Here is a 70,435-nt window from a genome sequence, read left to right as displayed (position 1 = left end):
CATCAACCCAAGAGAGGTACACATGTTTATTATTACATTTATTTTTATAAAAATAAAAAATCCAAAAAAAAAAACAAGAAAAAAGTTTTTATTATTACAACACAACACGAATATAACATATATTAATCAGATATAGATTTTCTAATGACCTTGGGTCAATTTGCACCTGCTAGTGTCCTCAAAATAGACAGGGTTCAACCCCCCACACCCAACTTAATGTAGCAAATATGTGTGTGTGTGTGTGTGTGTGTGTGTGTGTGTTCTGTATGAGAATTACATAATAAAGTGGAGAAGGTAGGGGTACTAACTGTCATAATCTCACCTATCAAAAAAAATATACTGTCATAAACTCATGCCAGCCTAAAATTTTAAGGAGAGAATCACAATATCAGTGTTGGTTCTTGGGTGACACCCCTTTTCCTAAAAAGTCACTTTACAAGTTAATGCTTGACCCACATGACGCACTTTTTATTATTATTACCCCTTCAAAACAGAATGGTGCAACACCATTTTGGGAACTTCTAACATGTGCTTGCCCTTATTCAGTTTAAAGTTAAAAATTAACATTCTACTAGGAAAAATGAATTTTAGGTGGAATAACCAATCATGAAGTATACGCTAGAACTTGAGGTCCGCTATAAGGTTTAAATCAAGGTTGTCAACAAACAGCAAGTCCATAAGATCCTAGAACAATTACAAATAGATAATTCCTAAAGAGATCATTTTACTTTTACATCTACCACCTGGATCATCAGTTATAATACCAACAAGTTACAGTTCTAAGTACTTATATAAAAAATGAAAATAAAAAAAATTTAATAGTTTTAAAGTCACAGAACATGAAATTTTAAGGAATTAATAATCCTCAATGCTCAGAAAACAAAAAAAGAAAAAAGAAAAAGAAACACAGAGCAACTTACATATGCTCCTTGATCATCAGAAGCTGCTTTCCATCCAATCCCCACATGCGACATGTGCAATCCTCACCCGCAGTGACAATTAACTGAGACAACTCAGGTATTATAGAATCAGATTCCAGCAGTGCATATGTCATAGAAAAATCAAGAAATCAACAAACTTCATAAATGTCAGAAATTGCATTTTAGCCCTTTGGAAAAAGAGGAAACGAGTGGCAATCATTGATGGATCAATACCCCCCCACCATGTCACAGTATGGTTATATTATCCATGCCCAGAATAACAATAAAAAGAAGAGCATTGCAAAAATCACCCTAAAGGCAAAAGCAAACTGCTTATGGTCTTAAAGCCACAAGAACCAAGACACCAAAAGGTTGCAAAAGAATTGTTTAGAAATGACAAGAGGTGTTTTTAATTAATTACATAACAATCTGTATAAAATCAAACCAGTATCACATTTCTAATGTTATTCAATCCATCCTGTTAAGGTCATAAAACGTAATACTTGAAGACAATTCTAACCAGGAAAAAAGTGTTAATCTAATAAATTAAACATATTTAAAAGATAATAAGATTAAAGAACAAAAACTATGAAATAATAATAATCAATTAAGCTTCTCAATCACAAAAACGTTATATTGGTTTGACCTTAACCATTAAATGCAATCTATCAATCCTTTTACTACCTGTTTTCATTTGACAGTTTATCTTTAATCTAAACCTTTCTGACAATAATGCTTGGAAGGAAATTTTCGTCACATGCTAAACCAACCCAGCAAGATGATGAAAATAAATTCTCTCGTGAACTCAAAATGAAAACAAATTTTTATTCATTTAACAGATTCACATAGGCAAATAATTTTCATATTGAGAAAAAAATTAAGAACACTTAAAATGACTTTAATCTAGAACTTTGAACTAATGTCAATAAACTATATTCTCTTGTCCTAATTTGTTAAAAAAAAAGACGCAATAAGATAAACAAGGATTTTGTAAAGCTTACAGAATCACCAATACAGCAATCCCAAACTCTGGCATTGTGACCAAACAGCACAACACCATCACGTTCAGGCGCAATAGAATACCCAGGCTTGTCAGAACCATTTCTTTCAGTATGAACCGCCCAAACACGAGCACTGCCCAAATCAAGAAACCGGTTATTGTGTGGAATCACTCCTCCAAGATAAAGAAAAAGTATTAACAATTAGAATGGTATTATTGAAGAAACTAATTCACCTACGATCATCAGAGACAGATATCAGGTTGGAACCATCAGAGGACCAGGTTATGCGGAAGATTGATCCTTCATGGCCAGCAAGTTTATCCATATGAACAGCTTCAAACTGCTGATAATGAAATAGGACATGGTTGGAAAATGGATAGCTCTGATCAATATGGTCTTCCACAGGACTCATCGAAGATGGAGCATTATACTTAGGAACCACCTTCCAAACAAGAATCTGAAAGAAACCATTTTTGTTTCAAAGGGTTAGGAATAACATAAAGTCCAAGGTCAAAAGCCTCTTTTAAAAACTAGAAGGATTACAGTAATTAGAAGATAAGTACGATAGTCTCTAGTAGACGATAAATCAGCTCCACTAATAGCATGGGACTAAAATTTTAAAATCAGGGAAAGAACTAGTGCCCTTCCTTTTATCCTTCCTGAAGGAGGGAATTCAATCATTGGAGACTCTGTAGACATGCTAGGAGTGACCATAGAAAAAGACTTATCAAAAGAGAAAACAGTGACCATACAATAAGAAAATTAACAATGATAGTATTAGAAAAATTACAATGCTCAATATAAAGATGTTCTTTTATTACTACATTACAAAGTATGTTAATTTCTGAATTGAACTTAGACTATTTTTATGTCCATGTGTGTGTGTGTGTGTGTGTGTGTGTGTGTGTGTGAGAGTTTATTGATGGAATCAAAACCTCAGAGTTGGGTGAGATTGATGAAGGTTAAAACTATGAAACCATATACATATATAAGTAGAAATCCAGAATCCAAAAGTAACGAAACCAAAAGAAATTCATCATAAGAAGAGATCAGCCACCTCATTAAAAATAGTACCAGATGCAATACGGAGAGCTTCGATACTGTCACCCCATAGCCTCATGGAATAAAGGAGGCACCTCTCTACAGTTCAAAGAAAAATTAAGCAAGAAGAGTGGAATCAAAAACAAATAAAATAAAATATTTAACAAAAGAAAAAGGCAGTTTTGTACAACTATTTTTGGCTAACTTATGAGGCACCCAGTCCAATATATAATTCACCAATGCAAAAAAATATGAAATATGGAACTCCAATACTAAGTTTATGCGAATCCGTCACTTTGAACACAATTGTAAAAGCCCCCAGCATGGGCAACATTTCAATCAGTGAATCAAATAGAATGAACATCACAATCCTACTAAAACTAACCTGGAGACTGAACTTCAAGAATAACACTAGAATTCAAGATATCCCACACATGGACAGAGTTGTCACTACACCCTATTGCAAGACAATGGCTCCCCTCATTGTAAGAACTCACAAAGCCCTACAAAATCAATCCAAAGAGCAAAAGCCAACCCAGTAAGAACCAAACATTAATTCCAAAATTATCCAATCAACAAAAGTCTACCCAAAAAATAAATAAATAAATCAAATTTTTATACCTTCATAAAACAAACATCCAAAACCCAATTGCCAAACTTGGGCAACAAATGCAATAGGTTCAAATTCACAGAAACCCCGGACTGATTTTGAGTACCCAGAAACAATTCAATGACAAGGCTAAAGAGTTTGACTCTCCTTTCACCAAAGAGAGCAAGTTGAAAGCCAAGCTTAGAGGAAACAGTTCCTTCCGCACAATCAATGAATAAACAAGTAATGCCATGCACGCGAATCCCATCGAATACGTGAAAGGACCTTAACATCTTTCCCGATTCTAATTCGTAGAGCATGAGTTGTGAACCCGAACCTGTTATGTATGAAATAAAGTTTAAATTTTGAAACAAAAAGTGAAAAAAAAAAGTTATGATCTTGAAGGTGAAGAATTGAGTTATGGAATGAGAGAGAGTACCAGCGAGGAGAAAAGGGAGAGAAGAGAGGTGGGTTGGGAAGTGGAGGAAACAGAGGGCTGAGATTTCTCCAAGGTACTGACTGCATTGTAAACTCCATTGGGTTCGAGTCTCTTCAGCCATTGATGTACTTATTACTGAGATAACTTATTAGCTCAGCTCAGCTAAAGCCTAAGCAAACAAACAACTGTGGCTGTGGCTGTTGTTTGTTGCTCTGGTTTTGAAGCTTTGATGAGAGTAAAGGAGGCTCTGCAAGTTCGGTTTTTTCTTTTTTGGGGTTCAGAGACAGGAGAGGAGGGTTTAATGAATAATGGTTTTTTTCTTTTTTCTTTTTTAGGAATTAATGAATAATGGGCTAATTCTAGATTGGGCCTTCAAGAAATAGAAACTCTAATAGTTGCTCATACTTTTTTTTTTTTATAGGTGTTCATACTAAAATTATTGGTATGGACCTGGAGATAAACAAAATAGGAAAAATACTTTCGTTATTTTTTTAGAAAGGAAATACACTTTCAATTCTATATTTTAGCAAAGGAAAAAGTTTGGTTTCAAATATATTTGAAGTTATCTTACTCTAATCTTTTGTATGGAAATTAAAGAAACAATTCATGTGCAGTTTGGTTACATCACTTTTTTAAAGGGTAATTACACATAACCTACCTGTGGTTTGGGCGAAAATCACTTTGTCTACCTGTGATTTGAAAAGTATCATTTAACCTACCTATGGTATATTTCCGTCAATCTTCATAACCCACCTTAATCCCAACTGTTACAAAAACACCTCTTAACCCCAAAACACAACATAATACGGATCAAAACACCCAAAACGCAAAAAACTTTTCGAAAGAGAGACTCGTGGTGAGATCATAGTGTTCTTCGTGGTTTGAAGTGTCTGGAGGGGGAGAAAACACAACTTGAGCAACATCGAACCTAGGAAAGGTATGTGTGACTGCTATTGATATGCATTTGGGTTCTTGATAGCATTTTTTTATCACGACCCACCCACGTAGTTAGGGTTTGTTAAATTTTCTCAAAATTGTTGTATGTTAAATGTGCATTTTGCTATTTATATGTAGAATCGCTTAGGATGTAACTAATGTACTGCTGTGATTGTTTATATAATGCGTATACCTGAAAGAATTAAGTTTATTTGTCAATGATTACACTTGTTTGTGAACTGTGGGTAGTCTGGTCCCTATGAATTTGTTGGGAATCTGATTTTGCATGTGCTTTATGTGGTCCTTTGTACGTGTGTTGTCTCTCAACAACAAAACCAATTTTATATGAAAACAAAACAGCACTATGTTTGGCTTGTTGTCTCTTTTGGTTTGTTGTCATTTTCTGCATGTTAGTGTGTAAACAAACTACTTATTTTAATTGCAGATAGTTGACTTCACATTTGATATTGAAATTCATGTTGGGGGATGTTTTGTGGAGGACCCAACCCTTGAATATGTGGGTGGGTCTGTACATACATTGACAGAGATTGACCCTGACAAGTTGAGTTTCTTTGAAATTCGAGATTTATGTCCTCTTGTTGGTGCTCCTAAAGAACACGGTAGATATAGGTATTTACTTCCTGAAGGTGGTATAAAGGATGATTTAAGGGCCATAGAAACAGATGCAAATGTGGTGAACATGACTACCCTTCATAGGGCATGGCCAGCTAACAAAATCATAATCTATACTGACATAGATGTGGAGCCATTGGCAATTGAGCATCCTGATGGAGGGGGAGTAATAGATGATGGTGTAGGTGGTGATGGAGGGGTGGATGAAATAGATTTGGAGAGTGATTATGATGAAGATGATGAGAATGATGAAAAAGAAGATGTTGAGGATGTTGAGGTTGGTGCAAGAGGTGAAGAAGAGGATGTTGAGGTTGGTGCAAGGGTTGAAGAATAGAATGTTGAAGAAGATGATGATGATGATGATTGGCTATATGAAGGCCTAGAGGGAGATGACTTTGGTGATGACATATTTGCTGCTCCAAACTCAGCTTCACAAGGTTTCGCTCCAAAATCAAGTAATGCTCTCAATACGGCCTCAGAATCAAGCAAGCACCCCACGCAGCCCCAAAATCAAGTAATGCACCCCATGCAAACCTTGAGTAGGCTAAGCCAGCTCTTAAGGATGACCTGGTAAGTATGGATGGGTCTGATGATGAGTAGGTACCTGAGCAGCTAGAGTTTAATGCTAAGAGTAACATGAGAAATGTTGTACTGAAGAAGGAAATGAAGTTTCCTAATGCAAAGGTGTTCAGAGTTGTTTTGAGGGAGTATGCAATTAAAAAACCTATTGACATCAAATTTAAGCTTAATAAGAGGACCAAGATATTAGTTCATTGCAAAAATGGGTGTGGGTGGAGATGTTATGCATCTCAAATAAATGGAGAGCTAACATTTCAAATTAAGACTTTGACTAATTACTGCACTTGTACCAAGTCTTTTAAAAATAGCCAAGCAACATTAGCTTATGTTGCTAAGAGGTTCATTGAGGATTTTAGCAAAAATCCAAATTGGGAGGTGAGTGGTGTAGACAACCATGTGATGCAAAATTTATCGGTTGACCTAAGTGTAAACCAAGTGTATAGGTCAAAGAGAAAGGCAAAGAATTTGATCAATGAAGATGAGCAACTGCAATATGGTGTCCTTAGGGACTATGCACAAATGATAAATACTGTAGACAAGGGGAGTAGGGTTATACTGCAGACAGAAATGGCTGATGAGACTTCCCAACCAAAATTTAAAACGATGTATGTTAGGTTCAATGCTCAGAAGGTAGGATTTTTAGGTGGATGCAGGTCATTTGTCGGTTTAGATAGTTGTCACATAAAGCACAAATTTGGTGGGCAAATCTTATCTGCCACTGCCAAGGATGCAAATGACAACATTTTTTCAGTAGCCATGACTGTTGTGGAATAAGAAAATAAGGAGTCTTGGATATGGTTTTTGGAAATTTTTGCTAATGATATAGGTAGGCCAGAGGAGCTTCAGTTGGTCTTCATTTCTAATAGGCAAAAGGTATGCAAGTTTTATTCAGTTATACTTGAATGGTTTACTTTGTTTGCTGAACTAACATGTTTTGTTTGTTTGTTTGGTTATTTGCAAGGGTTTATACCTGCAATAGAGACACTATTCCCTACTGTGGAGCATAGATATTGTGTGAAACACATCTACAACAATTTCAAAGTAGATCACAAGGGATTGGAGCTGAAGGATGCACTATGGAGGTGTGTTGCTGCCACAACAGTAAGGGAGTTTGAGAGATGCATGTAGTACATAAAGGATTTGGATGAAAAGGCATATGAGTATTTTGCAAACATTGCACTTGCACAGTGGACGAGGTCATACTTCACTCCTAGGGCCTTAACAGATTGTTTGGTAAATAACTTGAGTGAGTCTTTTAACTTAATGATATTGAAGTCTAGGGACAAGCCTATCTTGGCAATGTTGGAGTGGATTAGGGTTAGACTTATGACTAGGCTTTACACAAAAAGGGAAGGGATAGAGAAGTATTCTGGAAAGTTGTGTCTAAGCATATAAGATAAGTTGAAGAAATTGAAGGTTGAAAACAAGCCATTTAGTGCTACCCCAGCTGGTAGTTTCTTTTATGAGGTAGCTAGCCAGTATGAGAGGCATGTAGTTGATCTTGTCAAGAAGACATGCAGCTATAGGTATTGAGATTTAAATGGCATTCCATGTAAACATGTCATAACAACCATTTATACAAACATTGAGACACCCAGAAGCCTACACCCACCCATGCTACCACAAAAGAACTTACATGGAGATATACAAGGAGGTACTTCCTCCCATGCCTAGCCAGTCAGAATGGGCTGAGATTGGACAGCCTGCTCCTCTAATACCTCACATATACAAACCACCAGGCAGGCCACTCAAGCAAAGAAAGAGGGCTTTTGATAAGCCTAAGAACCCTTACAAAGCAAGTAGGCTAAACAGATCTATAAGGTGTGGGAAATGCAAAAAGGAATGGAATAACTCAGGGTGCAAGGCTGGCATCACTGGGAAGACACCATGGCAGAGGAGACAGAAGCTTGAAAGAGAAAAAAGCTGTAAGTAATTGAGATTTAAATGGCAAAAAAAAATGTTTTTAAAATTACAAAAGTATTAATGTATTGAAATTGAGTTTTGTTGTAGGCAAGGGCAGGGATGCCTACACCTAGTACCAGATTTGGATCTGCACCTCAGGCTGCACCCCAGCCACCATCCCAGCAGCCTACCCAGACTTACAACATGAGGTCTGCCACTCAGGCTTCATCCTTATAGTAAGGAAATCAAGCTTCACAGCAAAGAAATTAAGCTAGGCCATCTCACATGAGAGCAAGATGGTTCTCTTCCTCACAACCAAAGTTTCACACACCTAGGGAGACCTAGGATACCCTACTAAGTTCTTCATAGGTAACTTAGTGTAGTTACTTCTTTCCTAGATGGTTGTGTAGACTTGGATATTTTTTAACAAGTGGATCTATTTTTTATTTTGTAGCCTTCACTTGCAAATAGGAGCACTGGTGGTGTGAGGACTAGAGGACAATTTGCTGCACAAAGGCCAGCAAAAATGAATTCATTGGGTGGAAAGAGTAAAGGTAAGAAATGAAGCTAGTGGGTACGCAAGCCAGCATTGGGAGTAAAGCTAGTGGGAACATGTGGGCCTGCAACTAGTGTTTTTTGTTAAGCCACTGTTGGCCTTTTGTAATTATCAATTAGTGTAAAAAACAATCAACTTTTTGTAATTATCATAATTAGTGTAAAAAACAATCACCTTTTTGTAATTATCATATATATATATATATATATATATATATAGAGAGAGAGAGAGAGAGAGAGAGAGAGAGAGAGAGAGAGAGAGCTAACCTTGGAATGTGCTTTTTTGTAATTTACCAGAAGTTAAGGTACAATACACTCCAGGTTGTTATTATGGTACGAAATTTTGTGGTATTATATGGAAGGTGTGGTATTTATTCAATTCAGTTTGTATGGAACATTATTTGTCCAAAACAATTTGTATGGAACATTATTTGTCCAAACCAGATTATATGGAAGTTTTATTATTGCTGCTACAAATTATGTCCAAGTAGATTTTTCCAATACAGAGTATTTGGAAGTTGTTATTGTGAAATGGTTGTTATGGTATGTGCAAATAACTGTATGGAACATTATTTGTCCAAACCGGATTATATAGAAGTTTATTTATTGCTACTACAGATTGTGTCTAGGTAGATATTTCCAATACAGAGTGTATGGAAGTTGTTATTGTGGAATGGTTGTTATGGTATGTGCAAGTCATTGATAATTGACCAATACTTCTTTCATTATATGCCGAAAGACTAGTGGCATGACCAATACTTCTTTCATTGAATGGTTGTTATGGTATGCACAAAACAATACTCAATAATTGACCAATTCTTTGTTCATTGACACATCAAAACATTACATCAGTAAGCTAGTGCTATTACAATGCAAATTCATTAACACCATTGCCATAACTATCTCTACTAACCAATTAACTACTGCAGGGCGACAACCTCAGTCTCTTCACTCCAGAGAACTCAATTGAGCCAAAACACAACAACAACAACATAACAATAACAAAAAAGATCCATGACAAAATGCATGCAAACTTCCACATTCTTTGCTTCTCTTCAGCAAACATAGCATTTTCCTTAGCTTTTGCACAGACAGCTCGAGCCTTTCTCTCCCTCTCCTTGGCTTTGGCTTTCTCTTCAAGAGCTTTTTCTGCCATTTGCTTAGCTTTTTCTGCCATTTCCAGAGCTGTCATTTCTCTCTCATTGGCAAGTTGGAAAACACTCTGAAGCCTAGACATCCTCTCTAGAGCCAAAGGTGTAGTTTCATTTCTACGAGGACAGGTTGGCTTATCAAGCCAAACAAAGAAAGGACACTTAGGACCAACCTTATAACGGCTACAACCCAAGAACCTCCTCCCAAAATTGTACAAACTCAGACTTGTTCTCAAAACACAAATCTGCTCATTACTCATATGCCCACATGAACTCGAGAAATTACCACTTGATGAAGACATATCAACAAAACATGATTCTTAGGAAGCCCAAATTTAAAGTTTCGCACAGTAAGTTGGCACTTGAACAAAATCTGAAACCCTAAATCGAGAACAGGCACAAATACCTTGATTTTCTTTACCGAAACTACCTTCCTTAGCTTCGATATTGCTCAAGTTGTGTTTTCTCCTCATCCAGACACTCCAAACCACGAAGAACACTACGATCTCACCATAGGTCTCTCTTTTGAAAAGTTTTTGAGTTTTGGGTGTTTTGATCCGCATTATGTTGTGTTTTGGGGTTAAGAGGTGTTTTTGTAATGGCTGGGACTGAGGTGGGTTACAGAGATTGACAGAAACATACCACAGGCGTGTTAAGTGATACTTTTCAAATCACAGATAGGCAAAGTGATTTTCACCCAAACCACAGGAGAGTTATGTGTAATTACCCCCTTTTTTAATGAACTGTTTAAATAATATATATTGGATAATCTTATAATTTTGCAACGTAATGAGTTTGAAAAGATAAATCTAAACATATTTGGAGTCAAACTTTGTCATTTAGAGAATATTTTCAAATTAAATTCTAGAGTTTATGAATGGTAAACTTTAAAATTTGTAGTAATTAAAACTTATTAAACTCAATAATCAAACCCAAAGTATCCTTGGTTTTACTTGATACAGCCTTAGAAGTGTAGAAATTTGATTTAAACTAGAGAAATAAAAAGTTTTAAGTGCTAACAATCTTGAACTTCAATGCTTAATTTGAAACCATGTTGGATATTTATATAGACAAAGTTTGGCAACAAATTTGGTTATAGTTTAAGGTTACAACTTCACTTAATATCTTTTTATTGAATGTAAATTTTGACAAATCCACTATTGGATTACACTATTTTCTTATATATTTTATGCTTGCAAATTTTCTAGAAGATCAAAGATTAAGGTATGTCATCAATCAAATGTTTTAATTTTAAGTTTTTGTAATCTAAAACTATGCATAAAAAATAAGTTTATAAATTGAATAGAAAATTACATTCGATTGACATGAAATTTGACATACGTATTAAAAGCATAACTAATATAAAATTCAACAGTTAGATTTTAAAATAGGGTCTGGTTAATGTCATCCATTTATGGTAAAATTTCTCGGGAATTGAAAAAGCTGTCAATACTTTTTCAATTCCTGAGAAATTTTTTTCCAAAAATAAATAATTATTGTATGCCCTAAGGGCTTAATTTTTTTTAGTGGAATTGTGGCCTTAGGTTACAAACCAACTTTGTAACAAAACTTTGTACAGTTTATATTTATATATAAAAAGTTTAAAATATACTTTACCAAATGAAATGAAAGAGACAATATTGAATTATAAAATAAAATTAAAAAAATAAAAGCTACTTGTGAACTACTACTTGAGTTCAACTTGGTAAGATGTTTGCTTAGACTCATATATAAAGTAAATAAAACTATCAAGATTGAAACTAGAGTAGTTAACAAACCAAGTTTAAATTTTGAGAGAGAGAGAGAGGCCTAGCTTTCTTAATAATAAAAATAAAAAAAGAATTAAATAAACTTAAGAAAGCTTTACGAAGTCCTAAAGTTTGGTATGAAAAAGAGTTTTGGTGTAAAAACTAATAAAACAAAAATGCGGTGAGCGTGGATCGAACACGCGACCTTCAGATCTTCAGTCTGACGCTCTCCCAACTGAGCTATCCCCGCTTCACGATAGAAACATTCTTAAAATCTAACACGTTTTAGTATTCCTTAGCTTTTATCTCACTCTTTCCGCTATTCACGTCTTCTTCCTCTGCTTCTTCTTCTTTATCATTATCCCCAGAGCAGAAGGGCTAGTACTCTCTGATTCTGAACACGCATTTATTAACACAAAGACAAACACCCGAAAACCCAGATGGGAAAAACCATTTCTTTCAAGGACGAGTTCACTTTCGGTCTGTTCTCTTCCATTCTTACTTGCTTTCTCTTCAAAATCTGTTTTTTTTTTAAAAAAAAATAATAATTATATATTGTATTCAGTCTGAAATGTTTGTTTGTTTGTTTCGTATGAATCCCATTTGCAGAGCAAAGGTACGAGGAATCACGTGACATCATTGCCAAGTACCCAAACCGAGTCCCTGTATGTTTTCTTATTTTTCCCAAAACTCATCAATTTCTATTTTGTTGATTCGCATTATTTTTGTACCGCACCACCCAAAATATGAACTTTGAATCAGTTTCAATTATAATTCTCTCTCTCTCTCTTAGTTGTATATAAATTTTTATAGCTAGGATTTAGCTGAGGCCTTGGAACAAGGAGCTAAGAACTATTTCTAGCTTAATTAAGCAAAAATCTAATTTATATTTAAGCATGAAATTTGGTGTGCCTTGTTCCTAAGAATCCGGTTGTGTAGATATAGTTTGTGCAAGAGTGGTTTTTTTTAGGTTAAAAATATACATATGGTGCCTAAAAATTTGTGTCCGGTTCTACTTTAGGAAAAATTATTCAATACTTCAGGAGCAATGGTCTCTCTTCTCACATGAACCATAGATCCCATTATTATAAATTTAATTATCAAGACTCATTATTACGTGAGAGGAGGAAGAATTGTTGTCTAAGTAATGAATAATTTCTCATATTTTAGTCTAAGAAGCATCGACAATCCAAAATTATGTTGGACAGCCGGAGACACTGTGCATGTGTCCTCAATGTATTTTTTTGATAAGTATGTGTGTCCTCAATGTATTGAAAGGAAAAAATTTAAATTTTTTATTTAAAAAAAGATTAAATACGATTTTAAAGATTTTGATAGTTTTGATTTATTTTGTAAACTAAAAATAAACATAAACTATTCTTAAAAAATAAAATATACCTAACTATATATTAATTAATTTTTGTATCTCCGTTATGTCTAACTTAATTTTTCAAGAATTGTCATGTCCCATCTAGTGTTTCATGTCCATGCTTATTTGTACAGATTCAATTGTCTTTATACAAATAAGGGAATTAACCATTAGCAGTCAGTATGCTTAACTAGTATTCACAAAAGGGTGTGCAGCTGTTTGCTTCAAAGTTTGTGTGTTTGAAAACTTCAAACACAATTAATATACACTTGCTCCCCCCCCCCCCCCCCTCCAGCTTCTTAAGGTGTAGATATAAATTTACCTCTTTCTCCAAGTCATTACTTATTGATTATACATTGCAGTTAATTGTGGAAAGGTATTCAAAAAGTAGACTTCCTGCGATGGAAAAGAAAAAGTAAGTTTCAGCTTTGGCTTAAGCTTTCTTGAAGTTAATAAGTTTTTTTCTTTTGTTTATATGCATACTGGGATACACTTTGTTTCAACTTTCAAGATAAATCTCCTTAGTGTGTATTTCTATTGGCTTATTTGCTGAAAATAAGTATAATTACAATTGTAACTAGAAAAAAATCAGGCTTTAAACGGCTGTACATAAGCAAAAAGTTAAACAAACTCCTAAAAGAAGCTAAACCAAACACACAGTACTCCTAGTTTAGAATCTCTGCCTGATGTAGTTTAAACTGATCATGTTTACTAGTGCTTTTGGTTGATTAAGTTATAGTAGTATTAAAGTATTGGCATGCTTATTCAAATCCCTATTTGCTATTTGTTGTTTGCTTTTAGTGAAAGAGAAAGGACCTTTCATTCTCACGTGTTATCTGGTATCTCAAATCCTTTAGCCCATTTCCAGACCGGGTCTTACTAGTTCTCAACTTGCAGTATTTTCTTCTTTTTGGATACCGGAGAATGGATTTCAATTTCCTGGTCACTAAAATCTAAATATAGAAATCGGAGCATAGGCTTTATAGGGGTACATATTTCAATTTCTGTTTCTTTCCATTTACTAACTGCATGTAGACTAAAATGAACTTGGTTTTCAAGAATGATTTTATGGATATCACATATTGACTTACCATTTGTTATCACTGGGCAAGTCATGGAGTCTTGATAGAAGAAGTCAGAGATTTGGGTAAATGAATACTTGTATTTGGAAGGCATGGTGAAACCTGTTTTGTTAAAAATGATTGTCTTTTTCCAAAATTTCTGATCTTATGGGAACTACCTTAGCATCGCTAGACAAATCAACCACATATTTCTGGGCATTGGAGCACCGGGTTTGATATGGTAATAGGGAAAGGTTGGAATATTTTTCAAGATCAATTGAGTATAACTTAAACTTGTGTTGCCAATTTTTTGTGCTTATACTGATAATTAGTTTAGCATCTCAATGATACATCTTTCTTTGCTCTTTGGTGATAGATTCCTGGTTCCCCGAGACATGTCTGTGGGGCAATTCATTCACATTCTGAGTGACAGACTTCATCTAGCCCCTGGAAAAGCTCTCTTTGTATTTGTGAAGAATACCTTACCTCAAACTGGTATAATTTATAAATCCTGTGTTGCTTGCCTCTAATTGAATTTTTTTGCTAGACTTTTGTGTGAGTGTTCTGATTTGCTCTATTATGACTTTGATCTGCAGCAACTCTGATGGACTCTGTTTATGAATCCTTCAAGGATGAGGATGGATTTCTATACATGTGTTACAGCACTGAGAATACCTTCGGCTATGCAACAATTTAGATTTGGGAACACTGAACTCTGTACATTGAAGATTGTAATTAAACAGTCGCCGCCCCTCCATGAAGATTATTCTTTAAACTGTACCTGATATAAGATTATTCTTTAAAGAAGCATCTGATGTATCATGTTATGTATGTGCGTATGTATTTTTATGATGTCATTTATTATTTACATTTTAAGAACGTAAAAAATGACAACTTAATTTTGTGCATACAGACCTTTTTATGCTTAGAAATTGCGACTGTTATTCAATGGAAAGAATCATAAGCTTGTGTCAATAGATGCTGAGGATGCACTTCGCTCCTGCAGAATGTTGTGTATTGTAGTTATGGGTAGTGAATAATTGGGTCAAGGTCCACAAAGGGTAATATGCTTTTACAAATATATTGGATCTCCAGACTGGTTAATAGATTTTGTATAGCTCTGCAGCTGCTATTGTAAAGTAATCACTGTGCTTATTTTTAACCAGTAAGTTTTGAAAGATCATCCAAATTTTAGTTAAAAAGAGTATGATAATTATGATATTGTGAAAAGCCGAAATGAAGTTGCTATCAAGACTTTGATTGACTCTACCAACCATTGTGACCCTCATTGGACATTTAGTTAATAGGATTGGTTTTTGGTGGACCGCGTTCTTGAAATTTTTGTGTCCCTAAGAGAAAATATCCAACTATTTATGCTGTTTTTTTCCAGGGGATGGCAAGAACCATATATGCATATGCTATTCCATAACATAAACCACAAGCCCACATATTTTATGTTTTGCCTGCACTCTTGTACTGGAGGAGCTACTACCCTTTCTTTGCCAATGAATAATAGCTGCAATGGCATCCTCCTTAAGATGATTGGATTCACAAAGAGATGAAGAGGTAGATAAAGGTCCTAGCCACCCTTCCAATGGGTAGGTTACCCAACACTTATTTCCTTTGCCTGGCATTCCCAGAGAAGTCCCACACAATGCACAATCTCATTCATAAAAATATAAAACAAATGATAGAAACATATCACACATGGAACGGTCCTCAATGTAAATTAAATACAGAAATGTCATTGCGAAGTGTAAGATTTTCAATCTTTGCACAATATATATTCAAAAGAATTATTGTATATCAACATGACAACACTTGTGGTTATCAAGAAAGACCTAGAGGTGAAAAAGAAACACCCCCACCATTCAGGCAGCATTGTCTTTGCCTTAAAGATTACCATGCCACAAAATCAGACTTACGGCTAAACAAGACAATCCAACCCAATTAAAAAAAAAACTGACAATCAAGGCAAGAAATAGAATCCTTGTCGTCTTTTGCCCGATCAAAATATAATTCAGATACTGTATATGATTCTTGTACTTCTGCATGATAACTACTACCAGAATTCAGTAGATTTAGAATCTCTAGGAAAATTTGCTAGGGGAAGAGTCTTTGACCTCCTCCATTTCGCCAGACACCACGCACTGGCAATCCTCCAGCGAGGTCCTGGACATCCACTGCTTCTGGATCTGAGTCAGTATCTTTATTTTTGAGGTCCAAAAGTGATGCCACAGAGCCATCACCTAATCGAGCTCTAAGGAACTTTGAGGATTTTTTTCGTTGCTTACTCCCTCCACCAGTGTCCCCTATATTTTGATTAGATACACTAACAGCTGATGGGGAATCATTCTGGCCCCTCAGCTTCATTAAAGGTTGACTACCAGTACTTAACTCCACATGCTGCTCAAAAACCGGTTCCTGTGATTTTCCTTTGGATAAACGGTACCCATCCTTGGATAACATCTCCACCTCCTGTTCTAAGGGCTTATAGCTTGATTGCAGTTGCTTTACGGTGCTTAAAATGCTACTTGCTAATTTATCCTTTGAATTACTATCTTCAGCAACTACAGACTTCCCTTTACCTTTCTTAGAGCCTTTACTGTCTTTCAAGTGGGCACTACCACGGCCCCAACCATTACCTTGTGGACCATTGCTTCGCAAACTAGCATTATAGGTCTCAACAAGCTCTTTCTGTTTCTGAGGATCAGGACAGAGCCGAGCCAAGTCAACAACAAGATGTGACAAGCCAAACTGCTGCACATAATACAAATATCTTCCTGTGTCAATTAAACCCTGCCTATATTGTCCAGATATGTCTTTAAAAGCAGCGTATCTGTCTTTGTCAAATTCAAGAGCAGCACGCATCTTCTCCACCAAAGACCTGTTTGCAGCTTGAACATCCTCCACATTTGGCAAGGCCTGGCTACTTGTGGGCAACTTGTGAATTTGTGCTGCAGAGACTGGAGGAAAATCAGATATTGAAGGTTCCACAGATCCTCTCTCCACAAGATCCGGGGCTGATGTGGAGTGGCTGATCCTATTCGTGTTGCCCAAGTCCCTTGAAGAGCCAGCTGACAGTTGTGCATGGGTCAAACGAGGTTGAGCCAAACTCGCATAAGTTGATTTTGCCAGTCCATTACCAGTGGAGGAATTGGTCTGACCAGAACTACGTGACATTACAGGTCCTGAATTTGTTGCAGGCCTAAATTGGGTCGAAGTACTTGCTGGTACCACTGGCCCACGGGTAGCAGCTGGCCAACCCTGAACTGAATTAAGAACAGTCACATTTCTTTGGCGGCGGAGATGTGCTGCCATATTGTTACTAGGCAAACCTTCTGAGTCCTGTTTTGGTTTTTGTTGACTGTTGTTGGGTGCCATAGGGAGGGGAGGAAAGGAAGATCCTACCAAAGGAGCATTCCTTGACCCTTGCCCCAAGGCTTGAAGGTACCTTGAAGATGATTCAGAATCCATTGTAGCTAATGATTCAAATGGCTGAATGATTGGATCAATATCAGTTGCATCCCCAGGGTCAGGGGCAACTTGCCCATTGGACGAAGATGATGGATCATGTAATGTACGGTCTGCCTTAGCTGTCTCCAAACTTGCTTCAATGGCCATAGAAAGTTGACCTTCAGAAGAATCACGTCGAAATGTTCGTCCTCTTCCACGACGACGATCTTCCTCACTACTTCGATACCGAAAGCTAGTTGGTATCTGTGAGGAAAAAGAATAAAAGAAAATAAATAAGTAAATAGCCAAGGGCAAAAAAACTGCAAAAATGAATATATTCTTCATTGAATAAAAAAGCAGCAATACATGACATTATGATCCAAAGATCAGAAAAAAAGAAGAAGATTTAGATAAGTTATGATGGGCCAACAATTGATAGATTATACATGCCTGCAGAGCGGCATTACGCTTGGAACGTGACATTCGTCCTCCATGTTCAAGAGCATTATGTCTCTGAAATATCAAAAGGAATGCAAGTCAAGCTATTGAAATTACTCTAGAATACCGACTACAATAATATAGCTAAACTGTTCATAAAAATTCAAAATAAAAAACAGGCATATGCGTGTACACATGCAGTGCACACTACATTCACATGCAGTATTATAATATATCACCTTCAAATCTGCTTCGGATTGATAAACAATAAACTTTTTGGCAAGGCAGGCCTCATCTTCACATAAGAAATGCTCTTGACGGAAGTGGATCTGTGACAGAGAGCAGCCATTTGTTTATACAGGTATTCTCAAGCTAAAAACAATAAAAGTGAGGACTTCACAAATTTATTACTAAAAGAAGGGAAAAAAAAAACCGAGCATCTTGCCTCGAGGTCATCATAATTCTTGTAATACTCATAGTGTCCAGGATGTTGCCTACATTCAACAGAATAAAAATCATGAACATTACTAGACTTCATTGCAATCAAAGCATATGAGTGTCTTTCTATGTAGTAGATTGCTTGTTTACCTTTGGCATATATGGCAGGTATAATGTTCAGTAGACATATGCGAGTAAAGTTCATTTTCCCCATAGAATGGTGATCTGCAAAATTCACACATAGGATGCCCCATAAAACCACCCCTTTCACTCTCACTTCCATCCACCTCAGAGTTTCCAGTGCTTATATGCTGTTTCAGTTGTACTTTAGTATATAGCTTTTGTTCACAAATAAATACCTGTATCACACAAAGGAAGCCAATGAGGTCCTCATGCAAACCATATAAGAAAAAGATGGTTTTTTCAAAAACCCAAAGTCATAATTTTTTTTTTATAAGTAAAACCTGAAATCATATAAGAAGTCAAGCATATGCATTTCACCTTCCTCCCTTCCAAACAAAGACTGCACATAACCAACTTATGTTGATGGAATAAATGACCCTTCAACTGTTCAATGTTCCTGAACTTTGCTCGACGCTTTGGACCATCATTTGGTTGCCCCTCCACATTATCACATACACTGCAGGAAAGCCTGCACATTGCCTTGATCATGTTGTAATGGTCCACATCGTCAAAAAACGCTTGTGTATCCTCATGGTACCAGTATGATCCCACTTTACCCTCCTTTACATCGGAGGGCAAGATGGAAAAGTCATTAATCGACCTGGTGTAATCTCCTAAAGCCTGCAACAATAATAAATTCACATGGATTTTAGAATAGATTGAACAGCTGCATGGACAAGGAGTAGAAAAAAAGAGCATTAAATCAACCTCAATCTATCTTTCTAGGTAAAAAAGATAATATATTCTCCTAAAATAATGAACCTTCAATTATTAAACTGTAAGAAGCCTCTTATCATTTAAGCGACAAAATCAGCTAATAATCAACCAAACCCAACGTGTAAAAGTGCATAGAACCCAGAACAAGAGGGAAAAATAAATAAATTCAGCATAAGAGTTGGGAAGTTCAACATTGAGCGATAGCATCAATAACACAATCATAGTAAAAACAGTGGAATTAATCAGAACAAAAATCAACACTAATTAATCTGAGTATCACTCTCTCTTCCCAGAGGCTCAAATAAGAAGAGAACACAAAATAAAGATTACCACAGCAACCACACCACCTTGGCAGTAACATATAATGCTTAACACCCACTCCATGATTGATTGCTCTTTATCATCAGACCCACATGCAAAATTGGTTTTAATATAGGCAGGAGTCAAACCTAGTCCCTTGTTCAACGACAAGAACAGTTGAGCTAACTAAAAGTCTAAAACCCACCTAGTTCAATGCTTGATTATAAATTTGACAGAAACATAAAGTAGAAAAAATATTTCCTGAAAGCTGACTGAAATTAAAGGAAACAAAAATAAAAAGCACACAATGCAGTAAGAGAAACAGTTCATAACTACAACTACATCAACATGGTGAAATTGAAATTCAAAGCTACAAACCAAGAATCTAAACAAAATTCATAATAAAAAATTTAAAAAAAAAAAAAAACAAAGAAGAAGGAGAGGAAACTTGACCTTGGTGACGAAAACGACGTCGGACTCGGACTTGCAGATACAGCAACGGCGATCCTCGCAGATGAAGCGGAGGCGAGCGACGCAGGTGGAGCAGACCTCTTTGTGGCCACAAGCTCCGTACGCAACCCATTCAAGAGCATCGGCACACACAGCACAGCTATCGTCCATGTCTTTCCCTCTCTTTCTCGCAAAACCCTAATCAGACGTTGAAGACGAAGATGGAGATCTAAATTTCTAGGGTTCAAAGAAAGGGGCGGCTCTGAACAAAACCAAACCCCCAAATTTTACTTTTAGATTTTCTTAGTGTTTGAAAAAAATTGATTTTTGTGTGTTGCTTATATATATATATATATAGAGAGAGAGAGAGAGAGAGAGAGAGAGAGAGGGAGAGATTGAACCAAAGGTTTATGGACGGAATCGGAGTTGGAGTTGGATTTGATGGGTTGGAATATCGGTGGAGTGGTAACGTCTGCTCTGAGAACCTGAGGATTTCAAAGGACAATGACATTATATATATATATATATATATATATAATTTTCAACTCTCTCTTTTTCTTTTTTTTCCAAGGCGGTGGATTTGGGCTGCAGCTGAGGGCAATTGGGCTTTTATTATGAAAAAGAGAGCTCCCATTAGGAGTAGGATTTCCATCGCTCTCTTTCTTTTTCTTTTTCTTTTTCTTTGGTAGTACAAAATAGTATTTAGAGTCAGTCTTGTTGCTGAGATTAGAGAGCGTGTAAGTGGGTAATTTTAGAAGAAAAAATATAGGATCATGAAAATTTTCATAACCTCTTGGCATAATTGTGATACAACAAAGTCTCGTTAGTGGAAAAAAAAATAGTAAGATTGTGTATAAGTGATGGTCAACCACTCATAGTCTGTCACGTCAGAATTGTGATATAACAATTGTAGAATAATTTGTGGTCCTAAAACTATTCAAATTAGAATTAAATTTGTTTTAGTGAAGTTCATGAGTAATTCTAAGGTACTCTTAGAGTATCTCCAGCAGATTCTCCAAATTTTTGTATTGTTTGGAGAATGAACGGTGACTTTTACCTTTTAGTTACTCGCTTTTTCAAATACAATTTCTAACAAATTCTCCATCCCATTCTCTATCTTATTTAAATATCATTTCTTCATTCATTCTTTATTATCTTTTTATCATCATTTATTCTTCCTATATTCATTCCCAACAATTATATTTTTCAATAAAAAGTGTTATATCCATAACATTTTTCACAATACTTTCATAAGAATCACATCAAAATCTTATATGGAAAGTTGTTACTAGTTCTAATTTGTACCCACCGCTGAAATTATTTTTTTACTCACCAATATTAGCTTATAACAATCTATTACTTAAAATTTATTGTGAAAATTTTGTGGTAGCATTTTTTAATTGCTATTTCTCATTTTTTATATTATTTTTCCCTTCACACCATCTGTCATCCATGCGTTTCTTCTCTTTTTTTTTTTCTCTTTTTTTTCTCTTGGTTTTTTCTCCACCATACACATATCCCACTCCTTTTCTCTATCTACCTTCTTTTTCTTTTTAGTTCATTCCAGATCATTCCTTCAACTCTCTGTCTCTCTTTTTCTCTAGCTATCTCTTTTTTTACTTTTTCCATTTCTACTTGATTCTAGAACACTCTCTCCCTCTATCTCACACAAACAAATGCTCTCTCATACACACATAGATCACCGGCAGAGAAGTGGAGATCGGCATTCTACACAGATCGGCGTTCTACATGTTTGTTGCTTGTTTGTTTTGTTGTTGTTTTTGTTTTTGTTTTTGTTTTTGTCCTGGTTTGATTAGTTTTATTTTATTGTTCAGATTTCATTAGGTTTATGAGAAAGATTGTTTTTGTGTTTCAAATCTTTCAATTGGGTTTTGTGTTTTTATTTTGATTGTGGAATATTACCGTTGAGATAGAGAGTGAAGAACGAAAGAGAAAAGGAATGAGAGAGAATGAATATTTTTTTATTCAGCCAAGTATTTTTTTAAGATAAAATAATGGTTTGGAGTTGCTACGGTGTTCTCTATATTAAGAGAATTACTGTAACAACTTCAAAAAAAAATTGGAAAAGTTTTGTGTATAGAGAAGCTGTTGGATTGTGAATAGTAGGTGAACAATAGCATTTTATCTCCAAAAAATAGAGATAGAGCATCCGTTGGAGATGCTCTTAGAGTACGAAGAATGGTGTTATCTTTTCTTACATTCATGGTGGGGTTCACTATGAATGTGAGAGAAGAGAAGGAAGCATCATTTATCTATGATCTCAGAGTGCCTAAGAATTTTTCATGACCATGAGCATGTTAAAGAAACTAAGAAAATAATTAAAAAAATCCAGCATGCTAAAATGCTATTAAATATTAAGAATTTTAGGCAAATCATTTATCATTGATAAAAAATTCAGAGCATGAAGAGTAATGCTCTCTTTTCTCACATACATGGTAAGGTCCACTCATTAAATATATGGTGAGGTCTACCATGAATGTGCCAGAAGAGAACACTATTTATCCATGTTTTGAGAGCGCCTAATAATTTTTCATGGCCATGAGCATGTTAAAGAAATTAAAAAAGAAAAAAAAATCCAGCATGCTAAAATGCTATTAAATATTAGAAATTTTAGGCAGATCATTTATCGTTGATACAAAAAATCAAATATTATCTAGTGTTATTTAAAAGAATAATTAGGTGTTAGGACTTACTTCTTTAATTTTTTTTTTTTTGGATGATTGAGAGCATTAGTATTAGGGGGCATAAAAACCCCCTAGATGCTATTTTACCAATCAACAAGCCAAAAGACAGCATTATCCGAGTATATATTGGTAAAAAAATTTAGCAACCATGAACAGTGGGTTCTTAAATATAGAACCTACTGTAGCTTGGATGTAAAACCAAAAAAAAAAATTTCATTCTCTCTCTCTCTCTCTTAAACTGGTGTAGATCAGTAGCTCTCTAGCCTTTCTCTTTCTCTCGGCTTTCTCCATCATAACCTCGCCATAGGTGTAGATCAATGGTGCTGTGGTGGTGGTTCGGTGGGTTTGGTGTAGGCTTTTTGCATGGTTCTTGGTGGTTTTTTGAGTGAATGGTCGTGGGTCTAGTGGTTTGCTAAGTCTATGGTGGTGGGTCTTGGTAGTTTGTAGTGGTGGTTGAGTTGTTTTTTTATAGGTTGTGGGTGATGTTGGCAAGTAGAGAGGGGGGAAGAGTTGTTGGGTAGAAGAGAGAAAAATAGATTTTTTATATTTTATTTTATTTTATTGGGCAGTTTATATTATTTTATTGGGTTGCATATTGATGATGCAAAGAAGATCAGTGGGCTGGATGTTTCGGACTTCACAGGACTACTGGTTCTCTCTGCGGCCTGAAAAAGAAAGAAAAGCGAATCAAAGGCGACCGAGGCTGCCGGCCAAAAACCCTCCGATGGCAAAGTTAGTTTTTCTCTCTATGTTATCTGAGTTCCAACTTGTTTGGAGTAAAAATGAACATACCTTGGCCTTGTCTGAAACAGCCTTTATATAGTGTTCTTATAGGCGGTTATCAAAATTGGAACTTCTCCTGGATTCAAGGAGAGGTAGAAATCAAATGTAACTTGCATAACCGTTTGGAAGTTATGCTCTTGTTTCGCAACGGATACCTGGCGGTTATGCGTGGGATAAGGGATTATCACATCTTATTCGGAGATTTTCCTAAGTGTGATACCCTCGTCCTGGAGTTCCTCAGTTGAGTGTGCTTTGGCACACGCGCAGGGGCTGTTTCGTCTAATGGGCAAATTCCTTCAAGACGAGACTGTCGGCACTCTGGACGAGCGCATCACTCTGGTGGTGCTTACCTCGTCCAGAATTCTTCTTCCCTGGACGAGGTAATTGCGGGCAAGTTTCTGAGGGTGTTTACAGTAGTAGGTGGGTCATGGACGACCTGTATGGACGACTCGAAGATAGGCTAAATCAGTTCCCTATCAGTTGCCCCCTGTTCTAAGGTTGTCCAAAGCTCTTTGGTTTCTGGACTCGTTTCAACGTATTATTCCACGTGTTTCAAGGTAGAGGACGAGGTTCCAAAGGCCCCAGATTATGTCACGTGTCATTATTTACCTGGGTTAACCATTACCAAATCCCAGACGAGCTAAATCCTAGATTAGCCGTCCGTGGTGAGTGGTGTTGCCAACCTCACTTTGCCATCGGAGGGTTTTTGGCCGGCAGCCCCGGTTGCTTTTGATTCGCTTTTCTTTTTTTTTCAGGCCGCAGAGAGAACCAGTAGTCCTGTGAAGTTCGAAACATCCAGCCCACTGATCTTCTTTGCATCATCATATATAAAAATAAGAACTAAGACGTTGGACGTATTGCAAAATGAGTTGGTAAAATAAATAAAGTAGTATTTGAGATTATAAAATATTTATTTTTTTATATCCTCAGATGTGAATGCTTTTACTAGCTCTTCAATTTTAAATATTTTCTTTTGCTTCTAGTAATATAATCTAATGAATCTCCCATGTTTGCCAGAAAATAAACTACAATGAGCCAATAAGGCTAAAACCATGATTGAAGAAAAAATATATATACAAATTAAGATAAAACCCAGTTGGCTTATTTAGGAAGACTAGTAATTGCGTAGATTTTGATGATTATTGGGCTAACATTGATCTTGAACCAAAATTCAAAGTTTTAAAAAAGAAAATGCTTTAAACAAGTACTGATATTAAATTCTAACAACCTTTCTAGCAACGGTGAAAAATAGATTTATTTTCTAGCGGTGATGAATGCAACTGGGAAAACAGCAATGATAGCACGAACAATCGGGGGGGTGACCCGGTTGTAGGTGTCACATCGGAGGACAATGTAGGGAGAGAGGATTGGAGGCAAAGCAACCTTGCCAATTATCCGGAGATGAGAGTTGACCAGGACGTTCTTTTTCAAGAAAGTATGATTTCCAAGGAAACGGTTGTGGAAGGTACAGGAATCTCGGAGGTCAAAACTCACAGTGAAGGAAATACAATGACAACTAGGATTGCTCAGGAGGAAATGTTTCAAGTACAATTAGAGGAGATTGATAATGAGCTGTCAAGGTTTGAAAATCTAGGGTGAAGAGTGCATGAAGATTTAGCCAAAATGCAAGCCATGGGTTCAAATGGGTCTGTCCTAGTTGACCAAAAAAGTCATGAGGGAGGTACTGGGCCACTTGCTGGTAAAAATGAGCAGGCTCATTATGGGAATGTAAAGTGAAGAGGAAGGCCCACAGGCCACTAAACAAGGGTAAGATTGAGGTAAAAAGAGAGTCCATGCTATTAAAAAGAAATTTACATGAGTTTTTAGAAAAAGAGGAACAAGTAGAGTGCTGCAAAAAGAAGAAGTCTGAGTCAGACAGGGAGATATCGGTGGAGGCTGGATTTCAACCTCGCCAGACACAATGAATCTCTTAGCATGGAACTGCCGGGGGCTTGAGAACCGCCGTGCAGAATGAGAGCTTGGTGAAATTATACAAGCACAAGATCCCACGATTGTGTTTCTCTCGAAAACATGGTCGAGTAAGACACAAATGTAACGGATTAAAACTAAGTTAGAGTTTGATGGCTTGTTCACTGTCCCTAATGAAAGGTGGGGTGGTGGATTGGCTATTATGTGGAAAGCAAGAGCTACGATTTGGGTGGATAGTTCCTTAAAGTATCATATCGATGTTGTCGTGAATGGTGGCTTGGAAAGTGCATGGAGAATGATGGGATTATATGGAGAACCTACAACTAGTCATCGAAGTGAGGGTTGGGACATGTTGCAGATGTTGAGTTCTAAGCGAAAATTACCATGGTGTTGTGTGGGAGACTTTAATGAGCTCCTGGAGGTGAGTGATAAGAGGGGTGGTGCACCATGTTCTCATACACAAATGCAGATGTTTCGGGATGTGTTAAATCATTGCGGATTTATGGACCTAGGATATTCGGGGCCGGACTTCACTTGGCATGGGTGGAGGAGAGGGGAACTTATATGGGAGAGGTTGGACCGTAGGGTTGCAAACTATGAGTGGATAGCACGTTTTCCTATGGCTTGAATAAAACATTTGCATTGCCACACATCTAATCATAGTCCGATTTTGCTATCCTTAGATTCGAATGGAGAGAAACAAAGGTGGAGGAAAAAACCTTTTTGGTTCGAATCTATGTGGGCGGCTGATCTGGGATGCAAAATTGTGATTAATGAAGCTTGGGCAGATCCAATGCTAGGGAATCCAATGTTTGCCATAACAACAAAATTGAAGAAGTGTAAAATGAAGTTGAAAAAGTGGAGTAAGGAGACTTTCGGTAGCATCAAGAAACGAATTAAAGAGGTAAGGGAGAGACTGTGGGTGGCAGAAGAGGAATCGATGAGAAGTGGGGCACATGAGGAAGTAAAAAATAATAAGGTAGAGCTGAATAAACTTTTAGACAATGAGGAGAAGATGTAGCAGCAGAGATCACGAGTGTAATGGCTTCAAAGTGGGGATAAGAACATGAAGTTCTTTCATGGGATTGCTACCCAAAGGAAGAGGCAGAACTTCATCAAAGGGTTGCGTGATGATGATGGAGTTTGGCAGCATGATGAGCACATTTTCTCAGGCTTACTGATTGGTATCTATGAGAAGCTCTTTATTACCTCTAATCCTCATAGCATGGATTGGATTTTGGATGGAGTCCAAGAAGTGGTAACTGATAGTATGAGGACAAAGTTGGCATAACCATACACAAAGAGTGAGGTAGATAGGGCAATTAAAGATATGACTCCTTTGAAAACTCCGGGACCAGATGGAATGCCTCCCCTATTCTATCACACTTACTGGTTGGACATAGATGATTGTTTGTTATTTTGTAGATTAACCTTGGAGGAGTGTGAGAAGATACATCAGATTCTAGCCTATTATGAGGAGGCGACGGGCCAAATGGTTAACAAGGACAAGACCACACTCTTCTTTAGCAAGAACACAAGTGTGCAAACTGAGGAAGTAATAAAAATTTCTCTAAATGTGCCAACAATCCAACATTATGAGAAATACTTGGGCTTACCTTCTTTCATAGGTAGGTCAAAGAACGCTTGCTTTACTCAAGTAAAAGAATGGATTTGGTCTAGGATGCAAGGGTGGAAGGAGAAGCTCCTATCACAGGCTTGGAAGAAGGTCATGATCAAGGCAATTATTCAATCTATCCCTACTTATTCAATGAGTGTGTTTAGATTGCCAACAAGCCTATGCAAGGATATTGAAATTATGATTCGCAAATTTTGGTGGGGTCAAGGAGAGAATAGAAAGATTCGCTGGGTGAATTGGAGTACCATGTGTGCTTCAAAGTTGGTGGGAGGAATGGGCTTTCGAGATATTCAAAAGTTTAACAATGCAATGTTGGCAAAGCAGGTATGACGCCTTTTCCACCATAGGGACATGCTGCTATACAAGGTCTTTAGTGCCAAATACTTTCCAAATGGAAATATCCTTGATGCTCTCATCCACCCCAAGTGCTCTTATGCTTGGAGGAGCATCTTGCAAGCACGAGAGGTCATCCAGAGAGGAGTTGTATGTCGAGTTGGAGATGGCTAGGGGATTGATATTTGGGACCATCGGTGGCTGTCGGATTTAACATATGGGAAGATAATGTCTCCCAGGATTGATGCTAGCATCAATACAGTAAGTGACTTGTTCCATCCAAAATTCAAGGCATCGAATTCAGATCTAATTGAGTCATTATTCTGCCCGTGGGAAGCTACAATGATTAACAGAATACATGTGAGTGAAGTGAGCAATGTAGACACACTCATGTGGCCCTTAACACCAGATGAAGAGTACTCAGTCAGGAGTACTTATCGTTTGTTGGAAAGCTCTATTCCTTAGGCGAACCCAAGTTCTTCCTCCTCGGACACTACTGCGACAATATGGAAAGGAGTGTGGAAAATCTGTGCACCTAGTAAAATCAAGCACTTCATGTGGAGAGCAATCAAAGATTCGTTGCCCACAAAACAAAACCTACAACATAGGCATATTATGATGGATGAAGCATGTTTTCTATGTGAGGAGTCGAAGGAAACAATCATGCACTACCTTTGGTATTGTGAGCAAGCCCAAGCAATCTGGAAGTCAGAGAGAAGTTTTGTGGATTTATACTAGAAGCATCACCGAACTTTCATGGACCTATTCGAAGGGGTTATAAGGGAGGGGTCTGCTTTTCGAATAGCTTGGTTTTCAACCATAGCTTGGTGTTTATGGCAAAGGCATAACAGAATTAGAGAACGTTAGATCACTTGGCCTTCATTTGAGATTGAAAACAGAGCAAAAGCACAGGTGGAGGAATTCTTTGAAGTGCATAGACCGGCACTGAGGGCAATTCCCAGACCTACTCTTGTCCAATGGGCTCCCCTGATGGAGAACTGGTATAAAGCTAACTTCAATGCAGTCTTATTTGAACGCTTGGGCATAGGTGGATTGGGAGTAGTTTTCTAGGATAGCACAGGGAATGTGATTGCAGTGCTAAGTCAAAAGATTGTGCTCCCTCAAACAGTGGAGATGGCAGAGGCATTGGCAGCAAAACAAGCAGTCCAATTTGCTACAAAACTAAGTCTTTTCAAGGTGTTGGTTGAGGGTGATTGCATGCAAGTCGTTCAAGCTCTATATGCTCCTGGTAAACATCTCACGTTGTATGGGCATGTGATTGAGGATGCTCGCAGAATTGGCTCCACATTGCAATCATGTAGTTTTTATCATGTAAAACGAGAGGGTCATAAGTTAGCACACTCTCTTACAAGTAGAGCAGTTTTATCTGCAGACACAGATATTTAGGTAGGAGAACTACCTAGTGATCTAAATAGAGTCTGTTTGGATAGAACTTATTGCTGAAAACTGAAAACACTGTAACAAAATAATTTTTAAATGTGTAAAAAGTACTGTTCATGCCAAAAATAACTGTTCATGGCCAATGAACAGTGACAGACACGCTAAAAAAAAAAAAAAAAAAGGAAGCCAGACGTGGATGGACGTGGAAGCTGAATCCACACACATTCATAATGTATGGCAGAATGATTTTTGATGAATAAAATTCTCTTACTTTTTCTCAAAAAAAAAAAACGTGCATCTTTAAAAAATAAAAAAATAAAATTTAAAGAACAACCTTTCTAGCAACTTTTCATTTAAATATATGAGGTTCGCCGACAATGACCTAAATTCTTACTATTGTAGTGATAAAATATTCTAAAAACATCAGCTCATTTGACTGTTGATAGACATAGAAAAGAGAGGTTTATGGAAGTAGGTGGCTGGTGTTGTCGTGTTGGGTATGCTTGAAAGTAAGTTGTGGTTTGCCGGAGAAGAAAAGAATAAAACAAAGAGAGAAGGTTCATCAAAAAACAAAGAGAGAAGAGAGTAGAGAGACATCCAACGAAACAAAACGCGTCATACAAAAATTTGCAACAACAACTATAAATTTAGCCACTTAAATATATGCAAGAAAAGGAATGATGGTTATACAAGAAGCAGCCTTAGGGTCCGTTTGGATAGAGCTTATTGCTGAAAATTGAAAACTGAAAACACTGTAGCAAAATAATTTTTAAATGTGTGAATAGTACCGTGGGACCCATTTTTAATAAAAAAAATTCTGTAAAGTGAAGTTTGTGGGTCCCATGAACAGTACACGGGACCCACAAATGTGCTGAAAGTCAGCAAAATGCGGCTACTGTTCATGCACAGTAACATGAACAGTAGCCTTGTCCCCCTGACCCGTGCTGCAGCAGCAAAAGAAGAAGAAAAAAAAAAAAAAAAAAAAACGCAGACGCAGACGCGGAAGAAGGTGTATCCAAACTCAGCCTTAGTATTCTTTTAGTAAAGATTATTTTTGCTAACTTATTTTACTATTCAGTTTATTTTTAGTACTATTTATGAGTCTCAACATTTTTTGGTACTATTCATAAGTCTTACTATACTATTTCAACTAACTTTTACCTTTATCTACAATACTTTTAATAAAAAGTTTTCAGTTTCAGTAAAATAAGCAGATCTCAAATGGACACTATTCTCCAAAGAAAAAAAGAATAAGAAAAAAAAAAGCTTTTATCATCACCTTGTAAAGGACTATAACGGAATTCCACTTAAATTTAAATGTTAGGTTATGATGATGGATTAAATCTCAGCAAGCCACTTGTCCAAAAAGTTTAAGTCAAATGTTAAAACTCACTGGACCCAAAATATGCAAACAATAATGAAAACATGGTGTTGTTTCCTATTTAAAACTGCAAGTTAGATACATCACACAAGGGTTGCTTGCTCTTATCCATTCCCCGGCTGGTGCTTTTGTGTCTTTTATATTCTACTAATGACTGACTTCCATGCTGCTGTGAAGTTCTTTCTTATCTCATTGATAATTCTGGCCATAGGGGGGTGTGTAAATGCAATGGCATGCTAATTTTATTCCAGGACAATTGCTCTGATGATTATTTCACCCTATAATATAACCATTTTTTCTGCACTGATAAAATGTCAAATATGATATTCTTGCTAATTCCAACCAAACTGTTTCTCATATGACCTCATTATATACACTCCCATACCATACCATTTTGATCACTCAATTCTATTTATTATTCAATATCATGCACATGTTGATGCATGTGCTTTTACCAAATGAGTAGACCTTGTGTGTCTATTAATTAATATTCTTGGTTTAAAAAATACTAATACGATGTGGATGGGTGAACTAACTTCTTGTCACTATAATCTATAAAGATCGTACAAAATCTCTTTTTATTGGCTGATAGTTGTATGGTGCTAAGCTGAAACCCAACAACGAATTGAGAAATTTTGATAAAATTCTATTTAATGCAGCGAATACTTCTTTCTGATTGGATAGCAAAAAGCCAAAGCGTTCGAACTTTGTGTGGATGTATTCAAATGCACTTGGTAGATTTTGCTCTTGATAGTCTAGTCCTGTATGCTTAATTTTTCAATGATTTTAACAATCAGAGGATTAATTCTAGCATTCGTTTTCAGCAAATTGCATGTTTTGTATTTCTTCAACAATCATTCGTAACAGAATACATATATGGACTTTTATTCACGTACAATCCAAGAAAGCCAAAAATAAAAAGAAAATCACACACAACACACATGGCCATGGGTCAATAAGATGAAAAGACCATTAGATATCGCATGATATCCAAAGTGGTTCCTCAAACTCGCCTCTCAATTCATCCGCATCCTCACTCCTCAAACACAAACGCTCCATATCCAGCTCCTCACCCCCCGTGTACCACGCTGGAGTGCCGTTTTCATAAGCATTACACGTCAGCCTCCTCAGACCACTCCCATCCAACCTCACCACATACAAATCTCCATATGGCTGAAACTGATTGGGCCACGACACCGGCTCAGCGGTCACCCCACCCAAGTTAGCCGTAAACAACAGCCACTCCCCATCTTCACTAAAGCACACGTGGTTTATCCTCTCCCTGTCCACGTCATCCGATCCTTCTGATCCCGCCACGTGGATCCTCCTCAAATCAGAGCCGTCCGGTTTAACCACGTAGATGCTGAACGTAGTCACGTCGTCAGGGTTATGTCTGTTAGATGAGAAGGCAATGAGATCTCCCCTTGGTGACCAACTGGGCATTGTATCAATCCACGGCCCCTCCGTTAACCTCCTTAAGCCGCCGTCAACAAACTCGCCGTTAACGGCGTCAACTATGTACAAATTTTTGAACCCAGACCGTCCAGACCGAAACACAATAGACTCGCCGTCAGGAGAACATGACGGAAAAGCGTTATTCCCCGTTTCCTCTTTCGTTAAAATCTTAACGTCGCACTTGACGTCTCCACCATCACCGCTGAGATCCGATGGGTCGAATTTGATCCTAGCGATCTGGACCGTTGCTTTTGCTGACTGGAATATCGGTCCCACCGAGGTGTAGATGACGTGTTTCTCAGTGGGACTCCATGCGTTGTAAAATGCTGTACGGCCTTTAAGTAGGGTCCACCGCTTAGAACCGTTTGATTTGAAGACTTTGACGCCAGAGTTGGTATCGAAGTTGGGATTAAACGCGATGAAATCGCCGTTGGGAGAGAAAGAAGGAAACGAAGCATTTATTCTGAGCATTTTGAGTGGTTTTATCGGAGACAAAACCGGGTTGAGGTTTGGAATCGTTGACTCGCCCTGAGTTGACCCGGTGCCTCGGAACCGGTGGTACCCGATGAACTTTGAACCCGGGGAGACAAACGGGTTGTAATGGTGGAGATTCGGGTTCAGTGTCTCTGTGACCGGGTGAAAAGTCTCTGACTCGATGTCGAATATCTCCACGTGGCGGAAATTCTTGCCGCGCCTCCGAGTGGCAACGGCGAGTCTCTTCCCGTCGTGCATCGCCGCCGGAGTGAAGCAGTGGAGCCCCGGAGGTGTGACCCGAGTGGCAGTGTTTGGAGGGCCGGAAAGTTTGAGATTTTCCGGGATATCAACTCGGAAAATGCTCCACCAGCCATCTTCAGCTTGGCGGTGAAAGTAGATGACTGAGTCACCGAACCAGGTGGGCCAGCCACCTCGTTCGCAAACAGTGACACGGTTATCCGGGTCGGATTCTGGGAACACAACTATATCAGTGTTTAGCTCGTGGAACTCACCGCCCCAAGAACGAGACCCGTAGGAAGCAACGGCTATAAACTTTCGAGACTGAGAAATAGCTGGACTGTAATCAACAGAACCTAACGGAGTCAAACGGGTAAGGTCCAGTTGATCGATCCGGGTCGAATAGAGAGCGGACCAGCTCTTGAATAGCCGGCCGGGATCTTCGTGAGCGGAGATGAAATAGATTAGGTCGTTATTCACGACGGGACGGTCGTGGAAAAGACTAGAGGGCACGAAAGGTAGAGATTTGGGAGAGGAAAATCCGGGTCGGGTAAGATAAAAACGGGGCGAACCGGTTCGCTCGGAGACGAAGACGATGGTTTGGTTGTCATCGAGAAATTGGGCATTGAAATTGACAGAGATACCGTCAGTGAGGCGGTGCTCCGGGCCAAGAGTGGTGGGTTGTTGGGGTTGGAGTTGGAGAGAGAAGATGTCGAAGCCATAGTCGGACCTACCGACTGTGCTGAAGATGATGGTGCCTTTGGGAATGGGATGATCCATTTGAGAGTGAGTGTGGTGAGAGTGAAAGGTTAAGGGTGAGTGGAGACTAAAATTATTAGTATTTATAAGGAGAAGCGGCGAACCTGATGAACCAGTGGTAATACGCATGAGGTGACGAAACATGGTTGTCTCTTTTCTTGACTAATCACTAACCCACTCAGTTCAAATGTATGAATTTTCAAATGGATTGGAATGAAATCTTCTAGAGATCGTAACTTGTTTTTCAAGTACGCAAAATTTCGGTGTGATAAAAGTGTTTTATAATTTTATTTTTAAGAGAGATTGTCAGCTAGGGGATGTAGCTCACATGGTAGAGCGCTCGCTTTGCATGCGAGAGGTACGGGGTTCGATACCCCGCATCTCCATCTGTCTTTTAAGATAACTATTTTTAGTTTAGCTGCTGGTACAGAACAGAATGCCACACGCAATGACACTAATCTTTTTCGTTTTGAGTCTTTTTATTTAGTGGCCGTTCAATTGCTACTTAAGAAGTATAAATTATACCATCTAATAAAAAGATAAATTTATATATTGACGACAACAACAATAAAAAAATACACAAATACATAAAGTTTATAATTGTCTTTCACGAGTTTTCATATTTTGAAATCGTTGCATGATAATCTTATTATCAATACTACAAGGTACATTTCTTTCAATGTACACAACTAAGCAATCATTCATCCACTGAATGTAGAACAAATTATAGAGCAAAATTTATTTTTATTGGCATAAAAAAACTAAGGGTGTTCCCAAATTTTTTTTGAAAGGTAGACAAATAAAATTTTTAAAATTATTTTATATATATATATATAATATTTGTTTTTGTTTATGAGAGATGTGTTCATAAATCCAAATTGATTTATTGAATGTGGCCAAGCCCTTTTATTAGAATGGCTTGAATTGTAATGTCGGTCGAATGACATTGCAAGCAAGCATTAAAAGGCTTGCATGCCCATGTCAGAAAGTTTGGATGATATTTGATTCGTTTGTTACTATTGTTTAAACAATGGTTTTTAATATTTAAACAATATTACATGTATTTTTACACATTTTTTCACTCGCATATATTTTAAAAAAATATAAATAATGTTACTAGAACAACATAATATATCATGCGTTAAGAAATACAACAAACTTGCATTAAATGTTGCCTTGCATGAATCATCAAAAAGGCATGGAACAATACCTAACATGCAAACCAAATACATGCTTCACTTTGTAGCTGAAATGGGTGACTACATTGGCAATAAATGCTGGCCATCTTCTTTTGACTTGATAAGTTTCATGTGCTGAAACTATTGATATTTTGGCTGAACTTGAGCTATAAATAGAGTGGAGCAAATGAGTGCCTCTAGATAGCTAAAAAAGGAAAGAACTTCTTTTGTGTGTACACCAGATAGGAAGTTAAAAGTGTTATGCAACTCTTGTCTAAATACATTAGGGTGTTCTCTATTTATATGTGAGAGAACTAAGGGTGTATTTGGGGTTTGAATTTGTGTGAGACTGTCTTTAAGCTATTGTTGTAATCTCCAAAATTATAGTGAAACTTTACTTTATCTCCTCCTATGGATGTAGGCATATTGTCGAACCTCATAAATTCCTTGTGTCATTTTTTTTCTCTCTCTTCTTTAACCTTGTGTAAACAAATTATTTCACCAATTTTTCCCAACACCTTTTTAAAGTCAGCGTGACTAATGGTTGTTCAGATAAGGGTAACACATCTGCTCATGCTCACCCATCTGAATCTGAAAAGTGCAGCCAGATTACTAGATTACGATTCTACTAAGCTTATGAAAGAAAGTTCAAGAATGGAATGGGCGAATAGCAATGGGCGAATAGCTAATCCAATTATAGCCATGAGGAAATTAGTTTTAGACTTGCTCCACTTTTATAATGGCAGAGATAGCCAGTCACGTTTTACAAGCTCCCTAATTTTAGCAATATTAAAGTAAAAGCTCCCTAATTTAAGAGGAAAGTAAGCTAAGTGTATCAATTGTAGGCTGTTCAAAGAGATTAGAGACTCACTTACATGTGCAGTATAAAGTTGAACATATTTCACTAGGATTGTGTTACCAGTGAACATATTTTGTTAGAGTTTTATGATCAGAATGATACTGCTTTGTGCTTTTCCTCTTTAGTTTTTCTGAAGGCTAAAATGCTGCTGGAGTGTGTGCAATCTGCCGAAGCAGATTGTACCTTTGTCCTGGTTGCTAAATTTTTGCAATACTCATGCCAATTACCAAATTTCATCCACAAAAAAAAAAAAAAAAAAAAAATGGTCAAATTGTCCCTAGCCAAGCCCAAACCGAAGAGATGAATGTGAAATAGTGCAAATGTATTTCATTCACTTGCCAAGCAATTCTCAGAACTCTACTCCTCATTTCAAAACTTGAATAAGAGTGTCATACAATAACACATTCTAACAAAATTGGAAATCATACAACCTTACATAAAAGAAAAAACAAAGACATCTTAAAATTGATTACTATGTCTGGCAATCAGTAAATGGTTTTCAGGAGAAATGCTTGATGGGACATATTTGACAAACTCTGTTTCTAAACCACATTCCTTGACCCACATCAATCTTCCCATGTCAATAATCTGCTTGCACATAAACCCCAAGACTGCCCTTTCAACCGCTTTCATTTTCCTCACAATGTCTTCAACTGCACTTGCATCTCCACCACATTCTTTATATTCACTGTCATAGCATGAAAAAAGTAACTGCATCAATTGCTTAAAATGAAACACCGACCCAAAATTTTTCCCAAAATTCCTACAGGAAAAGTTGAAGAATGAATCTACATTATGACAATTTCAAACTAATTACATTGACTCTAGATATGAAAAAAGTAACTAGGTCAATTGCTTAAAATGAAACACCGACCCAAATTTTTTCCCAAAATTCCTACAAGAAAACTTGAAGAATGAATCTAAAATATGACAATTTCAAAATAATTACATTGACTCTAGATGCAATTTGACATCAGGAACTTCAGGAAGATCTGAACCATGGTCAGCATCTACCGCCCAGCTTGTAAACCATGTAATTGCATGAAATTCTTCCTTGGTGATCCCCAAATGTGATAAATATTTTTTACCTGCAGAGTGGCCAGGGTCACAGAGCTAGTGAGCTCATAATAAATTGATCTAAAAATAATAAACATGGCCAGCTACTGCTTCATATTTTCAGGGCAGGATAAATTGATTACTTGTATAGTGTTTCCACTGGCAAAGATGATGGCAACATGTTGCTATAGCTAGACCTCTCAGATTCCGATTAGCACTGCAGTGCTCAACACTATCTCGACTAAAATGTTCAGCAAGGCAACATCTTAGAGTCAAATCTGTAGCCAAAAGTTTTAAAAGGTGAACTTATTTTGTTACTCAATCCTTCATTAATGATAGTAATTTACATAAAATGCTGTGATTATCCTATGGATTTCATAGTCAACGTTGTATGGAAATTGCATGAGTATAACAATTACCAGTAGCAGGCCCACAAAGATGTTTACCAATAGCCAGGTAAGGAGCTCCTTGCAAAGACTCAACAGCATTCAAGTTTAAATCCTCAACTGCAACAGTTGAAATTCCACAATGTAACAAGGTATGCACACACAATAAATTGTTTTCTTGTTATATGTAATAAATAGCAAGAATCCAGAATGCAGATATATGCCATCACTTTGTGATGTAAAACTTACAGAAGGAACACAAATCTATATAAGGCTATTTTTGCTGGTGAGTACAACATAATACTAACCACAATATAGTGGAAATTCGAACCAAAATAACCATAGTTAAGACAATATGGTAGGATATAACTGAGAATCCTCAAACAATGCAAACAGGTATCAGACTGCAATATGAAACTTACACAACTTAAATACTATGTAAGAAAAATGCTTCATGCTGTTTATACCACTAGATGTTAAATTTGTTAATCCATAATGCCAAGTACTTTCCAGATGCGAGTGCTTATGACAGTGGTAAATGGACTAATAGCATCACTAACACACCACCGCCTTCATTTCCAGAGTTGCCACACAAGAACAAAAGCTATTCACACCAAACCATCACCACACTAAATAAAGTTGTCACCACCACCGCTATCACCAATACTCATTCCTCTCTTGAGTATTGTAAATTAACTAAACCTAAATACAAGCTGCTTAAAAGAATCTAGTGGTACACAATGTATTATTCATGAAGTACAATTAGCCTTCAAAATATACCATGTGGTATACATGTTCATGCTCAAGCAAGTACCCAAGCTTTGTGAGTTTGCATAAAATCACTGGAAACAATTGAATTCTAAATGCATTACATTACCTAACCTTGTAACTTGGGTTATGCAAAGTACAAATTTCAAAGATTTGAGTCTTTCTTAAACATAGGAGTATAATCTTAGTTAAATGTTCCAGAGTAAACATGTCCTATCAAAATGATCATAAAATACAGAAATGATCTAATAATGGAAGTACAAAATATGTTTTCCAACAGCAATATTCCAGAGATCCTTACTGTCAATTCTCAAACGCTCTAATATCAGGCTCTCTTTCTGTCGCAAGGATCGATCAGCCTATGAGTAGCAAGCATTGGCACAACATAAAATTAAAAACTCTATCAATCTCAGTTCAAAGAGTTCACGAACAACTCCAAATTAAGTTACAAGAAATTACAGCCAACATTAGTCTTAATGTAAGAAACAAGCGAGTCCAACCAAACTAACCTTCAGCTTGTATGACTTCCGCTCAACTAGAAAAACCCTTTTGATCCCATAACAATCAGCAAGCATTTGTGTCAAGTACCCTCTCCCTGCACCAAACTCAACCACTGCAGAAACACCATTCTTCTCATCCTCATATGCCTCCTCACAATCACACTGTTCTCTCCCAATAGCATTCTTCAACACCCCAAATTCTTCCAAGTTCCCTAGAATCGATGCCTGTTGCATAACATGTTTCTCCTGAAATGGCAATTTCCTGCAAACAACAACTCATCTTACAAAACCACAACCACCCCACAAAAGAAATATATATAAAAGTAAAAAGGCCAACTCTTTCACCTATCTATTTCTCTCTTCATCCATACATTGCAAGCTTCTGGCATCTTATATGAGTCCCGGATATTATTACATATTAACCCGTGAACAGCCTCAATTTTTCCAATCAATTTACAGAAATCAGGCACGCTCATTCCATAAACAACACGTCTCTTCATTTCAGAAGATATATCATTTAAAGACTCTGAACCGGGCTTTTTAATTGCAGCCAAATCCTAAACCTTTTCTTCTTCTTCTTGATCATCATTATCTCTTCCAGCATTGATTCCCTTTTCATAAAACGGTTGGAGAGTCAAGGATTGAGCTTGTTTGAGTAATGGGCATCTCTTAACATGCCAATCGAGCTTTTCTATGAGCACAGAGCTATTGAATTCACACAAATACCATGCTTAGAGTAAAAAAAAAAAAAAATTCAGCAGAGAATGAAAGTAAGAGGAGGAAGCAGACGGGAAGAGAGATATTACTGAGAAGGGTCCAGTGGGCATGGAATCCACTAGCCATTGGACCTGGGGTTGTGATTGCCACAGAACCTGCATAGACAATTTGATTAAGCAAGAATTTGAGAAATCAAAGATAGAACAGAACAACCATAAGGAATCTCAGAGAGAGAGATGTTGGTTATACAAGGAATCGTGGAGAGGGAGGTTGGCACAGAATCTGTTCTTTTTGGGAAGCCAGAATTTGCAGCGCCTCTCCTCCATAACCGAAGCTTTTTAGAGTCCTATACGCGGTCTCCTTTTTTTGCTGCCGAAAACGTTCTTTTACTTTGCGTTTTCCAATTCCCTGCTTTCTCTTTCATTTTACAGTAGTTACAAAAAGTCGAAAACTCTGAACAAGAGGGTTTGTTATGTCGACCTTTAATGTAGTCGTCTTAATAAACTTCAGCCCAAACATTTCGCTTGCCTACGTTGCTCCGATTTATAAAAAAAAAAAAAAAAATTTAAAGCAAGCAATTTCGCATTATCTATACTATTATTTAAAAAACTTCCCCTATTTAGATTTTTCATTTTTTAGTTCAAAAATGCTTTTATACCCTTTGTGGTGGGCGTTTTTGTGATTTTGGGCTGAGCTGCCTCCTGCTATTCTGAGGTCGGAGTATTCTGTATAGGAGAGAAAAGCGTTTAGACAAGGTAAACAAAGGATTAAAATGAAGAGCGCAACAACAGGAAATATGCTGTAAAAGGAATGACAAAAATAAAGAGGAAAATAATAATGATAATTAAATCAAAGAAGAGAAAGGTTAGTCTGCCATATCAAATCATGTTACGGGATTAAGGCCAAGGAGGAAACCACTTCCTCAATGTGAATAACCTTTCAGAAGAGTCTTGCCACAGAAATTACTCACTTTGAGGGAATGGACCTGAAGGACTTGTGCCTAAAAAAGAATCATTCTTTCCTTAATAGAAAGTAGGCATTTTAGGGGAAGAGAAGGGATTAGCCTACTGGTGCATACCTGCCATACTACACTTTGTTTTTTTTCTTCCTTATTCTCTGATTCTCGTTTTTCTTTTCTTTTTTAGTGTTTACTTGTGTAGTGTTGTGGTGATGGTGATACCATAATTCTTTCCTGGTGACTGTTACTGTTGTGATTGTGTTGTTTCCTACTGTGCACCACAAGAACCCTATATATACTGCCTATCGTGACTGGTTTTTACCATTTTAGCCTTTAACTGCTTTTGTCTGGATTTGGGTGTCTTTCCCGACCACTCACTGGTTTGTCAGCTACCTAGTCACCACCACTTACCTGTGCTGGCTGTGCCACTACCCATTACCAGACAAAGAAAACTGTTTTGTTTGCTTGTTCACCGTGACATTCTTATCCTCTACAGTGTAGGTATTCTCTCTTGTTATCCCTCATGTCATGCACCTAGTAGTTCCAGCTCATCCTCCCTCTTTTGGATGGTATGTCATCCCAGCAGGACATTTCTCCTAAAAGAGTTTGAGTTGGAACCCCAGAATAGGCTTTCTCCTTCTCCCCACCGCCAGACCATACCCCCTCTTACCTTTGACCCATGACCCACAACCCCTCTATTGGCTGGGTACAAGTTGGTAGTGTCTAGACCTTACGCGTGCTCCTCTTCCATGTACATCAAAAGCTTGTTCGTTGTTTATGCATTTGCCATGGTCTGGCTGTTCATTTGTGCATTCTACCGCTCATCCTTAACCTCTTATGGCGTGAACTGTCTTCTGATTTTCTATTCTTTATTGGCTTGCTCCTTTCAAGGGCTGGGCCTTGCTTGATTGTGGGTTCTCCCTTCTTGAGCCCATTCCTTGCTCCTTTCGTAATCTTGTTATCATTCCTGCCATACCATCTTGCCATTCCTACTGTGGTGTTATTTGACCTATGCCTACTGGGCCTCTTTTGGGCTTGTTGCATGTTCTTTTTTCCAATTGGTTTCAATGACCCAGTATGATCATTGGACTCATACTCATGCTACTTTGGGCTTCCTAGACCCATTACATTGCTCTTGGACTCCTTTGGCCCATTTCTTCCTTGTTGGACATCCTCGGCCCATTTTCCATCCTTGGGCATCCTCGGTCCATTTCCAACTCTACATTCTCATAGGCTTTCACTAACTCCTTTTGGGCTTCCTTAGCCCAATTACTATATTCTTTATCCTTGGGGTTCATGGGCTTTTCATAAACCCCTTACTTTCTTACTTCATTACTTCGGGCCTACTGTAGCCCATTCTCACTTTTCTACATCACATAATGCCCATGAGTTTACTGCTTCTTCCTTTGGGCTCCTGTTAGCCCATTTGCTTTCCCAAGACCCAGTTGTTTACTTTATGGGCCTAAGACTCATCATTCCTGCCATTCGGGTTTGATGAGTTTCTTTCTCTCAATCCATTAACTCTCTTCTTGTCCATGTAGTTAAGTTTCTTCCTGTTGTCGGGCTTTCCCAAAATGAGCATCAACACCCCTATATTTAAGTAGAGACAAAACTAAAAGACAATCCGGTAAAAATGCAACTTTGACTCCCACTAAAATATTGCCTAAAAAATAGGACCTCTCTCCTGTTAATTTTCAAATTACTCTATCTATTTATAAATTATATTTTCAAAAAAAATATATATATAATAAAAAAAAGTTTTTTTTTTACAAAATAGGATTACTAAAAAAAAAGTCTCATCACACATGCGTGTGCCTGCGATGAGACTAGTAATATTTTAAATTTGTTAAGGAAAACTAATTATATTCCTGGAAAGAAAAAGAGGTTACACATCGAAAAATAATCTTATGAGATGGTATTATTAGACATCTCTTTCATAGATATGTGTGAGTCCCATTATTGTGAGAAAGAGGTCTCAAATAAAATTGTCTTCTAAAATACCTTCTTGTATTTTCTCAAAAAAAAAAAAAAAAAAAAAGAGATACCTTCTTGTACATGTTGACTCAAGTTCTTCATTTTTAAGAAATCTCTTCAATAACAACAAATAATAAACCATTTCATAACAATCTATTGCAAACATTTTAAGGTCAAAAACACCCTCCTTAAAATCTGGGTCACTTGAAAAAAAAAAAACCTTTGGGGTTTCAATTCTTCCTTGTAAGTCCATGAGATTTTCATACCAACCAAATTGAGCACTGAAACTAAATTAAGCTCTTATGAAAAGAAAAATCATATGAATTTCAAATCGTTATGTTAAGAAGACTCACCAATGGATTCACACTACTAATTACATTAGTGTCATGTGATTTTTCCATCCATTAAAGCTAAAAGAAGTTAGTCCCATAAATCAATTTGACAAATATGAAAATCTCATAGAGCTACAAAGAAGAATTGAAACTAATGGTGTTTTTTGCTTTTAAACCACATTTTAAGAATTGAAACCCAAAAGCTTGGCGGTGATGATGATTGATTCAGAATCGTCAATACGGTGCGTTTTAGGCTCTTCTTAATAGTCTTTTAGGATTTTGGAGAAAGGAAACCGAAACAATTCGTTTTGGAGAGAGAAAAAAGATGTAAAGTTTTGGAGTTTAAAAATGGCACAAGTCTCCTGCAGTTTTATTTTCTTATTGGTTCAAGAGATATGTTCACTGCGACATAAGCAAAGCAAAATTGGTTTACTAATTGAAACCTTATTCATTTTGATTACTATTATGTTCATCTAATTTCTTAGTTTGAATTGGAAGTGGTATAGCTGCTGCTACTACTATTGGCTGTAGTAATTGTGGACCATTCACTTCTGTTGTTGTGGTAATTATGCTAATAATGGACAGAGCTCACAATGGGATCCTACAGTGTTTCTAGGTGTTGTATAATTTGGCATTTCAGTCTTGGTCATCAGCTCTTGCTTGGTTAACTTTAGCCAAGTCTTCGCTTCATGCTATTACCCAGTTCCAATTTCACTGTGATCATTGACTACTTGAAAACATTTCTTTAATAATTGTCCTCCAAGAGGTGCAAATTTAAGATTCTTGATATGCTTGCAAGCCTTCACTTAATGCCTCTTCTTGTTAGATGGTTTTGATATTTAATCCATATCTTGAAGCTCAAACCTAACGATCCCTCCACAACATCGCCACTTTGCCTTCGAAAACGTGGCTTGGCGGTCTATCTGGTAAAGCAGCCACTACTTTGGTAGATTAGGAGGATTTTCAAGGATGCATTGGGATTGGATCATTGGAAACGTGAAATAGCCAACGCCAAGAAGCACCAAGCACAGCAATTAACATGTTTGAATTATCTTATACATTCAAGATTTATACATGGTGAGAGGGAGTTTGCATATATTGGATGCATAGAATATCTTATCGTGTTAAGAAGTAACGTCAATTTTTATATTCTTTCTTCTTTTTCAAGTAAAAACATCCTTTCTTCTCTTTCAAGTAAAAATAGGGTCAATTCGTTCCTAGGAATTAAACCTCTAAGAAGTCATTGGACCATAAGACCATTGTTATCAAATCTTAAAATCCAATAAAGACATTTTGGGTTCAAATATTTTCTTCCCCAACTATCGAATTATCAAACATCAGTGATTAACATCGATGATGTTCATCTTAAAATTGTGTACAGACTAAAGGGATCCTTCCAGACTTTTTGCAGCAACATTCATTAACCATATACTGATACATAGAAAAAAAATGGAGAAATATTTGTGCTTACATCGAAACTGATCCAATACCATCTCAATCTCAAAATTTTTTTAAAAAAAAAAACATCTCCAATTGAGACTAGTCCATATAAAGAAAATAAAAAAACCATGGGATTTAGTTTTATTAATTTTTGGGTATGCTTTAGATTTAGATTTATTTTGTATCACAGAACAAAGAGCTAAAACGACTTCACAAATGCTTGAGGGAACAAGGCAGGGAGAACTGAGATTTTCATTTTTTCAATCTGTACATATATCCAATAACACAGGACGTGAACCAATGCCAAGGAAAAATACCTGTAAATCAAACACATTTGTTAGTTTCATCATTTCTACAATTCAAGGGGAAAGCAAGTTGGATATAGATGATGCGGATAAAATACCATATAGGAGCCCATGGCGTATTAAGCTCAAGGAAAGGATATGGCCACCTGAGAGATTCAAAATATGTTACTAGCTCTAGAATGAATATCTGATATATTAGAAAGAGTGTTTCCCTAATCCAACACAGCTACTTAAGGGGACAGAAGAAAATTATACATACCGTGTATGAAAACCACATGCATGAATGACCCACTGGAAGGTAACATAGAGACAGCTCCATAGCACAAAATATGCAAACCCGGACCAAAGAAGTGGCTGAAAAACATTATGGAAATGGGATCATCAATCTTGTGAACTCAGATTACAGTAGAGTTAATTTAGAAATGTTCATTCATCCTCCACTTCCCCCCCCCCCCCCCCCCAAAAAAAAAAGGTTCTATTTCTATGCCAAAATACTGGCTAGGCAATCTTAGCCATCTAATCTGACACCTTTACATAAGATGTAAGATGTTTATATAAATATACTGTAATTTTGTGTGTGTGTTTCCCGGACAATTTAAAAGCCTGTGAAAATTCCCTCCTAGCTTTCAGCTTCTAAATGTTCGAATACTTACAAGTCTATTGAGAGCTGTATCCAGAATAAGAAAAACAGCATTCAAACTATGGATGCCAGCAATCAACTGCCAAGAAATCAAACACATAAACAGTGAGGAGAATATTAGTCATTATAAACTAGTAAATAAAAATGACGATAAGAAGAACTTAAGCAACTTGTCTGCATTTTCTTATAAACAGAACAACTAGAGAAGAAAAAACTGTTCTGTGCATCAATAAAAGACAGAAACTTTTGAAAAAAAACAAACAAATGCGTGTCATAGTAACCATGTATGTAAACAATCAGTTCCTAGCCTGCACACAACACACACACAGACACACTAATACATTTAACTGCTGGTTGTAAATTCAACTTTACAAAACTTTAGTATAATTAATGTCAAATAGTGAAGAAGAGGGAAGAGAAGGTCCAGAGTACGCAAACAAGCCATACAACATATAAAGTAAAGAAAATAAAGGCATTTCTGTGCAACAAGCTATACCCGTATATTGTCTCAAAGATATTTTGAGGAAACAGCCAAACAGGATAAGTAACTAAGCAAAGGAATGCACAAGATATTTGGATTACACCATATAGAGAGCAAACAATCAAGACCTACAAAACATTTATAATATTAAATTACATAGATGAGTGAACAAAAGGCAAAAGGCAATGGCATATTTTTGGCCGTAGAATCGAAATGACCCTGAGTTGATTCTTCATGGAAGGAGCTCAACCTAGAAGAAATATGCTGCTGAAATCAATATAATTACATAATAATGGAGGTTTTGCATTTAATTTTGCTAAGCTCCTATTGCGCCATGTTACTCACAAATCAATTTATGTCTTATTAAAACTTTGGCTATTCAATCCCCTAGTTCCATTTTGAGAGCAACTAAAGATTGTGATAGTATGAAGAACATTTTTATGGAAAGAAAAGGTCTGATTATTCGCTAGAAGTGGACACTCACCGGGGTTAGGTTAAACTGATCACCCAATAAAAATGGCACAAGAATACACCAAAACACAACGTCTGTTAGCATCACAGCACCTGCACAAGTCTGTCGAAAATAGAACATTAGCTTCAAACAAAAACTTGAAAAAGCAAATCTCAGAAACTGACAAAAGATTTAAAATATGAAGTTATTTTTGCCACTTAGTAGCACTCTGAGAACCAGTAATCTATTTAGCTTACGATTAATGCCTTGTGTAGAAAAATTATACCACAAACTAAGAAGAGGAGCAACCATTAAAGTTGGTGGGTAAAATATTCAAGTGAGAGTGAAGGCATCAGCCTAAAGGAACTACAAGGATTTAAAGCTATTCTAACAAGAAATTCAGTAACTACAGCCAATGAGTTATAGCTCGAGTGGCACATCCTTCTCCCATAATAATGGGTAGGAGGGTGAGGTAGCTTATCAATTAAAAAAAAAAAAAAAAAAAGATATCCAGGAACTAAGAAAAATGAATCCAACACATAAGAGACATTTCATCACCAGTTTCAAGAATAGGCTTCAAAGATGGACTAACCTGGTATGTAATTAGCATAAGATATCCCCAAAGTCCCACTTTTTGCCGAATCTCCTCCAATTCCCTTTGAACAGACTGAGCACCATCCCCATTTTTAGAATGAGGTTTCTTGGAGGACAAACGGCATCCATATGCAGATACAATGGTACCCAGCTACAATATGTGTAAAACAAATGGGTATGGTTTTAGTTTATTTTTAATATATATATATTTTTTAAAAACCCATAATTCCTATGCATATATTGGAAACCAGAGCAATGAATTTAGGACAGCAACTAATGGAAATCCTTGGTGTAATGGTAAGTGATTCCACCAAAAGTGACAGGTCGCTGGTTCAAGTCTGGAAATCAACCTTGTGAAGCTGCCTACCATGATCTCAAAAGTGAGAGCTTTGTGTTCTGAGTATGACCTTTTAATTAATGGAAATCCTTCATACAAGAAATACAACAACAAATATATAGGGTTATTATAGACTTATAGTGCTTGACATACCGCAAAATAGACCATGACCAATGCAAAAGTCCACCTACAAATCAATTACATCAAAGAAATATAAAATTAAACAGCTTTAATTGTTAAAAGCCAAAAAAAAAGAGAAAAGAACCCACAATCTGAAATTCTTCAACGAACATAAATGAACCAGACAATGATTAAATTCTTGAAACCCAACCAACACATGAGATTCATAAGAATTGGAGTGTAAGATAGCCGGAAAATGAGAAATATGGTCTTACTGGGTATAGAAATAGAAGCAAAAAGCTCCTGCAAAGACAAACATTTCGTATAACATCCAACCCAAGCAAACGAATGCGAAGGCTCGATAGTAAAGAAGCCAAACGGGACTGAAGTTTTTCCAGCAAGGAGTCCACAAGTCAGCGTAATTGAGAGGCTGAGCTTTCAATTTTTTGGCAAATCTCAGAGCCAACACAGCTGGGGCAGCGACGATGAAAGCACAAACTGGAACTTGCCATTGAACCCAGTATTGTGCGTCGTCCCAGATAGACATTTCTAAGAGACAAATATCTAAAACAAATGATCGAAGAACCTTATAACAGTGGAAGGATGCTTGAGTTGTTGCAAATGAAAAGGAAGTCAAAGACGGTTGAAAACGACACCAATGGCCAAACAACATGAACGTGGCCAGTTAGGAAGCTCTTTGGGTTATTTTAGGCCCATAAAAATAACTACTGGTCCTAAGTTACTTGTTTCTTGTCCCCAACCCCCGACAATTTAATTTTCTCCAAAACTAGGTGATATATAGATACTATTTGGGATCAGCTTATTTTACTGAAATTGAAAATTTTTTACTGAAATTATTGTAAATAAAAGTAAAATTTAGATGAAATAGTACAGTGAGACTCATAAATAATACCAAAAAGTGCAATGGGTTCATGAATAGTAGTAAAAATAAGGTAAATAGTAAAATAAATTGGCAAAAATTATTTTTGCCAAACACACACAGAGAATATTATCTATACTATTTATAAAATGATTTCTCTCTTTGGACTGAACTTTTATGTGGTTCAAAATTATCACTAAATCTTATATTTAACAAAGAAAAAATTTGAGGACAACCGATAAAAATATATTTCCAACTCTACTTAAAATGCCTACAAACTGGGACACATATCTTTAAAACAAACTTATCCAATTTTTTTTTTTTAAAAAGGAAATTATGACACTAAACCTCCAAAAAAAAAAAAAGCCTTGTCGCACAAGCAAAGCGCGAATGATGAGGCTAGTTATTGTTGTAAGTGCACAATCGCACCTGGACCCAAAAGACAATTATGGGCTCAGGCCCAATGAGCCTTAAACAATGAAATTTGTAGAGTGTGGGTTTGAAATCTAATTTAGAGGTACTGAGATCTTGACAACAGGCTAAAGTGTGAAGATACTTATAAATAAGAGATGATATTTGCAAAGGGACCTCCTCGGACGTGAGCCGATGACCACTTCTGTTTTATTCCTCTTTATTTCTTAAATGCTACAATTCTTAATTTCTTTCTTTTTTTTCCTCCTCCTCTTTTCTTTGACCTTCACCCTCTTTAAATACTTCTTCCCTTAGTGCTTCATCCACGCGTTGCTCCAATCTCCTCCCCTAGATATTTTTTCTCTTAGTGCTTTGAATAGTAACCAGAAGTTTCGGTTCTACTGTTCAGGGTTCACTTCCCCATTAATGCGACCAGGGAGGTAGGTGCAGAGTCTTTAATGTGGAGGTGGCAGCCTTTGCTTATGATATTTTTCTAACACCGGTGTATCTAAGAGGTTCAGGAGTTCCCCCTTTTAACCAACAGTCTTTCCGGAATTCTGCCTTGACCTTCATAGTGAATCTCCGAGTTCTCTTGGGTCTATCCGAGGAGAAACTCACCCTCGGATGTGTCATCGGCCTCTCGGCGTATGGGCAGGTTTGCAGTACTAACAAGTTCTTAATTTAAGAACAGGTCGGCCCTCCTTGTTAGAGCCCAAAGGCCCAAATGCCTGCTTGGGTCCTTTTACTCCCCACAATTATATAAGGCCTTACATCTCACATAAATCTGAAAGTGATTTACATCCACTTATTGTATAAATTATTTATGATGTCTTATATAATATAATTATATATATATATATATATTTATGATGTACCTAATCATATATCATAATTGGTTAGTAATTTATTCTAAAAAAAATGGTTAGTAATTTTGATGGGAAATATTATATATATAAAACGAGATGAATAAGTAGGAATACACAGAAAGATAGGATTTGAAATGAGAAAATTCGTTTAAAAATAATTGATGAAAAAATAAGAGAAAGTCAGTTGAGATGATTTGGTTATGTTCAAAGTAAAGAGAGTAATGAACCGATAAGAAAGAGTGAATTGATCCATTTTTAAGGAACAAAAATATATAAAAGAAGACCAAGAATAATATTAGTAAAAAAAAAAAAAGACATACCAATTAGAAAAATAAAAAACAACATAACTTTTTTTTTTTTTTGGATACCAGAAAAGGAAGAAATACAATCAGTTAAGTAACAACATGAGACATATAAGGCCAACAAACATGAATTGACACATTAGTAACCTGACTAGCTAAGTGGTATACATTTTCAAGGACAACCTTAGGAACAAAAATCAGCTTAAACATTACACCAGCTTGTTGTATGCTGCTAAGATCTGCCATCGTTGTTCTTTCTCTCCAATCAGGCTTAGCACACCCATTAAAAAGGACTAACTTTCTACAGTTGTTGAGAACCAAAACTTGCTGAAAACCAAGGGTCCTTGCCTGGATAGAGGCTTTTACCAGAGCTTCATGCAATGCCCCGTAGCTGAGGTTGCTACACAGCTTCTAACCCCCCAAAACACCACTTCACCTTGTCTGTTCTTAGCCTCATAAGCAAAAGCACTACCAAAATGAGCCTTCCTTCTTGGTCATGCTAGTTTAAGAACTTTCTTTTCTATAAGATAAGACAAAGAGCATAACTTTAAATATGATAGAATGCATAAAAAGAATTTGTATGGCCAACCCAATCTAATCTATTGAAGATCCATAGCCAACCCCAAATTATGGGACTATTGCTTTATTGTTGTTATATATATATAATGATAAATATACTATACAACATTTGTATGTGTTTTATTTGGTAAAAGATTTTTAAAATGTTTTAAAATTTTGGCGCAAAAGATTAAAACGAAAAAAAATGCAACTTGCGCTTATGTTTTAATCGAATAAATTCATATTACTTATTATTTTTTACTTTTGAATTTGCGTGCAACATATTATACCAAAGGAAGTTTATTGTTATAAAAAAGCAAAACAATGGACATTCATTAAGATATTAGTTCTCTTATGCAAGTTTTTATTTTATTTTTTATATTCTCGGTTTTTGAACTTTTTGTGTATGTTTTGATTTTCAGTTTTGGTTATACATACATACATACATACATATATATATATATATATATTAAAATCCAAAACTTAGAGAAAATCCAATTAGATTTCTATTGACTTCTCAATTTTGTGTAATGTGTCCCATTTAATTTTAAATTTTTGTACCAAATAAATTATTAAGTGTAAAAATCGAAGAGTGCAAATCTAATTAGATTCTAAATTGGATTTCAATTGGAATCCAATTTTGTGCCACGTGGTCATCTATTTTTTTAATTTTTGTAGCATGTGAATTATTAAATACAAAAATCAAAGAGTCTAACTCCAAATCCAATTATATAATGAGAAACAATTTCATATTTTAGAAATGCATAGTTTAAAAAAATGTGTAAGCTAATACCATGTATAATTTGAATCTCTTCTCAAAAACATGTTTATTTTGAACCATGTGATTGTGATTATTTTTAATTATAATCATACATATGCATGGAGTTACATACTAGTATATATATTATAAAAATGGTGGATGTACAAAATGATGACACATATTCTTTTACCTATGCATACAACATGTAACACTAACATGTGTCATCTTCCAGAATGATGTATACTTACAATGCCATATGGCAATAAATTATGTGTCAATCCTCTTCCTCTTTTTAAAAAATTGACTCTCCCCTGCCATTTTATCTAATATTTTATTTGAATTATATAATGTTTTTTGAGATTTTTTAATATATTTGTTGAAAAATTGATTTCCTTCCATTATGACTTTTTTTAAGGCATTTCCTTCCGTTTTGTCACTAAAAAAATAAAAGAGAAAAATTACCAAAAATATTTTATTGAGTAAGATTGTAGTTTTAAGAATCTTACAAAATCTTTTATTTTATTAAGTAAGATTGTAGTTGTAAGGTACAACCAATTTTGTAGTTAAATTTTGTCCAAAATATTTTGGACAAAGTTTAGCTACAAAATTGGTTGTAACTTTAGGCTACGACCTCACTTAATATCTTTTTATTAGAGATGAATTTTGACAAATCCACTTTTGGATTATATCTTCTTCTAATATCCTTCATACTTGTAAAATTTCTAAAAAAAAAATTAAAAATCAATAGTTATGTTATCAATAAATTGTTTAAATTGCAAGTTTTTGTAATTTAAAATTATGCACAAAATAGAAGTTTATAGATTATTTAGTAAATAATATCTAATAGACACAAAATTTGACATATCTATTAAAAACGTAAAGAACATGTAAGTCAACAGTTAGATTTTCAAAATATGTAGTAATATTTATTTTATTGAATAAGGTTGCTACAACCAATTTTGTAGCTAAAAATCTTGTCTAAATATTTTACTTCTAATAGTTACCAGCTTATAAACTAAAAAAATACTAGGTAAAACATGGGTTAATAACTAGATATCTAAAAACTAAAGCGTAACATTTCTTGTTGTTATGCTTCTGTTGAGCCACATCATCCAACCATATTCAACATTCTCTCTCTTATTTTAAACTTTTTTTTTTCTTTAATTTTCCAACTTATTGTTATACTTTCTCTTACTTTTCCCTTCCCTTTTATTTATTCATCTCCTTGCTACTATTAACCTTGATATCAATTTTCCTTTATCCCTTTATCTTCCTTTATTCTTTACTTTTCTTGTTCCCCTCCTCTTACTATAAAATACAATTCTTTTTCTCATTCTATACATAGTTTTTCCACACACAAATGGTTATTTCTCTTTCTTTCTCTTTGACTCAATTTTTTTTTGGTGGATTTTTTTTCTTGCATCTCTACGCTATGTTAATTTGATGAATTTTTGTATTATTTGGAACTCTACTTTGAGTTGATGTGATTAAGTTTTTTTTTTTAAAAAGTTGTTATATTTTTTATTCTCTTTGATTTTATAGATGTTATCATATTACATTATAAAGATAGTATATATAATAATTTTCTTAAAAAAAAATACTATATAATATTTGTAGGGTCCTTGGGTCTAGGAATATATGTGGGGTGGCCCAAGACTATTCTTCGGGCTAAAAGCCCAGTCCGAGGACACTAAATGGTCCGAGAGTGTATAAATGTTAACTCATAGAAAAATACTAGGTAAAAGAAGAGATAATGTCTGAATAAATATGTTCGAGGAAGATTGTGTCTTTGGCTATGTGAAATCGAGGTAGGAGAAGGGTTGGTTAATATCCACAGGCTATGTTCTAGAAATTCCTATAGGTTAGGGTAGTCACGGTACACGTGGAGGATAAGAAGAAGGGCGGTGAAATATCTAAGATAAAGCTGTTACCACCACCCCCGCATTGAATGCTCTGCAATTGATAATTTGGCTGCATTAATGAGGAAGTGAGACCTGAGCATCATGGTGGAACTTGACTTCTATCTCCACATACTTCAGGGGAGGTGGATGAGACAAGTATCTAAACGAGCAATCTAACCGTGACGTGGAGGATGAAGAGGAAAGAAAGGAGGAAGTATAAAAGAAAGAGGGGACCTTAAGCAAAGGGGAGAGAAAAAAGGACACGGTAGACCTTACGATCCATAATTGTAATCTATCTTAGGAAGTAGTAATACAAATTATCCTCAGCTTATGTCCGAGAAGAAGATTTCCTTCGTATTCATATAAACAGTTCTTCATGTGTGCCACTGTAATCAAAGCCCATCATTCTTTGTTATCTAAACATCATTAGAACCTAAATTTCAAGCCCACTTTCTCTACAAATTTCATTGTAAAAAGGCCTTTCAGGTTCATCCCCTTCTAATTGTGGGCTCGGGCCCGAATTGTGTCCTTACAATAATATAATGTTATTTTATTACATAAAATAACTTGAATAATTTGACGTTTATTACTATATATATATATATATTTTTTTTTCCTTCTCATATTATTTTCAATAAATTTTTTTATTATTCTCTCTCATATTCTCTCTTGAAAAAGTGGCTTTCTCTTGATTTTTGTTCTTTCTTACAATTCTACTTTATATTGATAAATCATTGTGATTTTTAAAATTTTATTTGGGTTCATGCGTTTTGGTGTTGTATTTTTTAGTTTCTCATCACAAATAGTCTCTCTCTCTACACTAAAATTTAGAGAATAAATTATATATATACACACACACACAGAGTATAAGTTTGATATGAGTGATTGTTATGATAATCTCTTTTAAGAGAATAAATAATTTATTCAAATAAAAATTATACATACTTACATACATTTATTTATTTATTTATTTTGCTTAAATGTATAATTAACCGATGCAATTCAAAAGTAGCAACGTTAAAACAAATGAACAACTACCCTAAATATTACATTTGTATATTCATAGCCTTTATATTTAGGAATACTTTCACTTAAATTTAGTCATACCAAAGTGGACCGAAGTGTTACGTTAATGTGGCTCTACAAAATTGTAGCAACAATAAATGTTATACTTAAGATTTTAGATATTACAAATTTGAGATTTATATATTTTTTAAAATTAGGATTTAAAATAGTTGCTTTCAACCAAAACATGTCTTTTCCCATTATATAAGTGCACAAAAATAGATCGAAATAGACCAAAATGGACCGAATTGTTCCAAATGGAACAAAGGGACCTAATAGACAGATTAGGACCAAATGGACTGAATAGAAACTAGGTAGACTGAATAGGACCAAAGTAGACCAAAAAGGACCATAGGGGATCGATTGGGACCAAAGTGCACGGAAAAGGACTGAATAAGAATGGATAGATTAAGACCAAAGTGGACAGAAAATACCAAATTAGACCAAAGTGAACTGAATATAAGCAGCGTAACCTAAACAGGACCAAAGTGGAAAAAATGGACTGAATAGGACTAATATGGACTGAATGGAACCAAAACGAAAAAAATGGACTACATAGAACCAAAGTGTACCGAACGGCCAGAACAGGACTGAAGTGGACGAAAATGAATAAAATAGACTGAATAGGACCAAATGGAGCCAAAATGGGAAGAATGGACCGAATAGAACTATAGTGGACTAAATAGGACGAATGTGAACCGAAGTAGACAAAATAGAATCAATGTGGACCGAATGGACCGCATAATACCAAATTTGACTGGAAAAGACCGAATGGACCAAATAGGACTTTAGTGGACAAAATGGACTAAATAGGACCAGATAGGACCAAATTGGGGGAGAGGGAGGGGGATTTGGGGATTTGAACCTTCATGTGGCGTTTGGTACGGGAGAATCCACATTACTCTTGGCATCTAGATTCCTAGGAATGTGATTCCTAGGAATCACATTCGTAAGAATGTAGCTATTCCAATGTTTGGTTTCATTGGGAATATCTTAAGATTCCTAGGAATGTGAGATGATAACGCTTGGTTTATTTCCAGAAATCTTAAATGAATTATTTATTTTTCCTATTCTATCCTTAGATTTGAATGTGAACTACCAAGTTCTTAAAAAAAAAAAAATCTTCCTCTAAATAAATAATGAAAAACCAAATATAAACTATTAATTATGAAAAATTCATTAAAATTATAGTCTAATATTTCAAAATGACAGGTACAATACAAAAGTAACTATTTAAATTCTCAAATGCTTTTATTCTTAATAATAATTTTAAAAGAGTTTAATCCATAATAATTTGTTTTATATTTTATGTTAATTGCTTAAATGATAATGAAAAAGGGTTAAAATTGTCAATTTATAAAAAATACAATTTCCTTTAAGCTTAGGAATCTGGATTCCCATCTATTTTAAAGGGAATCCACATTCCTACTGAGAGGGGAATCCAGATTCCCCTGGCATCTGATTCCTTAATGTGATTTGCAACCAAACATAGGAATCTTTAAACATTCCTGGGAATCCTAAAATATTACCCCGTACCAAACGCCACATGAATGTCTTTAGAAACACCCAGAAATACCAACTAATAGAGTTACAAGGCACTTGTTCACATCAAGTTTAAAGATAGGCTAATTATTGTTTCACATTCTTGGATATTTTTTCATCAGATGACCACATTCTACACATGGTGTGAAAAACTGTAGACATGATGTGAAAGAGTATGAACATTGTTGGATTTGAAATAATCAAAGCCTATAAAGATATTAATGCATCATGTTTTCTGTGTTTGGAATGAATCAATATTGTTATACAAAATGTATTTTTGCTAATACAAGCCCCTCTCAAATTTTTCATCCAAAACCATGACTGGTTGGATTGAATTGGCTGTAGTAAGATACCTCATGTTTCTTGTAAACCTATGGACAATCAATCATGCTGAACAGATCTGGAACAGGAAGATCCACACTAATAGGACTGATTACATCTAGCACTTTGCTTTGCTTTGCCAATCAATTGGAAATTCTGGTTCAAAAATTCCACATTAATTTCTAAAGCAGGTCTGGTAAAGGCCAGTTCAAAGTACAAAGGAGAAAATCAAAAACAATATACCATAGGATATAGCTTCATTCTGGCAGTAAAGCTTGGGCATTGTTTCAACTGTAATATGTCCAACAGTTACAGTATGAACCACAATTTCTTGAGGGTTGGGTCTGACCATTCCCTCCTTTATATACACAAGCATAAATTCAAAATGAACACCATTCTAATGTCACTCAATTTTGGAGGACAACAATAAGCTAACAAGACTTAATAAAAGCATGGGGAAACAATCTGGGGAGAAATGAATTTTTTGCTTTTATGATCAGTGCATATATCCCATAGCAGGGAATATGAACCACAGCCATGCAAAAGTACCTGTAAATTAAACACATTGATTAGATTCTTTCTAATTCAAGGTAAAAACAAGATGGATGAAAGTGGTGGGAACAATATACCATAAAGGAGCCCACGGTACATCTAACTCAAGGAAAGGATATGGCCACCTGGTAGAGACTCAAGTTAAGTTACAAGCTCTTGCACCAATATATCAGATTATATAGACTATATTTACTTATATAACAATGCCAAAAAGAAGGGCAAAGTGATAAAATATGCTTACCATGAAAAACCACAGGCGTGAATGACCCACTGGAAAATGACATAGATACAACTCCAGAGCACAAAATATGCCAGCCGGAACCAAGGAAATGGCTGAAAAACAACATGGAATGTGGCATTAGGAAATCTGTGAAGACATTTTATAATAGAGGTAATGTTCAATTGCTGTTGCAAAAGTAGTCCGGGTTGGGAAATCCTAGCCTTTTGGTCTCACATTTCCAAGATGTACGCTGATTTTATCCTAGGTTACATATCTATATATGTTTACTTTTTCTCACAATTGAAAGATCATGTGATTGGTTTTGTGGTAACATAGAAAACATATATTAGGAATTCCCACAGGTCACTTAGATCAATAGGCTTCCCACTTGCTAGTTGTGATACTTACAAGGCTATTAAGCGAGGTATCCAGAAGAAGGAAAAAAGCATTCAGAGTATGCATGAAACCCATCAACTGCCAAACATAGAACAATAGGAAATCAGTGAGGATAATTTTAGTTGTTCACCCATCTACTTAGGGTACTAGAGATAATTAGAGGAAAAAAAAATGCACATTGAAAGATTTGAGAACATTTCTTCTATAAATGAGCAATAGAAAGTTTTCCAGAAGTGGACTCTCACCAGGTTGAGGCCAACATGTGCGTCTGATAAAAATGGGACAATAACACACCAAAACACAATATCTGTCAAGATGACAGCACCTCCACAAGTCTGTGAAAAATAATTCATTAGCTCCATCTAGAATTTAAAGTAGTATACTTGAAGATGATCCACTAATTGAAAGGTGTCAAAGCTTAAGGCATTCTGCTTCGAGGCATAAATGCATGATGCACACATGAGGTTTAGGCCATACTATGCCTTGTATATGACCAGATTGATTCATATAAACAAGAAGTAATCAACTATGTCATGTGAGAATGTAACTACTTAAATGGGGAGTCAAAATGTTTTCACTCTAGTAATGGCATATTTGCGGATTAAATCTTAATTAGTCTAATAACATTTTGATTAACTAACTTAAGAATAAGAATTCAGAATTCTATGACAATATGGTCTATAGTTTCCTAATAGGTTAGAAAGTTGAGATATGGATAGACAAACCTGATATGCAGTTTGCATTAGATATCCCCAAAATCCTGCTCTTTTCCGAATCTCCTCTTCAGTATAGTGGCTTTGCAACTTGATGGTACCCTTGGTCTCTCTTTCCCTGTAAGTAATAGAGTTTGTGGTTCTATTCTCTTCCAAATCCCTTCTCAGAAATTCAGCTCTTGCTCCATTGTCAGAATGAGGTTTTTGTGTGGATATCCAACATCCATATGCAGATACAATGGTCCCAAGCTACACACAGAAATTTATTGTATGTGTAAAGCAAGAGCTGCTTTGGAATGAGTATAGGTTTTATCAAAACAAAAAGGACAATAAATTTATATTGCTTCATGTTGCATCTATTTCTTTTACATATGCCAATCTATAATTACTTAGGGAACAAGTAAAAGTTAATAAATATCCTTGCCCTAAAGATTAGGGAAAATTATAAGGTTATGGTGCTTGACATACCGCAAAGTAGACCATAACTAATGCAAAAGTCCACCTACAGAACAATTAAAGAAAATTATAGCAGATTAGGCAGCTTTCACTGTAAATGACATATAACTTGCATATATTCTAATACCTCCAACATCCATAAGAGACAAAGACAAACATTAAGTTTTGATCAACTCTTTAATAATCTAATGAGTGTATAATCTTCAGCATTTTCTTCTTATATTTTGTCAGCAGCAAAACGGGGGGTAAAATTCAAAAAATGAGGATGCAATCTCAGTGTGCAAATAGAAGGAAAAGTTTTAATGTAAGGAAACAATGCCATATAGATCTGAGCTAAGCAAAGGAAGAAAGCTCTAAAGTCTAAACAATCAGAGAAATATAGGGCTGCAGTTTCTCAAGAACCCCACTAATCATTACCTACAATGACTCTGTTTGTACTCTTTGGATAGTAGTTATGCTACTGTAGCTGTGGCAGTGATGATTAGAGTACAAATTAGCACTTACTATGAGAGCCAGAATCCAATGCCTTCTTCATTGTTTGAATTTGACATTTCTGGGACTTAAAAGACTTCAAAGTTATCCCATTGTTGGAAAGAAACTAATATTGAAACTATAGAATGAAATTAATAATGGAAGGACAGCGGGTTTGAGGTTTAATAGGGAGGGATGTAAAGAGGGAAGAGCATTGAAAATTTTAGGAGGGCTTGAAGTTGAATGATGAGTTCATATTAAAAAATAAAAATAAAAGAAGAAAAATTCAAACTCCAAAGTTCTAAAAATAGCCACTCTAATATGACTGTCCATAATTCCTTAGGAACTTGAAAGGCAAGCAAAGTGTTGAAGACACATGTTTGGCTAAGGTCACATTCTATTCTAAATTGGTATGGCGTGGAAGTTGTACTACCCTTAATAGTCAACACACATGAAATTTAGTGATTGCTATTAAAACTTTTAATAAAAAATGGTCGTATTGAAAAAACTAGAGAACCCCAATATAAAGTCATCAAATTATTCACCAAATAAGAACATAAATAAATTATGCATACTTCCAAGTATCAGCGAAAAGGAGAACTTACTCAGTGTAGTAAATAAAGATGGATGCATCCCAATCCACTATATCCCATGCTAAGAACCCAGCCATGGCCACAAACGACACGAAACGAGTGAGTAAAAGCCATTTGGGGTGCACCCCTCGCCAACAACTGGTCCATAGCTGAGAGGTGCTCACATGACCCCTAGGCAGTGCACTCACAAGCACATCACTGTCTGGTCTAGACACTAGAAGGCTCTCATATATGGTGTTATCATCAGTTCTTGAGCCTTCTTTCCTCCATAGCACCCACAAGGCACCAATGAAGGCGATACCAACAATGCCAAAACAAACAAAATCATACCAATACACCTCTAGTGCCATTGTGACAAAAGTAGGCCCTTAAAAGTATCAAGTGCAATCTAGGCCTTCACATATGAAGACTGGGGGTTTCCAATATCTGATATGAAGGCTTGAGATTGGATTACTATGTTGTGTAATAACAGTGTGTAAGCAGCTCTATAGCTTGTTTAGTTGGAGATGCTTTAGTTGATAGTTTGACATGGGAATGGTAGTTTTGACTGGCAGGTTTAGAATGTTTGAATCACGCTTCATAAATTTGTTATCAAAAGAAAAAGACAGTGAACGTTGACGTTAAGGACTTTGGCCGGTGACAAAGTTTTATAAAGAAAAAAAAAAAGAGTAAATTCCAAATGTGATTAATCTTGTTTAGACTATTGCAACAATTTATTCAATTCTCTTAAACTAGATTGGAATTGTGTGTTTGTTTGTTTTGAAAGACAAATTTGTCTTAATTATCCATAATCCCAATATAGGACATGCCTCAGTTTTAAGCATTCCACACTTTTTTCACCAGGCAGGCGGCACCTTGCCCGTTTGGCAATACTTTGTCACTTGTCAGTGAACAAGAAAAGGACAAGGATTCAAACACACACATGGTGTTTGTACTATGGATGTCATTGGGGATGAATGTTTCTAATCAAACCCAAATTCAGACCCACACAAAATTCCTCAAAGTAGGATATTAATTAAAGGGTCCGGTTAATGTGTGCCCTAAGGACCCACATTAAACTATCCATTTATAGTAAAATTTTCTCGAAAATTGAAAAAATATGAACAGTTTTTTCAATTCTTTTCCAAAAATTGAGAAATTTTTGTGCCCTGTTAACAAAATCCTTAATTAAACTGCCACCATACTATAAAGTTTAAAATATAACTTAGTCAATTTATTTTAGAGAAGAAAGGATGAAATCTACATGTGAGTAGATTGTACAGATTTTTATTTATTATATGCAGGTATATTAAATTTTTACAGCAAAAAACCCAGAACAAATAAGAAATAAGAAAGTCTAGACAGCAAAAAACCCAGAACAAGAAAAAAGGTGATGGTTCACTTGGGATGAACTCAACGGGTCTCGTTGGGCACAGGTAAGCATCAACCCGTAATCCTTCCACTGCCAGGGGCGGGAGGTAGTCGCTGCTCTGTGAAACCAGCCTCACGCAGTTCCCTCCACTCTCGAAACCATGAGACCCAGAGCTTCCGCCCAAGTCACATGGCTCAACCCTCGGCTTGGAATGGGCAGGCCAATTGGTAGCCATTTCGCACCCGACCGGTTGAGTTATCCCACGGTCCCATCACTCTAATGCCCCTGCACAGATTATAAGCTCACGCAACCGAGCTCGGCAATTTGAGAAATGACTTATGCCTATTATAAAGTATAGTTTTTTCTTGTACTTGAGCGGTGTGGGACTGCGATTTGTGTTCATTTTGGGGCGCAAACTCCTCATTTAACCACCCTCCATTTAAGTGATTAGTTCTGAGAAGTTCTAGTCCTTGATAGGTGGAGATATACATCAATTCTTTGTTTGATATCACTTTAATTTAACAAAGTTTTGCATCATGTAGGTGGCTCAAATTGGATCACGCATACCATCCATTAGTTCAATGATAAAAATAAAAAATAAAAAAATCTGAGACATGGAAGAATTGGGAGTTGGGAGCATTATCCATTATTGTGTAATTCCTGACAATTTCGGATTAAAAGGAGAAGGAAATGATAGTAAGATTGCAATTACAATGACAAAGAGAAACACAATAGTTCAAAATTTGTAACAAAACAATGTCCAAACTAGGATTTTAATTTCAAATATTAAAAGAAGAGATACCCCATGTTTAGATATTTCCTTCCCAGGTACCTGAATGGCTTCTATTAGTTTTACAACAAAACAGTATGTTAGATGAATAAATTTCAATGGTACCTACCCTTCTTCACCTACTGTCAACTGCTAAGCTCTACAATTGCAGCATTCCAAGTTTAGTTCCAGTATGAACATCTTTAGAGGAACCAAAGAGGCTTGTTACTTTGTCAATCCATATATTATTATTATTATTGGTATAAAGTGCTTTTTTTTTTTTTTTGCCGAGAATATTGATGTGCTTTAAAACAGGGAAATCATCTACAATTTTATTGTACGCACATGACTTTTGCATTAATGTAATAATATATATGCACTATAATTAAATAGTTTTTTTCTACCATCCAAAAGATTAGAATTCCAAAAAAAATTTCTGAATGAATACAAAAGAGATCTATCATTGCAAGGTAAAATGGACTGAATGGATCTGAAGCAGACTAAATAGACCAAATGAATCTGAAGTGGAACGAAATGGATCGAATTGGACCAGAACTGAATGCACCTAAAGTGGACCGAAATGGATCGAAGTGGACCAGAACTGAGCACCTAAAGTGGACCGAAATGGACTGAAGAGGACCAAGTGGACTGAAATGCTAGATGAGGCTCACTAGAAGTGTAGCAACAAAAAATTCTATACTTCAGATTTTAGATATTAATAGATGAATTTGAAGATTCCATAAAATCCTTACCTTAGGAAGGGAAATGACCTCATTACAATAAAGGAGAAAAAGGCAGTTCCAACGATGGTAAAATCTCCACTCTAGGAGACATGTAAGAACCTATGAAGCACGGGTGCGGGTGCGGGACTCGGCAATTTTTGAAAAAGGTGGGTGCGGGTGCGGCGGGACTCGGCGATTAAAAAATTATTAAAAATATATTTATTTATATTTTTAATATATTACTAAGCATACTTTTTCACATTATATAAACATATACCAAATTTAAGAACAACAGTAGATAATAACTAAAACATGATGTTCATAAATTAAATACAACCCACAAGATTGAAACTAAAACATTCCAAGATGTTCAGAAATTAGAATACAACTCATAAGTTTGAAACTAAAACTAAATAAAAGACAATCAACAAGACAATCAAATCCCAACATCTTCATCATCAAGATCAATAGATTCACTTCGAACTTCACTTCGAACTTCACTTTCACTAGTAGTAGCACTAGTGCTAACATTCCCAATAACTATGGCCTCCAACTGCGGCTCATCAAGAGTAAGGGTTGCACTCTCGAATTCCGGCTCCTCCATGTATGTCGCTCTCATTCCAAGAGTCTCCTCCAATGTCCACATCTTTGTTGCGGTATGTATGTACTCCGCATTGCGCCTTGACAAGAGTCGAAGATTAGAATGCACATATACCAAATCATCGGCACGTGCGGGAGCCATTTTGTTTCTTTTTAAGGAATGAATGAATTTGTATGTGCTCCAATTCCTCTCGGCACATGAGGATGAACAAGGTTGTCCAAGAAGCTTAAGGGCAAGGGTTTGAAGAGTTGGAAATGCGGTACCATGGTATTGCCACCAATCCAAAGGTTGTAAGATCCACCTATACGTCAAGGCGAGTGGTGAAGGAAACCTCCCTCACGAAAATGCGCAAACTCAAACTTCACCGCACTTAATTCATTCCCATCTTCAAAGTATCGATCTAAACACTTGCACCTTTCCATAGAAATTTCATAATCTCGATGTGGAGCAACGCGTTTTGGATTTTCCGAAAGCCATTCAATGGAGTAATACCTAGAGTTAAAGATTAAAAAACAAATATAAATAAAAGGTGTGTTTTACTAGAAAGGGGAACTAAAGAAAATAAAAAATAAATGTACTTACTTAGGATTTAAGGAATGAGCTAAGCAATGTAATGGTGTACAGTTTTTAGTCCATCGATCAATGAGTATATCATACACCACACTCCAAAATGAGCAATGCTGATCATCTTCCAAGCCTTCGTGCCGATATATTGCTGCTTTCACCTTTTCTATCATTGAATCCTACATTTCATACATAAGATGAAGACAAGGCTTATCTGTGTCGGCCATTCGTAGCATATCATAAATAGGTGCTGTGAATTCAAGGATATAATCAATATTATCCCACCAAAGATCACTTAGAATCAGATCTTTCACTTTTTGAGCTTTTCCAACATCATCACTCCTATAAGAAGCCCATTGGTCACTAATAGCCATGGCTTGAAGGCATCTTTTTATCAACTTCAACCTTTTTAGCATTACAACAAGCTGAAGCAAATCTAGTATCGGCAACTTGGAGCGAGTTTTAATGGACAAAATTCATTAAACATTGCCAACCTCATTGAATGGTTCATGATAAAAACACGTATGAAGGATGCATCATCACCAATACGTGTAATCCAACTACATTCCTCATATGTAACTTCATTCTTTTCGGTGTTTTTTGCTGCACAAATATTCTTCAAAGCTAGATTGAGAGTGTGGACAACGCGGGGTGTCCAAAATATTTTAGGATACTCACTTTCAATAAGAGATCCGGCGGCCTTCATCACACTAGCATTATCGGTGATGACTTGGACAACTTTTCATGTCCAATCTCTTTTATAGCATCCTTCAACACCCCGGCAATATAATGTTTGTCTTTGAATTCACGACCCATCAATTGCCTTTATAAACAACTTGGACCCCCATCGAAATACAGCCATAATATTAATAAGAGGCCTCCTTTGTGGATCGGACCATCCATCGAAACTATACTTACACCATGTTCAAGCCAAAAGTCCTTAATTGGTTTCAAAAGTCCTTCAACATGAGCTCTTTCTTTTTGCAAAAATGTTGTTCTCAAAGCATTGTATCCGGGAGGAACATAACCCGGAATGCTATGAGTAGCGGCATATGCATAGGAATTACGATAATATGGGTTCCTTGCAAAGTTAAACGGAAGCCCGGCGGTGTAAAACATCCTAGCAATTGTACTATCCAACTCATGTCTAGCATTATTACGGTATGCTTTCTCCAAAGTATTATTTACGGCCACCTTCCTCTCTTTACCATCAATCGGATTTGTACTATCACTTCTTTCATGTCTCAGAAATTGGGAAATAGGTATAGGCCCACGGCACGGGGGAGGTGGGGGTAAGGGAATTTGACTTCTCGTTCCCTCTCAACTTATCATTCTCAACTTTATCATACATTTCTTTGCATTTCCGGCCTATGACTCGGTGTCACCTTAGGGCACGGTTTAATTCCTTTATTAGGAATTTTTAACAAATGAGCCTTAACCCTAGAATAAGATCCCATATAAACTACCACAATAATTGCACTTAAAGTATGTGTTTCCCCTGATTTAACGGATACTGGTGGTTTTTCTATTTTAGTCACATACGCAAAGAGAAGATTCATCATTTGGCACTTCTTGATTAGACGAAGGTGAAGTTTACGCTAGTAACTTCATCCATTGCAAATTCAATAGATTGAATTTAACCTACAAATAATAACTATTAACTAAATAAATTTAGAATAAATCAAACCAAGTTCACAAATTCACAGAGTCACAGATTCATAGATTCACATTTCATGATATTAACCAAGTTTACAGATTCACAAACTATTATTCTCAACTCAAACTATTATTTGATAACTATTAACTAAATAAAATTAAGAATTTGAGTTGAGAATACTTTGAGAAAATTCACAAGTTCACATATTCACAAATTAAGATTCACAAATCACATTCACAAATCACAAATCAAACTAAATCAAACTAAGATTGAAAGTGAAAGCTTTATTAATACTTGAGTTGAGACTTGAGAATGCGTGAGAGAGAGTTGAGAATGCGTGAGAGAGATTGAAACTTGAAAGTGAAGTAGCCGAAGGGTTGAAGCTTGAACGAGGAGACGGAGAGAGTAAAGGCGAGATGGAAGGTGAAGCTTGAAGGCAAAGACCAAGATGGAGGGCGAGCACACGGCTCACGGGCGAGAGGCGAGCACACGGTGAGAGCGAGAGAGGCAGAGAGGCAGAGGCAGAGAGCTATGAAGAGCACGGATGGGATTTTTTTTAATTTGGTGAAGTGAGAATGTAGTGTTCTGTTTTGGCTGAAGTAGGGTTAAGTTTAGTTCATACGGTGCGTTTCGCACCTTTTACGTTTTTTTTTTTTTTTGAATTTCGGCACGAATCGGCCGTATCGGGCTGAGCCGGAAATTCGGCGGTTTCGCCCGATACGACCGATACGGCCGATTCCGGCCGATTCGGCGCGATTCCGCCCGAGTTAGTGCGAATCGCGCCGAGTCCACGCCGCGTCGGCGCGAGTCGACGGGAAAACCCATCTGCCACGTGGCCGACGCGGCCGGACGCCGCACCGACGCGCGAGCAGCGGCGTCCCTCGCGCGTCGGCGAGTCCCGCCGCGTCGGACGCGGGTGCGGCACCTCCAGTGCCGCGTCCGTGCATCCCAGGTAAGAACATGGAAGACAATATGAGTGCCCAACAATAAAAATAAAAAAACAGTTTTTGATTGTGCTTGTGATGAGGTTAACCAATAACATGATTAATTGCACTTTCAGAAAATTGAAGTCACTGGTCCAACCCATGGCAACATTTTGCAGCAGCAACAACGAAAATCATCATGCTTGCACAGTTGGACATAAATACAGCCTTTTCAGACTCATGAATTCCTTCATAGTGGTTCCTCCAGGGGAAGCAACTTGGTCTTTGAGCTGGCCAGGATACTTCCCCATCTTGATTACCATGGATTCTGCTGAATAGAACTTGAGTGGAGCTTGAGAGGGATTGCAAAAACACTTATGTCAGAAAAATATTATATCTTTTTTCAATTCAGTAGACAATTTGTTGCTATATTCATATGTAGCCTGTCGTCAAAATCTGCATGCCACATAACCAAACTTTAAACTCTGGCTATGGTCATTCACCCATTCCACTAGAATAAGGACTACAAAAAATTATGGCATGACAACACTCGTACGAATGATGTTAGAGATATATCAAACCTTACTACATAAACTTTACAAATTAATATGTCACCAATTATCCAAAAAGAGAGAGAGTAATTTTAACATTTATTTATTATGTACCAATCATATTTGATGAAGCAGTACCTCATTGGTTTGCTGGGACTCGTCCAGATGGCTCTTGGATGTGCTCTGACGACCCTGCGTGATCAAGAACTTACTCAAGTGGTCACCGGTGTGGTGCCTGCCACAACGCCTCCGATGATAAAGTCAGTACCAAAGAAGATGATAATGGAAATGTCAATAAAAAATGATTCAAGTTATGATGCTGTCTTTTTGTTGTACCTTGTATTGGTGTTGTGAGGGTTTTATATACCCTTGGGGATTATGGCCGTTGGAGTGTTAATGACTCCCTGATAACGTCTCTGGTGGAGTTATGGACTTTAATGCGTTCCCATTGGTTCGTCCAGCCAGTCTTGTAACGGTTGGAGCTTTATTGGCAGCATTGAATGGCATTAACTCTTTTTGATGACGCGGATACTGGTCATGTTCGTCCGTGAAGGCAGCTTCATCTATACTTATATTCGTCAGTCCCATCAGCAAACCAACGAGGTACTGCTTCATCAGTTTGGCGCCGTCTGTGGGAACGACTTTCTCATACAACCAGAACGTGGTTCCTACCAGCTCCAGATGGAATCTAACCAGGACTCAGCGGCCTTGGCGCAGCAAGTCCGAAATCTCGCAGCCACCGTCGAAGAACTTACCAGACAGAATCAAGAGATGAGACAGAGGTTACAGCAAGAGGAGAACCGGTCAAGAGCTGTCCAGGAGGACGAGGGGGATAGCCATGGAAGAAGTGACCGACGGAGAACGGTAACCCCAGAGGAACATCATTCTGACATCCTCCAAGAGATGAGGAAGGAGATGGATGAATTAAGAAACGCTATCAAAGAAAAGACCGATCGAAGCCTGGATAAAATGGTCAGAGCAACGGACTCCCCTTTTACCATGGCAGTCCTAGAACGACCAGTACCAGCGAAATTTCGGCTACCTCAGCTTGAGCCTTTTGACGGGCTCAAAGATCCCCAAGATCACCTTAACACCTTCAAGACGACCTTAGGCCTTCAACAGCCCCCTGACGAGATCATGTGTCGTTCATTCCCCACTACGCTGAAGGGAGCTGGATGAGAATGGTTCACGAGATTGCCCACTTCGTCCATCGACAACTTTGAGCAGTTAAGTAGTGCTTTCCTGCGCCATTTCGTCGGAGGGCAATGTCCCAAAAGACCAGCGGATCACCTACTCACTATTAAGCAAGGAGAGAGGGAGACCTTGCGATCGTATGTAAAACGCTTCACTTGGGAGACTCTAGAGGTGGACGATGCAGACGATAAGGTCCAGCTGACGACATTTAAGGCGGGGCTTAAGTCCAGAGAATTCGTCGTCTCGTTAGCAACGAATCCGCCCCGGACGATGGCAGAGATGTTATTGAAAGCTCAAAAGTACATGAATGCTGAGGACGCACTGGCGGCAATCGTAGACGAGGGGAAGCTAAAGATGGAAGGAAGGAAGGAAGACGAACGCATGGGACAAAAGAGGGAGTGTCCGAGCCGCCGGGGAGGTGACACCGACAGACGAAAAGATGAGAAAGCTCCACGACCGGTAAAATTCACGCCTCTAATTATGCCTGTTGACAAAATTTTGACACAGATCCGGGATCAACACCACCTAAAGTGGCCGAGGCCCTTGCACTCGTCACCAAGTGTGCGGGACAAAAGCAAATACTGCCGATTCCACAAGGACCATGGCCATTACACAGATTATTGCCGAGATCTAAAGGGACAGATAGAAGAATTGATACAGAAAGGAAAATTTCAGAAGTACGTAAAGAAGGGGGACTCCAGCAGGTTCAGAGAGGGCGACACGAGCCAACGAGAGCCCTCGTCCAAAAACGAGAGTCGCCAATCTCAACCACAAGAAGTGATCGGGGAGATAAGCACGATAGCAGGAGGACCTTTCGTGGGGGGATCGTACAAGTCTCTCAAGAAAGCATACCAGAGACAAGTAAACAGTGTCCATATGGAACCCCCATTAAAACAAAGACGGACGAACCAAGATATATTCTTCAGCGAAGAGGATGCAAGGGGAGTCAGGCAGCCCCATAACGACCCTCTGGTGATAGCACTCACAATTGAAGGGTTCAATACTAAAAGGATCCTCGTCGACAACGGTAGCTCTGCAGACATTATGTACCTATTGGCCTTCCAACAGTTGAAACTAGGTCCTGGTAGATTGCGCCCATTTGAGTCCCCCCTCGTCAGCTTTAGCGGTGACAGGGTATACCCCAAGGGCATTGTGACACTAAAAGTCACAATAGGCGCCTACCCGAAGCAGCAGACCCGTCATCTGGACTTCCTGGTTGTGGACTGCCCCTCTTCGTACAATGTGATCATTGGTAGGCCCACGCTCAACCGGTGGAAGGCAGCAACGTCCACCTACTGCTTAAAGATAAAATTCCCAATTGAAGACGGAGTCGGTGAGGTAAAAGGAGACCAAGTCTTGGCCAGAGAATGTTACCAGGCCGTGTTGGCTGCAGGAGAAAACCAGACATGGATGATCGAGAGAGAAAAAGAAGACAAAATGAAAGCCCTGGAAACGGTGGAACTCGTTGAGGGGGAAAGCTCAAAGGTGACGAGGATAGGTACAACCATAAGCCCCGAGATGAGAAATGAACTCGTCCGTTTCCTTAAAGGAAATTTGGACGTATTTGCATGGAGTCACGAAGATATGCCGGGCATACCATGCCAGGTAATCCAGCACGAGTTGAAGACAGATCCCGAGAAGAAACCCGTCCAGGAGAAAACCAGACATGGACGATCGAGAGAGAAAAAGAAGACAAAATGAAAGCCCTAGAAACGGTGGAACTCGTTGAGGGGGAAAGCTCAAAGGTGACGAGGATAGGTACAACCATAAGCCCCGAGATGAGAAATGAACTCGTCCGTTTCCTTAAAGGAAATTTGGACGTATTTGCATGGAGTCACGAAGATATGCCGGGCATACCATGCCAGGTAATCCAGCACGAGTTGAAGACAGATCCCGAGAAGAAACCCGTCCAGCAGAAACGACGGGTCTTTGCCCCCGAACGAAACCAAGCAATCAAGGAAGAAGTTAACAGATTGTTGCAGGCAGACTTCATCCGAGAAGTTTACTATCCCGAATGGTTGGCCAACGTCGTGCTGGTGAAGAAAGCAAATGGCAAGTGGAGAATGTGTGTAGACTTCACGGACCTGAACAAGGCCTGCCCGAAAGATAGTTTTCCACTGCCAAGGATAGATCAGTTGGTAGACTCTACGGCTGGACATAAATTACTAACGTTCATGGATGCATTTTCAGGTTACAACCAGATAAAGATGGCTGAGGAAGATCAGGAAAAAACTGCTTCATCACAAGCCAAGGACTCTACTGCTATAAAGTAATGCCCTTCGGACTAAAAAACGCAGGAGCAACGTACCAAAGACTGGTAAACAAGATGTTCAGCAAGCAAATTGGGAGGAATATGGAGGTATATGTGGACGATATGCTCGTCAAGAGCAAAGAAGAATTGACTCACCTGGACGACCTGGGAGAGACATTTAACACCCTCCGAAGGTACCAGATGAAGCTCAATCCTAGTAAGTGTGTGTTTGGAGTAGCTTCAGGAAAGTTCTTAGGGTTCATGGTATCCCAGAGAGGAATAGAAGCAAACCCAGAGAAGGTGCAAGCAATACTCAACATGGCATCACCCAAGACAGTCAAGGATGTCCAAAAACTCACAGGAAGGATAGCTGCGCTCAATAGGTTCGTCTCTAAAGCGACGGATAAATGTCTCCCATTTTTCAAAACATTGAAGCAAGCCTTCGCCTGGACTGACGAATGTGAGGCAGCTTTTCAAGAGCTGAAGCGTTACCTCGGTAGCCCGCCCATCTTGAGTCCCTCAAAAGCAGGGGAAAGCCTTTCTCTATACTTGGCGGCATCAGCCACGGCCGTCAGTGCGGCCTTAATTCGAGAGGAAGATAAGAAACAGCTCCCAGTTTACTATGTCAGCCAAGCCTTCCAAGGAGCAGAGGCCCGGTATCCCAGGATTGAGAAGATTGTTTTTGCCCTAATAGTGGCTTCACAAAAGCTACGACCATACTTCGAAGCACACCCTATCCTTGTAATGACGGATCAACCCATCCGGAAATCCATGAACAAACCTGAAGCAGCTGGGAGAATGGTCCAATGGGCAATCGAACTCAGCCAGTTCGACATCGAATACCATCCCAGAACGGCCATCAAGGCGCAAGCTCTGGCAGATTTCATAGCGAAGTTCACCCTTTCAGACGATGACGATGACAAAAACGAGGAGGAACGTTGGACGATTCAGACTGACGGATCGTCAACCTAAAAGAGGGGTGGAGTAGGGGTCATTATAAGCACCCCCGATGGAGAAAAACTCCAATATGGAGTCCAATTAAAATTCTCGGCAACCAACAACGAGGCTGAGTACGAAGGCATACTGACGGGATTGAGACTTGGCAAAGCCCTAGGGATTAAGAACTTGCTTATCCAAAGCGACTCGAAGCTGGCAATAGGGCAGATCAGGGAAGAGTATGAGGCGAAGGAAGAGAGGATGCAGAAATACCTCAAGCTGATTAAACATCTAGCACGTGGGTTCGACAAGTTGGACTTCGTCCGGATCCCAAGAAACCAGAATGCAGCGGCAGACAAGGTCGCAAAAATGGCCTCGTCCGAAGAAGAACCATCGAACAATGAGATTCTCATGGAGATTCAGAAGTACCCTAGCATCGAGGAAGTCCCGGTATTCCCTATCCAGAACATAGGTGGCTGGATGGCACCGATCATCTCATATCTTCAAGACGGGCATCTCCCTCATGACTCGATGGAGGCCAGGAAGATTAAAGCAAGGGCGGCCAGATTCACAATTTTGAATGATACCTTATACAAAAGAGGATTCTCCTTGCCTTATTTGAAGTGTATCGACGAGGAAGAAGCTAAGTACGTCCTCCGCGAAATCCACGAGGGGATTTGCGGAGACCAAGCTGGTCCCAGGTCCTTGGTAAGCAAAGTTATTAGAACAGGATATTTTTGGCCAACTATGCAGGCAGACGCTACGGAGTTCGTCAAGAGATGCGATAAGTGCCAGAGGTTCGGGAACGTCCAGA

The 70,435-nt window shown here is 37.2% G+C and overlaps 7 protein-coding genes and 2 non-coding genes across 10 annotated transcripts in view; 2 read left to right on the top strand and 7 right to left on the bottom strand.

Annotated features, from left to right (window-relative positions):
- The window catches only part of LOC142613103 (uncharacterized), a 14,228-nt gene extending 9,952 nt beyond the window's left edge, over positions 1–4,276 (bottom strand). The window contains exons 1-7 of one of the 2 annotated variants that reach the window (XM_075785300.1): positions 3,991–4,276; positions 3,584–3,888; positions 3,348–3,465; positions 2,979–3,061; positions 2,155–2,378; positions 1,922–2,054; positions 921–1,003 (exon numbers count right to left, since the gene is read on the bottom strand). In XM_075785300.1, coding sequence (XP_075641415.1) covers positions 921–1,003; positions 1,922–2,054; positions 2,155–2,378; positions 2,979–3,061; positions 3,348–3,465; positions 3,584–3,888; positions 3,991–4,111 — 1,067 coding nt within the window. In that variant the 5' untranslated portion in view covers positions 4,112–4,276. Of the gene's footprint in view, positions 1–920; positions 1,004–1,921; positions 2,055–2,154; positions 2,379–2,978; positions 3,062–3,347; positions 3,466–3,583; positions 3,889–3,990 lie in introns of those variants that run through there. The other variant, XM_075785301.1, reaches the window with a different exon arrangement.
- Positions 4,277–11,671: 7,395 nt separating this feature from the next.
- On the bottom strand, positions 11,672–11,744 carry TRNAF-GAA (transfer RNA phenylalanine (anticodon GAA)). Its single transcript has one exon. It is a non-coding gene; the product is annotated as a tRNA-Phe (tRNA).
- Positions 11,745–11,790: 46 nt separating this feature from the next.
- Positions 11,791–14,901, top strand: LOC142612586 (autophagy-related protein 8i-like). The gene is made up of 5 exons (XM_075784687.1): positions 11,791–11,974; positions 12,104–12,159; positions 13,226–13,278; positions 14,301–14,419; positions 14,521–14,901. The coding sequence occupies exons 1-5, from the start codon at positions 11,935–11,937 to the stop codon at positions 14,619–14,621; spliced, it is 369 nt and encodes a 122-aa protein (XP_075640802.1). The 5' UTR covers positions 11,791–11,934; the 3' UTR covers positions 14,622–14,901.
- A 785-nt stretch (positions 14,902–15,686) lies between these two features.
- LOC142613586 (uncharacterized) lies at positions 15,687–20,402 on the bottom strand. Its single transcript, XM_075785994.1, has 7 exons — positions 19,910–20,402; positions 18,758–19,060; positions 18,407–18,615; positions 18,264–18,312; positions 18,058–18,147; positions 17,831–17,893; positions 15,687–17,644 (listed from the first exon to the last, which is right to left on the bottom strand). Exons 1-7 carry the CDS (start codon positions 20,075–20,077, stop codon positions 16,028–16,030), a joined length of 2,499 nt encoding a protein of 832 aa, XP_075642109.1. The 5' UTR covers positions 20,078–20,402; the 3' UTR covers positions 15,687–16,027.
- Positions 20,403–30,891: 10,489 nt separating this feature from the next.
- On the bottom strand, positions 30,892–33,147 carry LOC142613154 (uncharacterized). Its single transcript, XM_075785370.1, has one exon. It carries the CDS (start codon positions 33,141–33,143, stop codon positions 31,047–31,049), a length of 2,097 nt encoding a protein of 698 aa, XP_075641485.1. The 5' UTR covers positions 33,144–33,147; the 3' UTR covers positions 30,892–31,046.
- Positions 33,148–33,312: 165 nt separating this feature from the next.
- On the top strand, positions 33,313–33,385 carry TRNAA-UGC (transfer RNA alanine (anticodon UGC)). The gene has a single exon. It is a non-coding gene; the product is annotated as a tRNA-Ala (tRNA).
- A 1,997-nt stretch (positions 33,386–35,382) lies between these two features.
- On the bottom strand, positions 35,383–38,873 carry LOC142612865 (uncharacterized). Its single transcript, XM_075785038.1, is given in 9 exon segments — positions 35,383–35,724; positions 35,986–36,124; positions 36,236–36,370; positions 36,512–36,598; positions 37,548–37,605; positions 37,756–38,008; positions 38,092–38,451; positions 38,553–38,618; positions 38,713–38,873. Coding segments are annotated over 9 exon segments (1,404 nt in total). The 5' UTR covers positions 38,790–38,873; the 3' UTR covers positions 35,383–35,495.
- A 4,256-nt stretch (positions 38,874–43,129) lies between these two features.
- On the bottom strand, positions 43,130–46,822 carry LOC142611846 (uncharacterized). Its single transcript, XM_075783986.1, has 8 exons — positions 46,371–46,822; positions 46,129–46,162; positions 45,637–45,789; positions 45,078–45,167; positions 44,126–44,191; positions 43,732–43,826; positions 43,571–43,618; positions 43,130–43,484 (listed from the first exon to the last, which is right to left on the bottom strand). The coding sequence occupies exons 1-8, from the start codon at positions 46,766–46,768 to the stop codon at positions 43,367–43,369; spliced, it is 1,002 nt and encodes a 333-aa protein (XP_075640101.1). The 5' UTR covers positions 46,769–46,822; the 3' UTR covers positions 43,130–43,366.
- Positions 46,823–54,836: 8,014 nt separating this feature from the next.
- On the bottom strand, positions 54,837–58,891 carry LOC142613617 (uncharacterized). Its single transcript, XM_075786043.1, has 8 exons — positions 58,115–58,891; positions 57,051–57,084; positions 56,595–56,831; positions 56,115–56,204; positions 55,882–55,947; positions 55,495–55,586; positions 55,331–55,378; positions 54,837–55,250 (listed from the first exon to the last, which is right to left on the bottom strand). The coding sequence occupies exons 1-8, from the start codon at positions 58,450–58,452 to the stop codon at positions 55,133–55,135; spliced, it is 1,023 nt and encodes a 340-aa protein (XP_075642158.1). The 5' UTR covers positions 58,453–58,891; the 3' UTR covers positions 54,837–55,132.
- Between the last annotated feature and the right edge of the window lie 11,544 nt (positions 58,892–70,435).

Source organism: Castanea sativa, chromosome 10 (genome assembly GCF_040712315.1).
Source record: "Castanea sativa cultivar Marrone di Chiusa Pesio chromosome 10, ASM4071231v1".
NCBI lineage: Eukaryota > Viridiplantae > Streptophyta > Magnoliopsida > Fagales > Fagaceae > Castanea > Castanea sativa.
This window is presented reverse-complemented; position numbering and strand designations above follow the sequence as displayed.

What these genes read in the sequence shown, in the direction of transcription:
- LOC142613617 (XM_075786043.1), bottom strand. Translation starts at nt 58,452, where the DNA reads ATGGCACTAGAGGTGTATTGGTATGATTTTGTTTGTTTTGGCATTGTT. An exon ending in ATCTTTATTTACTACACTGA is followed by an intron (nt 57,085 to 58,114) that starts GTAAGTTCTCCT and finishes ATTGTTCTGTAG; the next exon opens with GTGGACTTTTGCATTAGTTA. An exon ending in TAATGCAAACTGCATATCAG is followed by an intron (nt 56,205 to 56,594) that starts GTTTGTCTATCC and finishes TATTTTTCACAG; the next exon opens with ACTTGTGGAGGTGCTGTCAT.
- LOC142612586 (XM_075784687.1), top strand. Translation starts at nt 11,935, where the DNA reads ATGGGAAAAACCATTTCTTTCAAGGACGAGTTCACTTTCG. An exon ending in CAAGGACGAGTTCACTTTCG is followed by an intron (nt 11,975 to 12,103) that starts GTCTGTTCTCTT and finishes TCCCATTTGCAG; the next exon opens with AGCAAAGGTACGAGGAATCA. An exon ending in GAATACCTTACCTCAAACTG is followed by an intron (nt 14,420 to 14,520) that starts GTATAATTTATA and finishes TTTGATCTGCAG; the next exon opens with CAACTCTGATGGACTCTGTT.
- LOC142613586 (XM_075785994.1), bottom strand. Translation starts at nt 20,077, where the DNA reads ATGGACGATAGCTGTGCTGTGTGTGCCGATGCTCTTGAATGGGTTGCG. An exon ending in TTTGTTTGGAAGGGAGGAAG is followed by an intron (nt 18,616 to 18,757) that starts GTGAAATGCATA and finishes TGTGTGATACAG; the next exon opens with GTATTTATTTGTGAACAAAA. An exon ending in AGCGTAATGCCGCTCTGCAG is followed by an intron (nt 17,645 to 17,830) that starts GCATGTATAATC and finishes TTTTCCTCACAG; the next exon opens with ATACCAACTAGCTTTCGGTA.
- LOC142611846 (XM_075783986.1), bottom strand. Translation starts at nt 46,768, where the DNA reads ATGTTGTTTGGCCATTGGTGTCGTTTTCAACCGTCTTTGACTTCCTTT. An exon ending in TGGTCATGGTCTATTTTGCG is followed by an intron (nt 45,790 to 46,128) that starts GTATGTCAAGCA and finishes CACATATTGTAG; the next exon opens with CTGGGTACCATTGTATCTGC. An exon ending in TTATGCTAATTACATACCAG is followed by an intron (nt 45,168 to 45,636) that starts GTTAGTCCATCT and finishes TATTTTCGACAG; the next exon opens with ACTTGTGCAGGTGCTGTGAT.
- LOC142613154 (XM_075785370.1), bottom strand. Translation starts at nt 33,143, where the DNA reads ATGTTTCGTCACCTCATGCGTATTACCACTGGTTCATCAGGTTCGCCG.